General features: G+C 42.0%; 2 protein-coding genes across 2 annotated transcripts; one reads left to right on the plus strand and one right to left on the minus strand.

The window, feature by feature from the left end:
• Positions 1-10,482: 10,482 nt before the first annotated feature.
• LOC124798343 (U6 snRNA-associated Sm-like protein LSm6) lies at positions 10,483-34,333 on the plus strand. The gene is made up of 2 exons (XM_047261700.1): positions 10,483-10,806; positions 34,055-34,333. The coding sequence occupies exons 1-2, from the start codon at positions 10,716-10,718 to the stop codon at positions 34,201-34,203; spliced, it is 240 nt and encodes a 79-aa protein (XP_047117656.1). The 5' UTR covers positions 10,483-10,715; the 3' UTR covers positions 34,204-34,333.
• Positions 34,334-39,240: 4,907 nt separating this feature from the next.
• Positions 39,241-40,281, minus strand: LOC124798889 (craniofacial development protein 2-like). The gene has a single exon (XM_047262421.1). The coding sequence runs from the start codon at positions 40,279-40,281 to the stop codon at positions 39,241-39,243; it is 1,041 nt and encodes a 346-aa protein (XP_047118377.1).
• Positions 40,282-72,089: the final 31,808 nt, after the last annotated feature.

Genomic DNA, 72,089 nt, shown 5'->3' on the forward strand with positions numbered 1-72,089 from the left:
TGAAAGCCAGTATATATATGTGTATTATTCCATGTATTTATGTGTATTCCAATCCTAAAACGTAACTAATCTCGTTAAAGAAGACAGATTGGTAAGGTATGTCCGCAGAACCGGCAGACAGGGATTTTCCTAGGTGATAATCAGAACTCAGCAGAGCGCGCCTGTTCGTCTTTTTCTAACTTTGTTCTGTCTTGGGTAGCAGCAATTAATGTTGGGTTGGCTATGTGTTTTCTCTTCAGATTTGAGTTGCAAGGAATTGGCTCCACATAGCACTTCGTCATAATCTTCACAATCTAGTTTAGGGACAACTTCACATTCACAGCGTTTGTTTGAGTATCCAATTTGAGCCAATTTGATGTATTGTAAATGTTTCACGTGTTTTTGTTTATTATTTTGTGTTTAGTCTTAATAAATCATATTGTTATTTTGGACAGAACTTTCATTCTGTTAATCGGTAGAGCAACCCTATCATTCCTCACTATGTTAATGAAACCTTCGTTTATTTAACTTATTTATCAAATTAAATTATTGCAGGTGCCAAACTCTCTTCTACGCCACTGGCAGGGTTGATTAGAGTCAGTTCGCGTATTTTTTTTTTAATCCTTGAGCAACAGCAAAAGACGGAGTTAGAATGGGGGGGGGGGGCTTAGAGCATCATTTACATATGTAGATTCTAGAAGAATTTAGTGTTAAATACTTTGTGCATAAAATACTCTATTACAATTTGTTTCTATAATTTAAAATAAATAATTATCTGTTCACAGGGCATTACAGACATTTCCACCTGTAATCCACACTTGCTAATGTAAAAGCATATTGTGTTTACTTTCCGGGCAGCAACAAAAAAAGTTATTGGAGTAATGCCTATTCAACAGTCAAAAATTGAATTCGACCATCCATTCCAAGCAGCAACTAAATTTTCCATCACAAAACCTTATGATCTTTTGCCACTAAAGTTTCGGAAATGTTACAAAATATGATGAAGGTTTTTGCTAGCTTCACCATCATCAAAAAACTCTCTGTATATTATAGGCTTAGAACAACTTGGGCGAATTAGTTTTATTATAGAAGTAAACAAATACATCCCTGCACACAAAACACTGCATAGGGCCAGATGTACAATCTCCAGAAAAAGATCTGGTCGCTTACTGAGCTTAACTGGGGAACAAGTTTGAAAGATGGCAGGAACAGTGATGGATGTAGACAGAGATAAGGAGATTTTGGCTGAACTACTCGTGAGGATGAGGAAGGAGAAGAAAATGAGACAATACCCATTCTCAATTTATATCTAGATTTTGCATGTCAGGGGAAGCTGTACTTCTTCTTTTCAGTCTTGCACGTGAGAAAGTGGAGCATGTGACGGACAGGCGCGACTATGCCTTTGTTTTCTTAAATAATACTGTTTATCTGTTGGTGATGCATTAGATTTCAGTACTTTGTGAATTCTGTTGTGATATTTTTGAAAATTGGGCACATTAAAATGACGATTCATGCCAAAATAGCCTTGTTTACCTGGCGTGTGTTACAAAAAATCGTAAAACTACAACAGCTCTGTGTGCTGTTTGTGTTAACAGCTTTTCCGCTTTTAGACAAAACATCGATTTTCATGTTGCAAAACGCTATGATAAAATAGTAGTGTCCCAATTTGACTCATCCACATTATGTCAATAGCAGAAAATATTGTTCTACATTGTTTTTTATTATGTATAGCCCTTTTTGTAAACAACACAGCAGTGTTGGAACAACTTCACGTATTTTAGTGAAGATACTGAGACCACAGGCCCATTAACACTTCAGAGTAACAACATTGTCTCTCCCCTACCACTATTCACTGAAGCCTGTGAACTATTTGTGCTTACTCATGCTAAGTTTAACACAGAGAGTTTAAGAGGAAAGTTGGCATTTATTCTTTTTTTTAAGTGATGCTTCCCCAGCTATAGAACATAGCTGTTGTGTTTCTCTATTATTAGTATTTGCCACATAAGCTCACCAATATTTACCATAAAATATTAGCTATATTTGTACATTATAAGAGGAGAACAGTAATCTAGTTGTTGAATCTATATAGTTGTAACATTTGGAAGGAATGCTTGCAATGCTGTTTTTAACTTTCCTTGAATAACAACTTATTTTCAGTGTCCTCCTTTATGTAAAATTGTGGCTAGTTGAAGGTAACGTAAATTTAAATACGTTATGTTATACTTATGTGATGTAATATTTCTCTGAAATTTATGGCTTATTATGATTGATTAGTCTAACAAAAAATTTGATTGTACACTAATGCTCCACATTCACTCAGCCACATCTGTACCAGAAAATACTGTTCACTGTTACCTCTCATTAGGGCAACTACTTCACATCTTTTAGTTAATGCTTCAGAGTAACAATATTTCCCACCTCCTAGCATTATTAACACAACATGTAAATTATTTGTGTTTGCTCAAGATAAATTTAACATGGTACAGTTAACAGGGAAGTCAGTCTTTTCAAGGAAAGCTATAGCATATAGCTGTCGTATTTCTCATTTATTAGTACTATCCACCTAGCCACACTCATATTTATCATATAGTAATTGTTATCTTTTTGTTATAAGAATGTAGTTATTTGTCATTTTGCTAACAGGAATCTTTAATTATTGAATCTACATAAATACAGTGGAAAGAGTGGCTGGTAAGTTAGGTTTTAAATTTCTCTTTAATTGTCTCATGTTATTCTTTTATTTTTTTCAGGAATCAATCTGTTCGACCAATGAACCAGGTACTACAGACACTCGAATATTTTGCCTCTGGTGATTTCTGTCTGGAGACTTCATTGGTATTAGCAAAGGGACAGCCAGCAGGATTATTAAAATATGTGTATGAGATAGACAACATTCACAAGAGCCAGTTTTTTTATTATTTCAGTTCTTTGATGACATTAAAAGAAAAGATAATAAGCAAATATGTATGGATTAATATTCATTCATTCATTCATTTCGTATAGGGAATATTTGGACAACGTTAATTCAACTGTCTTGCTTTATATGTTCTGATATGTTCTCCAGCATTCGTTCTTGGTGTTGCTCCTTCTTCTTCAGGATCCAAGCTTTTCCAGTTTTTAGTTTTGGATTTTCCTGGAAAACCTGCCATGCCAGAAGTTTCTCCTTGAGTGGTACACACTCCAAGGTGACATCATGTGTGATCCCCACTTCTTTAAGATCTTTCTCCACCTCTGTGAACCAGGCCCATTTTGTTTTCTTCTCCTGAAAGTAGGTGATCATATGGTTGGCGAGTCTTCTCTATGTGGGAATACAGTTCATGATTATGACGTCTGCTATATCCCCATTCTCTTTGATGGGACCTAAGATCTTTCTCAAAATCTTCCTTTCCTTGCCTCCAGTATTTCGATTAGGCGTTTTTGTTCATTATGAGGCATTCAGAAGCGTACAAGACCTCCAGACGGATAACACTACAGTAATGTCTTAACTTTGCATTTAATGATACTGATCTTTTGTTGTAGATGCCATTTCCGTTTTGTTCATGCGTGATGTGAAGGCTTCTTTCACTTATAATGTGTCTGTTATCCATTCTCCAAAATATTTAAACTCTTCAACACGCTTAATTTTGCCTTGACCCACTACAAGCTCCCTTGGTGGTGAATTTATGTTCGTTATAAACTCGGTTTTCTCAAATGAAGTTTGGAGGTCAGTCTTCTGTGCATGTACTTTAAGCTCATTAATCTATCTCTCAGCTGTTTCCATAGAATCAGAAAAAATTACAAGATCGTCTGCAAAATCGAGACAATCGATTACAAGATTTTCTTTCTTGTAATCAACTGGAGCACCATTTTCAATTCATTGGTTTTCCATTTCTGTGCGCCACTCACGTTTCGCCTTCTCAAGGGCACCATTGAAGATCAGAGGTGGGAGCCCATCTCCTTGCCTCACTCCAGTCTTTATTTCAAAAGCTTCTGATGTTTCTCCTCTAAATTTAGCTTTCGAGGTTGTGTTGGTTAATGTTTGTTGGATTGTCGCTTTGGTCTTCTTGTGTAGGCCAAGTTCTTCTAGAATTCTGACCAGGGCTTTGCGATCAGTCGTAAGCCTTTTTGAAATCCACAAACGTCACAACAAAATTTTTATTCCTTGGGCTTCAGGTACAGAAAGATGCATTTGAGTTTCATTATCTGTTTGACACATGATCGCCCCTTCCTGAAACCTCCTTGATACTCTCGTAGCTGTGGGTCTGTCCTAGTTTCCAGAGATTTCGACAGAATCTTGTAGGTTGTTGATATGAGAGAGATATCATGATAGTTATTTCCATCTGTTCTGTCGCCTTTCTTATGAAGAGGATGAATTAGAGCGGAATTCCAGCCATGTGGGAGTCTTTCACAAATCTGGCTGATAATTTCTTTTAGTTTATCTACTGCCTTATCCAGTGCATGCTTCCAAATCCCAGCAATTGTATAATCTTCCCCTGTTCGTTGTTCTTAAGCGAGTGAATAATTAGCTTGATTCCTCTTTCGTGGATGGTGATGAATTTGGGTGTACTTCTACATAGTCGGTAAAGGGAATGTGGAGTTTGAAGGTTCACAATTCAGAAGAGCTGTAAAGTAATTCGCTAACATCTGGTAGTGGTCTTTATCATTGTGAGCTAGCTCCCCATTGGTAGCTTTGAAGTGTAGGCTTGGAGGATTTTACTTGGTGAGATTGGCCTTAAACGTTCTATAGAAGTTTCGTGTATTTGTCTTCTGGAAGCCTTATTCAATTTGTGGCAACTGCATTTTCTTAAATGTACGCTTCATTCCCTGTACGATCATTGCAGCGTGTTTTCTAGCATCCAGGAAGTTAGTTTCATTAGCTTCATTTTTCTTGGCATTCCATCTCTGCCACGCTTTTGTCTTTGCTTCACTGCTGCCTCACAATTACTGTTCCACCAAGCATGTGTCTTCGGTTTCAGAAGCTGAACAGTTTCCTTTGCCGTTCTGACCAGAATCTGGATCTAAGTATTCAAGTTTACGAGTGAATTCTCGATTGTACATCAGCTTTTCTGTGTCAAGTCTGTCTGTCTTCTTTGCTGTGTTTTGCTGGAATTTCTTGGAATTACCTTAATTTTAATCTTTTAAAGACAGCGATCTGAATCCAGATTGGCATTCCTCAGAACTTTAACATTCTGGATGTTTCATTGTGCTTTTCGGGTGATGGCAACTTCATCAATTTGATATTCTCCAAGATTCGGATTTGGGCATGACCAAGTTTTCTGTTTTCTTGGCAAGTGTTTCAATGCTGTTGGTTTCATGACTAGGTTAAAAGCTTTACACAGTTCCGTGAGTCTCTCTCCATGGTGGTTGGTTATTTTATGTGGTGGATAATTTCTAACAATGTCTTGGAATTTTCTCTCCTTGCCAAGTTGCGCATTGGGATCTCCAAGCAGGATGATGATGTGTTTGTCTGGGATCTTGGGTAGGAGGTGTTATAGTTAGCCTGGTTGGTAGGTGAATGAACATTAATAATGATACAAACTTTGTTTGTGCTTTGGAAAGAATTAGTAGATACTCGGATATTTTATGAGACAAAGTCTATGATCGAATCTAGAACTTTCTTGTTGACTATAAATCCTATGTTAAGATGATGAATAGTTTTTACAACGCGTTTGCCAGTTTTACCTTTAAATATTCTGTAGCCCTCTGATTCAAAGGTATGTTCATCTGAGAATATTGTTTCTTCAATCGCTGCAATTAGTATCTTATGTTGCTGCAGGGTATCTGTAAATTGTTTCATTTTATCAGCCTTCAGAAGTGAGTTGGCATTAAAGGTGGCAAAGTAATTTGGGCGTTTGTGCTTAATCTTTGCAGGAGTCTCTGATACCTTCAAGTGTGTTGGTGTAGGCTCCCCAGACTCTGAAGACCTGCATGTGTCATCCAACACGACAGTGCATTGGGTGCCACCTGGGCTAATAGCATTTGTTGAGCTTTCCTCCATGCTTTTGTCTGTTGAAAAGCTGTTTTTTTGGGTCGACGTGGATTTACATATGTTATTCTGAAGTCATGTATTAATTTTATTTTCTGCTCCTAATTTTGTACTTTATGCTCTGTTTTTAACCAATACAGTTCTTCATCACCACTCTGGTTCTTCTCAAACTACTTTCATAGCAACACCGTCTGCAACTCTGCTATTTCTTTCAAATTTGAAAATAGGTATTTTTATTCTGAAAACTAAATCGACAGTGCTATGCTGAGGTGACTGAGATGACTGTAAAGAAGAAGAATGAACACAGTGAAGTAGTCTCACCTCCAGTTTTGTCCTCTTCCCTCCTAGATGACATTTAACTGCTAAGATGATTGCGCAAGCCAAAATTATGTATGAAATAGTTACTGTTCCTCAAATACCTAGGGTGAGATACAATAACAACAACCTCCAGTTTGATACATACCATAGATGCATTTCTACCCCATGATTATAAAAAAAGATAAAGGTTGCATTTTGTAAGTGTTGGAATATTATTCTTCATATCTACCCTCAATATAATTAATAATCACAACACCACAGAAACAGGATTTATATATGCCCAAGAACCGCAAAAATGAATGTACTAGCAGTGTTAAGTAATTCAGCACGGGTTTGTTCTGTAGAACACCCATTGCTACTGTCATTAATTAATCAGTCTAAGACATAAATACAACAGCTAGCTAGTCAATAACACCTTTCATAATTTTCAATCAAATTAGACTCCACGATGTCTGTGTTGTTACTGTTTATTGGAGGGATTGGAAAGACCAACTATTTCATGAAGCAGACTGCATTTCGAAGTTGCTTCTATATTATATACCTACTTACAATTCACCATCTCTTGCAGTCCTGTATTTGATGGAATATTATTGTGTGTGGAAATGTTGCATCTGTATCAATCTGACAACTTTATTAAATCGTGTATTCCATTGTACACAATTTGGAACTTACATGCCACATGTGGGACGCCACCAATCTGCTACTTTTTTCTGGGTATACTATTTATGTGTTTCTTTATTTTTTATTTATGTGTCCATATAAATTTATTTTTCAGTACATATATCGTATACAAGATATTGGACAGAAAACCTTTTATCTATTGGTTTGTCAAACATCAAACATATATTATGTAAATTTTTATAACAAATTGGATATATAAAGATAACAATTACAATTTTTAAATATTTTATATTTATATATTATTTCTACAATTAAAGATACAAACTATATTTTCTCTTGCATAAGACACTGTGAGATTGAATAGTAGCAGTTTTTCACAAGGTGGGCTGTCACAGACTTTTTAAAGCTCTGTAGTTTAGGAAGAGATTTTATGTCTTGGTAATCTGTTGTATAGTTTTGTTCCTGGATGATATACACCTTTTTAATGTGGTGTTACAATGATTAACATGTAAGGCACAGTCTTACCTGGTACTGTAATCATGGACACTTTTGTTTTGAGGAGAAAGGTTTTCTTTTCTCTGCACACTTTTTTTGACATGCAAGACTACTTCCAATATATAAGTGCAGGGAAGGGGTAAGATCTTTAGATCTTTGAAGAAGGATTCACATGATTTATATTCCTCAGTTGTTTCATTATCTTTATAACTGCTTTTATTTCCTGAAAACTGTTATGGCCTGGTGTACATTTCCCCCAGAAAACGATACCATACTTCAGTACTGAATGTACATGAGCAAAGAATACACCCCTAACTGTTTCTGCACAAATATTTTTGCAAGGAATTCTTACTACATAGCTCATTTTTTGCTAGTTTTGAATTTATGGATGTGATATGAGTGCGCCAGTTAAGATTTTCCTGAATGTGAATTCCAAGAAATTTAGTTTCATTGACAGCACTAATGTTCTGGGTATCTATACATTTTAAGGGTTTTGCCACATTTTTATTTTGATCTCTGTGGAAATCCATGAGTATCGTTTTTTGGGGATTAACTATTAGCCTATATCTGGTAAACCATTCAGACACTTCTTTTATAATATCTTTTGCAAGTGCAGTAGGATTTTCTTCGTTATTCCCTTCAATCAATAGACTGGTGTCATCTGCAAACACTACTATTTCAGAAACACTAACGTGTAATGTGAAATCATTAACGTGTACCAAAAAAAAAGGACCGAAAATAGAGCCCTGTGGAACACCAGAACGTAGTCCACATGGCTCTGAAAGGTATACTCAGAGTTCATTCCTTTCTATGTACTTAATTTTAGTTACCTGACAGCGATATTCCAGATATGATTTAAGCCACTGGTTTGGCGCACCTCCTAGACCATATCATTCAAGCTTCCTCAGGAGCACAGAATGATTAATCACATCAAAAACTTTTGTTAGGTCTAAGAATAAACCTGAGATATTTCTGTGGTTGTCGACTGTATTTAAGACGTGGTTGATCAGTTTGAAAGTGGCTGTTTCATTTGATCGCTGTGGTCTGAAATCATGTTGATATTCAGAAATAATATTATTCTTGTCACAGAATGCAGTTAGTTGTGAAAGGTAAATTTTTTCAATAATTTTCGAAAACCCTGACAGTAGAGACACTGTCCTATAGTTACCCATACATTGCTGATCACCTTTTTTATATAGGGATATTAGTTTTGCCATTTTCAGTTACTATAGGAAGGCACCACAAGATAAAGATGAATTGCATATGTTTAATGAAGGAGAGTATTTGTCTTGCTGTTATTTTTATAATGCAATCTGGAATATCATCAATACCAGTTGAATAGTTTCTCTTCAGTTAATTAATGATATTCAGGAGCTCTCTTGGGCCTATTGGCCAAGGACATGGTTATATTATTTATTTCAATCGATGAAAGTTCTTTCCATGTTGTATTAGGTGGATTACCAAATTTTCCTTCACTAATTTTCCAGCAACAAATGTATATTAAGAATTGAAGCTGTTTGCAACCGCCCTAGGGTATATAATATGCTTCCTATCGTGCAATATCAGAATATTTTTGTGAGTTGTCTTCTTCCCCATAAGATCCTGCACATCTTTCCACATGGACTTAGTTTTATTGGATAACTTCATAATATATTTGTCATTTTCCTTGATGTTCTGCCTCTTTTATGACATGTTTCAAAACTAGCTTGCATTTTTGAAATAACTAATAAATTCAGGATTCCTGTCAGTTTTTGACTGCAGAAAAAGTTCCCACTTCCTTTTACAAGATACTCTAATGCCTGATGTAATTCAGTTTCTGAATCTATCTGTGCTTCTGGAAATCACTTTCCTTTATGGAAAAGCTATGTCAAAGTTATGATTGAAAATGTTCAAAAAGTTTTCCATCTTTTCATTGGTATTACTTCTCTACAAGATTGTTTGCTGATTAGATACTGTAAGTATTCAATATTTTTCTGACTATAAATCCTTTTGTGAGTAATATTTGCTACACTGTTCGAAATGTGATTTACATGTATGGTTAGTAATTGCGAAAAGTGGTCACTATAGCCGGTATCAAAGTTTCTGATGTACACATGTCCATGTTTACACATACCTGATCAAGGAGAGCGACATTAGTTTTTGTTACATGCGTTGGAGAGCTAATAGCCCGACAAAGATTGTAGGCATTGGTATTTAAGAACTTTTCCCTGTGAGGGCTATGACTCAGAAAGTTAGAATGAAAATCTCCACACACTACCACTGTTTTCCCAGCTGTCTTAAGTTTTCCTAACGCAAGGTCCAGTTTTTTGCAAAAAAAATAAATTAACTCAACAGCTGAGATTTCAAAGTCTTTTTCAAAACCAAGTTTGCAAACACAGACTATACTCTTATAATCTACATTTTTTTTTACATATATACAAGTTCCTCCATGTTTTGATTCCATTCTACAAAAGCAGTTTGCAAGGTTCAAATTCAATATTTTCAAGTATTGAAAATACTCCTTTTGTAACCAGTGCTCACAAAAACGTAAAACTGAAATGTCTTTGCATTCCCTATTGAGTGGTATATTTATTTCATCAACTTTGTTTGTTAATGACTGTACATTCTGATGTACAATGTGGAGTGTGTATTGGCAATGTAATTCTGCAATTTTTTTACAAAAATCGTACGTCTGTTGTAGCTGCTCTGTCAATATATGAGAATTGAAACTGTTGCATATTCTTTCCCATACTTCGTTCGGAAATCTATAAACACATCTTACTGGTGAAATAACAAATATCTGATACTTTAATTAATTTCGAGATACATAGTTACTTTGTTGTACATATAATTAGTTCACTCGTTGTTTTCAAAACAACAGCAGAATGACTCCCCGAAACAAGGCAACTGATAGTATGGTATGACACCATAATGAGCGCTGAATAGCGTGCCACAACCATGGAGGTAGAATAACTTATTTTTACCTCCATGGCCACAACCTCTGTATGAAAGGGGTATATAGGTCGTTGCCAAAGACAAAGAACATAGTCTACCTGTTTGGTCATTGGTCTTTATGTGTTCCCTACTCTTTACTCCAGTCTATCTTTGCATCTACTGTGGTTTGTATTTTCAATTTTGTAATCAGCGATTCGTATGCTTAACTGCTTATAATGTATCGAGAGATCGAAACCTAAACCGCTAAACGTAAATTGGCAGTCGTACATTGTTTGTGGTGTGCAGTGCCGGGTCTAAGACAAAAGGGTACATGGGACAGAAAAAAATCAGAACTGTAGCGTTGACTCTAATGAATTTCGCCTAAGAGAATTGCAGACTTTTGAAAGAAAGAAATTACACAAAAATGAGCAGGAAAGAAGCTTTGTCACAGTTCATCCAGCAGATACATGGGCGCCCTGTAGTTGTCAAGCTGAACAGTGGAGTTGATTACCGAGGTACGCTTCAGACAGCAATATTTGAAGATAACTATTTACTTCTCGTGTTACCATTAAGTTACTCGGAAGTGAGGCAGCTTGCATAGGATAGAGTAGCATGGAGAGCTGCAGCACACCAACCTCTGGACTGAAAACAACGCCAGAAACAGCTTGATTTCTCTTTCCGCCTTGCCCCAGTAGTTAAATAAACGGTTTGTCATATTGAGGCAGCATGTAAAATATTGGATGTGAGAAGCTGTCTGGTGGCCTTTTAGCATAAGAAGTTTGCTGACAAGGACGACTGTGTAAGAATCCAGGCTTTAAAGTAAGCCAGATGCACGATATGAACGCAGGGAAATAAATTTGTGTAAATTAGTTTCCGTTGATACTGTTATCACAGAGTGATCAGTATTATTCACAGCCTGTGTAGCAACGAACTGATAATTCCTGATAGTATGAACTTCCTGATAGTATGAACGGAAAATCTATCCCTCTTTTTTACTTAATTACTGATTCTCCACTGTTAAAGTAAAATGTTATTTGACACCATTTTTATATGTAGTATGTGGCTAAGGCTTTTCACATAGTATGGTGTAAATAGCATATTAATCGTAAAAATTAATGAAGGCTCAGTGAACTTACGATGCATGATTGCATATTCGAGAAATGTTCTTCATGATGGTATTTTTTAGTAGGAAGCCGAAGTGTTCATTAAAGTGAAGTTAGGTAGCCTACTCCATCCCAGTGGAAAAATAATCTTCATTATTAAGTCCCTCAAGGTCCTTCCCAGTCTGTGCTGCACATGTTCAACAAATATGAGAAAAATGTAAGGTATTTAGCTTGATGCTTCTCATAATATGCGAAAATTCCATGCTGTAGTAAACTTTTTCAAAGTTTTTGTTTTCAGGTACATTTAGTGGTGTTCTCTATGGCATAGTCCATATCAGTTCAGGCAGGCTAGGAAAAATTCTTGCCTTCATTGTCTTAGATGTTATTGAATTCAGCGTATGTTGAAATGAAGGAATATGTATTTTTTGTTTTCTCCAAAAACAATTCTGCTCAGAGATACAGCCCTCCAAAGATGGCACTGCGCATACCAGTTAAAATGTGAATTTTGTAAAAAAATTAAAATGCTGTATCTCTGGAACAGTTCTAAATATTTTGTGGGTTATTTTTATTTGGAAGATAATTGCTTTATGATTACAAAGAAATATGTGTTTCTTACTTACTCCTGAATTTCAACATATACTAAATTCAGTAACATCACAGACTATGTGGGTAACCCCCTGCCTGAAGCGATATGAATTATGCCCTACGTTTCTCGCCTTGTGCTAACCTTTTCATCTCTATGTATAGTAACTACTATGTACTTTTGTAATACTTTTTTAATCAGCCAGGCAAGTCTTACAGTAAGTGTACTTTCATTAGAATGGGGTAGGTGGTCAGTCCTTGTAATTACCTGAAATGATTTAGGGAAACCTAAATCAGGATAGCCACGTAGAGCATGCTCCATTCACCTGAACTGTCTCATTGGGTTGGTCCCTATTGTACAATATTCTTTGGTCGACACACAGTTTGCTCCACATAACTTATGTCAGAAAACATAGTTTTGCTCTTCATCACTGTACACACTGACACCTTTTGGTGATACATGGACCATGAATATGCTGTTATACCACTTGCACCACTCCAAGCCCATAAACATGCAACTACATCCCATGCATGTCTTCATGCCCTCCCCTTAGTCTGCCTGGAAAACTGAGACAGCATCCCTCCATGATAAGAGGTATTGAACTTCAGGAGAATGACAAGACGTTACTGTCATGCCCCACAGATCTTGGCAAATGATTTTCGTGTAAAACCATTACATTATCATAAAGTACTGCAGTGTGGCAGGGTCTAGTAGTTATCACATAAAATTATTAATCACTAATTATTCTGATGACTGTTTTAGTTGCCTTGCCATTGTAAACAAATGTCTTTTAGTAATCTTTTTCATCTCCCTAGGCAGTCTATAATATAATTTTATTCAATGAAAAACAATGCTGGTTTGAACTTTGTTTCGTGTTCCTTGGCAAGTAATTTGCATATTCTAGTTTTTGTGTGTCCCTTCTATTTATCCCACTACTGCTCCCTCTAGTGCAAAGTTATTCATGATCCCATAACATATGTCCCACTAGCCCATCCCTTCTTACAGCAAGGATCTTTCATAAACTTCAGTACCAGTTATTTTTAGTATGCCATCAGATACTTTATCTATTCACCTAATTTTCAACTTCGATAACTTCACATGCTTTGGGTGTCTTATTCAGATTGCGATGGTTCTTTTTTTCCGTACAGTGCTGTGGTCGAGACACTTTTTGCCCAGTTCCATACGACTTTACTTTACATGTGGCAAGTGCCTTATTGACCATATGCCTGCTCTATGAGCCTGTTCCACTTCTGCGTATCCAATTTGCTGTTTGTCCAGTTGCTGTTGCTGTTCATCTTAGTTGTCCTCCCGAATGTTATCCCACCATCTGATTCTGGGTATCCCTCTTCCTCTCGTTCCATCTATTCTGCTAAATGACATTCTAGGTAGTCTATTCTGTCATTCTTGCTATATGACCTGCCCAATTCAACCTTCTCCTCTTGAGCACTTTGACGATGTTATGGTGTTTGTACAGCCCTCGTAATTCTTCATTTCTTCCTATTCTCCATTCCATGTTATTTTCGTCGTATACAGGTCCAAAAATTTTCGTTGGTACTTTTCTTTCAAATATTAACAGTTTTTCTTCTTCTGCTTCTTCTTCTTCTTCTTGCTTTCTAAATGTTAATGTTTCACATCCATATAACATCACGGGTATAATGGTCGATTGATATGAGCAGATTTTGAAGTTACTGTTAAGTGATCTTTTTCTTAGAATTTTGATGAAACTAAAAACTGTCTTGTTTGCTGTTGATAAACGGGCATCTATTTCTATAGCAGTTCTGTTGTTATTACTAAAAAGAGTTCCTAGGTACTTGAAGTGGTCAACAATCTCGAAATCGAATCCATCTACACAGTCAGACGAGCATCTTTTCTGGTTTTCTTACTTATGGGCAAGTATTCTGTCTTTTCTTCATTAACATGTAATCCTGTTTTCTCAGCAATTTTTTAGTAATTTTGCATCATTCTGATTAATTCTTTTAATTCATTGAAACTTTATTCGCCTATGTCATTTTACCTACATCTTCCTTGCATTGGCCATCTTCTATGATCTTGCTTCCTAGATAGAATTTTCACTTCTACACCACAGACATTAACAATTTTTAAAAAAATTTTAAGGCAGACAGTTTCTATGTAAGAATGCTGTACACTAATTTCAACAAACTTTCCAAGTCTTCCTTACATCTGGCCAGAACAGGCCCTACTGTGTTTTTGCATTAAACTCTCTTGGATTTTCTGCTGGTATAAAGATAATCTTTGCAGCACTAATGAGGGCATTGTTCATTTATACTTGCTCAATATATATGCTCAGTTTCCCTAAACAAACTATTGCTGTGTTCCAGAGAAGAATGAAAGACATGTTGAGATGCATTATAAAGTGATTATTAAAGCTAACTATGTAGTGAAAGTTGTCATGATTGATACACTAGACATGGATTTAGGATGAGCGGGCTTCAAATCTCCATCTGGTCCTCAAGATTCTCTGGTTTCTTTAAATTGCTTGGGTAAATAATGATTTTAAATACCAATGTAGCAAAATCTAACCCTACTGAAAACAATCCCTTTTGGAGAAATCTTTGATGTAGTGTATCATTGAAACTGCATATTTTTGTAATACACAATTATATATGAAAACTGTCGAATACAGCATGTTAGCTTTGGAAGCACTGAAATCAGATTGGTGGCTGCTTGATTTGCTTCTCACAGCCAATAACAGCACAAGAAACATGACCTATTCAGCCAGTTTTACCTGGCCTTGGGGCAAGCTACAGATAACTCCCCACCAAGTGAGGTTCTTGCTTTCACATTTATTGACTTTGCCAACTCACAACCAAACTGTTACCTTCTGACCTAACCCAGATTTCAGGACCTCGGGCAAAGCTGCAAATCTGTCAGCAATCAGTGGCCCCTTTCTTACAACTAGGAATATGTGTATGTTATGATTGGTTGACAAGATCATCTGACCTGTGTTGTTGTCTGACAGAAGCAAGTTGAGCAGCCCCCATCATTCAGTGCCCGTGAAGTTCAAATGCCATAGTTGATGATTTTTCATATTTATACTTAATTCCTTTGACACCTATGGGGGCATAGGGCATATATTTCTAATTACAAAAAGTGCAGTTTCAATGGTACACCACATAAAGGCCTCTACAAAATACATCATTTTTAGTACAGTTTGTTGTGCTGAAGTGGCAGGAAGTGTGACTTTGTTATATAAATTGAAGGGGATCACTGCTGTCAGCTGCAGTGGGACATTAAGTGGAATCAGCAGCAATGAGTGAAAGTGTGTACTGGAGTGGGAGTCGAACCCGGGATTCTGCTTAATGTCCCACTGCAGCTGACTGCAGTGATTCCATTCAGTTTAAATGTTTGAAAGAACAGGCACCAAGCATTCATATAATCATTACATAAAACCTTTCCCATTACTGGAAAATATAGAAGTACAGTTCGACAAATGAGACAACAGTAGATTATGAACCCGTTCCATTTTAACCACATGTACTTCATGTATTATGTACGTTTGTGAGCCAAACATCAACACCTGTTTAATACTGAGTTGGTCTCTCATGGAATGCAGTGCAGCAATGATTCCCACAAGTCCGTTGTAGGTTACCAGAGTTATGTGGGATCAGATGTCTACACATAGGTTGCACAGTTCTAGAAAATAATGGGGTGGCAGATGTGGAACTGTTGTCCAGTTGCATAAGATGTGTTCAGTCAGTTTCAGATCAAGGGAATTAGGTGGTAGTAATCAATGTGGGAGTTCACTATCATGCACAAACCATGGTAGCACAATTCTAGCTTTGTGACAAGGAAAGTTACTATGCTGAAAAATGCCATTGACATCGGATAAGGCACGAGGCATGAAAGGATTCTAGTAGTCTGCAATAATCTTCATAGCCCATAGTTCTCATGGTGACTTCAATTCCAACTAAAAGCCCCATGGAAGGCCAGTTGAATGTCATAGCATAATACTGACCTCACCAATCTGCATCTGTTGTGCAGTGCATGTGTTGAGTTGCTGTTCACCGAGATGATGGGGTATCTGGATATGACCATCCACTTGGTGTAACAAGAAGCATGATTCGTGTGGCCAGGTGACACTTTTCTATATGCTAATGGTCCAATCTTGGCTATGCTGTGTCCACTGCTGTTGTAATTAATGTCATTGTTTCAACATGAGAACAAACTTAAGCCATCTGTCACAGAGGTCCATAGTCAACAGTACACAGTGAATGGCATGCTCTAAAACACTTGTGCATGCAGCAGCATTGTACTATGTCATAAAGTGTGCTACACAATCCCAGGGGGCTCACCACCCTTTGGTCCCCCAGGGGATCCACAACTCTTTTGTGGATACGTGCGTAGCGAGCATGGGGCCCCGAGCTAATGTGGCCTTCCTTCCTTTCCGGGCTGCATACCTTCCCTTTCCGCATCCTTCCCCATCCCCTGTCTTCGCCCCCCCCCCCCCCCCCCTCACCTCTGGCTCTTTCCTTCACTTTCTCCCCCTCTGGGAGTATGGTTTGCGCCTACGTCCGGAGACGGACGCTTGTAAATGTACCGCATTCTTCGCCTTCCTTGCTTGTATGTCTTCTTCCTTCCTTTGTCCTTCTCTTTTCCTTACCTCTTCTCTTTACCCTTTTCTCCGCTGCGGCGTTTGAGACCCCCTCTTCTTTCCTTTCCCTTTCTCTTTCTTCCTCCCTGTGCGTGTCTGAAGGCCGACCCACGCACTTCCATGCATAGCCGGTGACGGGGTAACGCGTAATTCCCCGCCCCGGGTAGACAGGTAGGACACGTACGTACCCCCTGGTAACGGCCAGGCCCAGGGAGGGGTCATTACCCGAGCTGATACCTTCCGAAAGTGCCGATTGGTCCCTCCGTCCGTTTGTCGGGAGGTGTGAACAATCACCTAAGGCGGGAGTGCCCTCAGAGAGGGCCCCCACAAGGGAGGAGCGTGCCATCGGAGACGCCGGTAATCATGGGGGATTCTTCCGCAATGGTTTCCTCACCTTCCACTTTGTCTGCTCACAAACGTAAGTTCACTGAGTCTCAGCCACAGTCAGTTCTTCCATCGTTGCCACAGTTCCTTGTTGTTTCTCGGTCTGACGAAGGTCACGACTTCTCCACGGTCAACCCTTTCATTATTCAGAAAGGTGTCGACGCAATTGCAGGTCCTGTAAAGTCTTGTTCCAGATTACGGAATGGCACCCTGTTGTTAGAAACAGTCAGTGCCCTCCAGGCACAAAAATTGCTGCGTACCTCACTACTACACACCTTCCCTGTCCGGGTGGAACCGCACCGTACTTTACATTCCTCGCGTGGAGTCGTTTATTCACGCTCCCTCGATGGCTTGTCTGATGAAGAAATTCAGCACTACCTGTCTGACCAGGGCGTAACGGCTGTTCGTAGGGTTATGAAGATCATTCCAACCCGCACTGTCTTCTTGACATTTGACAGAGTTCAACTCCCATCAAAGATCAAGGCAGGCTATGAGATAATTTCCGTTCGCCCTTACGCCCCAAACCCTACGCGTTGCTATCGGTGTCAGCGGTTCAATCACACCAGCCAGTCCTGTTCCAATCCGGCCAAATGTGTTACGTGTGGCAGGGATGCCCATGAGGGCGCTTGTCCACCTCCATCCCCTCGCTGCATCAACTGTATGGGTGACCACGCTGCTTCCTCTCGAGATTGTCCCGTTTTCAAGGACGAAAAGCTCATCCAGGAGATCAGAGTAAAGGAAAAGGTGTCGACCTTTGCTGCTCGAAAATTATTCGCCAGTCGACAGCCCACCGTGCCTCAGAAAGAAAAATACAGCACTGTCCTTGCTTCTCCTCGGCCAACAAAGGAGGCGGCCACGCAGACTTGCGACCTCACTTTTAGTGCCACAGTCGTCAGATCGGCCAGCGCAAAGATCGCCCGTTCAACCTCCCCGCTTTCGCCTGCCCACTCTATGGCTCACCCTTCGTCGGGTTCTGCTAAATCTCGAGCCCACAAGTCAGACACAAAGTCTTCGAAAACAGAGCATACTCGTGAAGAGTTTTTACGTACCGCAACTTCACAACCATCGGTTCCTCCTTCATCTAAACATCATACTTCCAAGAAGGCTACAAAGAAACCCAGTTCCTCTCCTTCTCCGCCAAGGCGTGTCCCATCTACAGCACCACCTGGCGGAAATCGCCCTCGGCCGTCCTGTGTCGCCGAGGCGCACTGCTGGTGGCCGGTCAACCGGCCGATCGCTGGTGGCAGGAGCTGCTCCTGACCAACCTATGGATCAGGATCTTCTGCCTTCGGCTGAATGCCATTCCATGCTGCCGGTCGCAAGCTCTGAGCAGTCGTTGAGTTGACAGCGACCTTGGTCACAGTCCTCAATTTTCTGTTCACCCTATGTCCATTATCCACTGGAATATCCGCGGCATTCGAGCCAATCGGGATGAATTGTCGATCCTCTTACGATCCTACTCGCCGGTCATCTTCTGTCTTCAGGAAACAAAGCTGCGTCCCCATGACCGCTTTGTTCTCCCTCATTTTCAGTCCGTCCAATATGACCTCCCCTCTGTTGAAGGCACCCCAGCACATGGAGGACTCATGATTCTTCTCCATGAAACTCTCCATTATCACCCAATCCCCTTAAACAGTTCCTTCCAAGCTGTCGCCGTCCGTCTTTCTCTTTCTGGATACACGTTCTCTCTTTGTACTGTATACATTCCATCGTCCATACCAATGGCACGAGCTGATCTCCTTCATCTTCTTGGTCAGCTTCCACCCCCCTATTTGCTGGTTGGGGACTTCAATGCCCACCACCCGCTTTGGGGATCTCCACATCCTTGTCCACGTGGCTCCCTATTGCTAGACGTCTTCCACCAAGCGGATCTAGTTTGCCTCAACACTGGGGCCCCCACATTTTTGTCTGCCTCCACGACACATTTATCTCATTTGGACCTTGCGGTCGGTACTGTTCCGCTAGCTCGGCGCTTCGAATGGTTCGCCCTTGATGATACACACTCGAGTGACCACTTTCCATGTGTCCTTAGACTGCAGCCTCAACTGCCATATATGCGCCCGCGACGCTGGAAGTTTGCCCAAGCCGATTGGACACTTTTTTCGTCTCTAGCGACATTCGATGACCGTCGCTTTCCCAGCGTCGACGATGAGGTCACACGTATTACCGCTGTTATTCTTACAGCTGCGGAACATTCAATACCACGCACCTCCGAATTGCCCCGGCGCCCCCCAGTTCCTTGGTGGAACGAGGCATGCTGTGACGCAATACGTGAGCGGCGACGTGCTCTTCGCATTTTCCGTCACCATCCTACTTTGGCCAACTGTATCCGCTATAAGCAGCTCCGTGCGCGATGCCGTCGCGTCATCCGCAATAGCAAGATGGCAAGCTGGAAATTCTTTATTAGCTCATTTAACACCTTCATTCCCTCCTCGGAAGTTTGGAGTCGGCTTCGACGGTTCTCAGGCGCGCCTAGTTTCTCCCCGGTCTCTGGGCTCACTGTCGCGCATGATACCTTAGTGGACCCTGTCGCAATTTCTAACTCATTGGGTCAGCACTTTGCTGAGATTTCGAGCTCTTCCAATTACCCGCCAGCATTTCTCCCGAAGAAACGTGCAGCGGAAGTGCGACATCTTGCTTTCTCCTCTCAAAATCACGAAAGCTACAATACTGTTTTCTCCATGCGGGAACTCCAACATGCCCTCTCTTCTTCTCGCTCCTCCGCCCCAGGACCGGATGGTATCCATGTCCAAATGTTGCTGCATTTATCCACCCATAGTCTGCGTTTCCTCCTTCGCCTTTATAATCGAATTTGGACCGACAGTACTTTTCCCAGACAATGGCGGGAAGCTATCGTCGTTCCCGTTCCGAAACCTGGAAAGGACAAACATCTCCCCTCTAGCTATCGCCCCATTTCTCTCACGAGTAGTGTCTGTAAGGTTTTAGAGCGTATGGTGAATTACCGTTTAGCTTGGTGGCTGGAATCCTGCAGTCTTTTAACACCTGCCCAATGCGGATTCCGAAAGCATCGTTCTGCAGTTGACCATCTTGTTGCTCTCTCCACTTATATCATGAACAATTTTCTCCGGAAACGCCAAACGGTAGCAATATTTTTTGATCTGGAGAGAGCATACGATACCTGTTGGAGGACAGGCATCCTCCGCACACTGTTCTCTTGGGGCTTTCGAGGCCGGCTGCCCCTTTTTCTTCGCGAATTTATGGCAGAGCGCACATTTAGGGTGCGGGTGAACACTACTCTCTCCCGTACTTTCTCCCAAGAAAACGGGGTACCCCAGGGCTCCGTGCTGAGTGTTGTACTGTTTGCCATCGCCATAAATCCAATTATGGATTGTCTCCTTCCTGATGTCTCGGGCTCCCTCTTTGTGGACGATTTTGCGATCTACTACAGCTCTCAACGGACAAGCCTTATTGAACGACGTCTTCAAGGATGTCTCGATCGCCTCCACTCATGGAGCATCGAAACCGGCTTCCGTTTCTCACCCAGTAAGACCGTTTGTGTTAATTTTTGGCGACGTAAGGAGTTTCTTTCGCCCTCCTTACATCTAGGTCCTGTCAACCTTCCGTTTTCCGACGTCGCTAAATTCTTGGGTCTTATGTTTGACAGAAAACTGTGCTGGTCCTCCCACGTTTCCTATCTTTCGGCTCGCTGTCTGCGTTCCCTTAACACCCTCCGTGTCCTGAATGGTACCTCCTGGGGAGCGGACCGAGTGGTCCTTCTCCGCCTCTATCGCGCCTTAGTGCGCTCGAAATTGGATTATGGAAGCATAGTGTACTCCTCTGCTCGGCCGTCTATTCTTCGGCGTCTCGACTCTATCCACCACCGTGGATTACGTTTAGTGTCTGGAGCTTTTTACACCAGCCCTGTGGAAAGCCTTTATGCTGAGACTGCTGAACCTCTGCTGTCCAATCGGTGGGCAGTCCTTCTGAGTCGTTATGCTAGCCATCTGTCTTCCATGCCTGCTAATCCAGCCCATGACCTTTTTTTCGACGCCTCCTTTGATGTAGGGTATGCAGGCCGCTCCTCCTCCCTACTACCCCCGGGAGTCCGCTTCCGTCAACTGCTCCATTCTCTTTCCTTCCGCTTTCCTAAAACCTTGACAACTTGGGGTACAGCACCGCCTTGGCTCCGTCCCCGGATCTGCTTGCTCCGTGACCTATGTCAATTTCCCAAGGATGGTACCCCTACACTTGTTTACCGTCGGGCATTTGCTGCTCTATGTGCACAAATGACTGACGCCACATTTATTTACACCGACGGCTCGAAAACATCGTTAGGTGTAGGGAGTGCCTATATTGTTGGCGACACCCCAAATCACTTTCGGCTTCCCGACCAGTGTTCGGTTTATACTGCGGAGCTTTACGCTGTTCTCCAGGCTGTCCGCTACGTCCGCCGCCATCAGCGGATACAGTACGTAATCTGCTCAGATTCTCTCAGCTCTCTCCTCAGTCTCCAAGCTCTTTACCCTGTGCACCCTCTGGTCCACCGGATTCAGGACTGTCTGCGCTTGCTCCACCTGGGGGGCGTCTCGGTGGCGTTCCTCTGGCTCCTGGGACACGCTGGTATCTGTGGGAATGAGGCGGCCGATATGGCGGCCAAGGCTGCAGTCTCTCTTCTTCGGCCAGCTATTCAGTCGCTTCCCTTCACCGATCTACGGAGCGGTTTATGTCGCCAAGTTGCTCATTTATGGCATGCGCATTGGTCAACACTTCCCCATAATAAATTGCGGGAAGTGAAAGCCCTTCCTTGCGCTTGGATCTCTTCCTCCCGAACGCGTCGTCGGGAGGAGGTAATTTTAGCTAGACTCCGGATAGGGCACTGTCTTTTTAGCCATCGACATCTTTTAAGCGGCGATCCTCCCCCACTCTGTCCCCACTGCTCTCAGCTGTGGACGGTCAGACACCTTTTAATTGAATGCCCCTATTTTAATCAGTTACGCTCCCGTCTACAGCTATCGCCTGATCTATCGTCGATTTTAGCAGATGACACGCGCTCAGCCGACCGCGTTCTCCAGTTTATTAGTGACAGTGAAATGACTTCAGTTATTTGAAGCTTTTTTTGGGGACAACCAACCCCTTTCTGTAGTGGATTTTTAAGCATTCCTTCTGCTTTTAGTTTCTCAAATTTTATGACTTTGTTCCCATTGCTGCTGGTTTTAAATTTCGGTTTTTTCCTGTTTCCTAAGTCACGGGCTGGGCGCTAATGACCATAGAAGTTTTGCGCCCTAAAACCACAAACAAAAAAAAAAAACAAAAAAAAAAAAACCACCCTTTGGTGAGCTAATGCTTGGCTACCATGGGGCCCCAGCCTTTGTTGCACCTTTCCCCTTCCATGCTGCATGTCTAGTCTCCTGCCATTCTTTTTCCCCTCCCTTGATGAACATGTCTGTGGTATTTTTGGGGAATGTGTTCTGAAGTTTTAGTATCCTGACATTAGAACAATCCCTCCTCTATTTTTTCTTGAATCTTTCTTCATTCTCCATCTCATACGCTTCCTCTGCTTTGGCGTTTGAGGTTCCTCCCTCTGTGCTTATGGCGGCCGGCCCATGCATTTGACACATGACAGGTGACCTGGATAACATGTAGTTCCCAGCCCCAGGTCGACAGGTAGGGTTTGCAAATATCCCCTGGTATAGACCAAGCCCAGGGATGGGTGATTGCCGCTGAGGGGACGGGGGGGGGGGCAGTTGGAAGCAGTGCACCATCGGAGATGCTGGCAGTAATGAGGGTTTTCTTGCAGTGAGCCAATCACCATCTCTATCTGCACCTACTAAATGTAAACCGAATAAGGCTAAAGGTCCCAAGGCTCTCCCAGTTGCACCTCAGTTCCTCGTGGTATCACAGATGGAGGAGGTCACTCCTTTATCAAGATTAATCTGTTTATCATTCAGAAAGGTGTTGATGTAGTTGCTGGCCCTGTGAAATCCTACTCTTTTATTTAATGGCACTTTGCCTTTGGAGACCAATTGTGATTCTCAAGCCGAGCAACTGCTTGCAGCTTCGCTCCTCCACAGCTATCCTGTTCATGTTGAGGCCCCTTGAGTGCTCAATTCTTCACATGTTATTTATGCTAGGCTGCTCGTTAGCCTTACCGAGGAAGAAATACAAACTTACCTCTCTGAGCAGGGCATCACTGCAGTCCATTGAGCGATGAAAAAGGTTGATGAAACCGTAGCCCCTACACAACTCTATTTCTCACGTTTGATAGAGTGCTGCTTCCATCGAAGATCTAAGCAGGCTATAGAGTCATCGCGATCCAACCATCCATTCCAAACCTGATGAGCTGCTACCAATGTCAACATTATAATCACACTCAAATGTCCTGTCAAAACGTGACCAAATGTTTTAATTGTGGTTGGAATGCTCACAAGGGTGATTGCTTGCTGCCTCATCCTCCTTGCTGTACAGATGTCTGTGGCGACCATGCAGCCTCATCCTAAGAATGGCCTTTGTATATGTCGATGAGTGAGTGATCCAGGAGCCCCAGGTGAAGGAAAAAATGCCTTACCTTGGTCGCTCGCAAGTTGTTGGCTAATCAGAAGCCCTGTGTTTTACCATCTGACACTTACAGTACTGTTTTTGCTACACCTCACTCCATGAAGGATGCAGCCACAGACCTGTAACCTCAAATTCAGCACCATGATTGCAAAATCACCCAGTGTCATGGTAGTAACCCTGTCTCTTTCTCTCCAGCTGTGCAGCAAGCCACCAGTTCTTCACCTCCAGTGGTGAAATCACGTACTACACCACCAAAAGGCTAGAAATGGCAGAAGGAATACTCCCACAAAGACTTTTTATGTCCCTCAAGCCAACTAGCATCTTAGTCTTCATCTACTGGCCACAAAGGCTCCAAGAAATCAAACAAAGGCAAATGGTCTTCTTCAGACTTGGAGATTCTCTTCAGTGGTATTGTAGCATGATGCCTCTCTGGCCTGACCTGCATTTTGCTGCTACATACTGCCAACATTTTTCTGCCCTGGAGTCCACAGCCTGACGCAGTGGAAATGCTGACTCCTTTGGAGATCTCGTGGAACAGGATCCTATAGTCTCTGCACCCTGTAGCAGTGGGCCTTCAAAGGCTGGCACTTGTCAGCTGCCAAGGTGACAAGTCCCTCATTTTTTCCCTGGCCCCCTTCATGGCTCTCCTCCAAAGGAATGTTCGCAGCATTAGATCCAACAAGGAGGAATTGTGGCTGCTCTTGGAATCACAGTATCCGCTTGTTTTCTGCATGCAGGAAACAATATTGCTTCCTCATGATGGCTTTTTTCTCTCTTGCATTTCCTTCCAGTCCACTTTGACCTTCGCCCTGAGGATGGCATTCCATCTCGTGGGAGAGTCATGCTGCCCATCCAGGATGAAATTCATAGGCAAACCAATGAACACCCAGCTACAACCTGTTGCAGTCCCCATTTCATTCGTTCACCGTTTCTCGTTGTACCGTCTACAGCCCTCTGTCATTCATTGTCGCCATGGCAGAATCCCTTCAGCCTATTGGGCAACTCCGTCTCCCCATTTTACTGCTTAGTGACTTGAATGCACACCATCTCTGGGGCTCTTCCAGAACCTGTCGGAGAGGTGTCATATTTGTTGGCTTTGTAATCAACTTGTCTGTCTTAACACTGGAGCACCCACATTCTTTTCAGACTCCACACACATCTATTTCCATTTTGATCCCTCGTTCTACACTGCCCAGCTTGCCTGTCATCTTGATTGGTCCATTCTTTCTATCACATACTAAAATGACCATTTCCCGTGCTCTCTGCATTTTTAACAGCCATCCTACGATGGCGAACTGTATTCATTATAAATAGTTGCGCGCACAGTGTCATCACATTCTTCAGTATTGCAAAAAACCTAGCTGGATTTCATTTACTTGTTCTTTTAACAGTTCCACTCCCTCTTCCATCATGTGGGGCAACCACCATTGGTTCTCTGGAACCAAGGTCCATTTCCCGATTTCCGGCCTGAACATAGCAGGTGATGTTGTTGTGGACCCTATGACTATCTCCAACACCTTGGGCCACTATTTAGCAGAGATTTTGAGCTCCACACACTATAACCCCACCTTCCTCCATTGGAAATGAGGGGAGGAGGCTTGGGAGATACCTCATCTCAGAATTGTGAATGCTACAATGCCATATTCTCTATGAGGGCGCTAGATCATGCTCTCACTTCATCCCGATCTTCTGCCCAGGGCCAGACAATGTTCACATTCAGATGTTGCAGCACCTTCCTCTTCCAAGCAAACACTTTCTCCTTCATATGTACAATTGCACCTGGGCAGATGGCATGTTTCCCAAACACTGGCATGAAGCCACTGTCATAACCGTACCTAAGCCTGGTAAGGACAAACCCCTTCCTTGTAGCTAATGCCCCATTTGCAGGGTGATGGAATGTATGATTCATGCTTGGCTGGTACGGTGGCTCGAGTCTCACAATTTACTAACTGCTGCACAATGTGGATTTTGAGCATGCCACTCTGCAGTTGACTATCTTGTCACTTTGTCGACCCATGTCCATGGACATTTTTCTGAAGAAATACCAGCCTGTGGTCGTGTTTTTTTGATTTGGAGAAAGCCCATGACACCTGCTGGAGGACTGGTATCTCCGTACTCCCTACATGTGGGACTTCTGAGGCCGCCTGCCCCATTTCCTTCAGGAATTTTTAAAAGACAGAGTTTTCAAAGTATATGTGGTTTCTGTCTTGTTGGGTTCCTTTATCGAGCAAGGCGGGTGCCGCAGAGCTCCATCCTGAGTATCGTCTTCTTTGTTGTAACCCTTAAACCCATTACGGCCTGTCTCCCACCAAGCATCTCCGGTTTCCTTATTGTTGACAAGTTTGCAGTCTATTGCAGTTTCCACTAATTTGTCTCCTTGAGCAGCATCTTCAACAATGGCTTTTGCTTTTCCTCTGACGAAACCATTTGTATGAATTTCTGTTGGCACAATGGATTTCTTCTATCTTTACATCTTGGACCTGTTGCTCTTCTGTTCACTGAAATTATGAAATTCCTTGGGCCCATCCTTGGTAGGAAACTTTGTTGGTCCTACCACCTTGTCTTATCTGGCTGCAGCTACACTCAGTCCATTAATGTCCTACATGTCCTGGGCAGTACTTCATGGGGAGTGGATCGGACCACTCTTCTGTTTTTTGTTTATGCATCTGCTCATCCATACATCTTACATGTCTAAATAAAATCCACCATTGTGGATGATAATCTCTATGTAGAAGCTGCCAAACTACTGCTGTCATACTGATGTGGTGTTCTCCTCAGCAGATAAGCATGCTGTTTGTCTGCCATGCCCGGCCACCCATCCTATGTCTCCTCTATCCTATGACTCCTTTGACCACCAGTATGGGGCATGTCCCTCTTCTCTGTTACCTCCTGGAGAAAGTATCCTGGAGTTTCAGCTATTGCTCCAGTATCTTAACTTTGTGCTACCTGCCCCTTTCCTAATGGATGTGAATCCTTCACCATCTTGGCTTCGTGTGGCAACCATTGTTCAACTTTGACTTCATGCGCTTCTGAAGGAAACTACTCTAGATGCAATCTATCACTCTAAGTTTCTCGACCTTCTCACGGAACTTCGCGATAGTACCTTTGCTTATGCTGATGGCTCTTGGACTGACCATGGTGACGAGTGTGCCTTCATCATTGGCACTGATGATTTTCAGTAGGCTATCGACTTCCAGAACACTGCTCAATATTTACAGCAGAGCTCTTCGCCCAGCATCAGGCCACGCTGTACGTGAGGTGACACAGGCTTTTCAGTTGTCTTGTGCTCTGATTGTCTCAGTGCCCTTTAAGGCCTCTGTGTGCTGTACACAGTCCATCCGTTAGTGCTATGGGTCCAAGAAAGTATCCACTTGCTCACTCTTGAGGGAACCACCCTGATGTTTATGTGGGCCTGTGGTCATGTCAGTCTGATGGGCAACAAGGCTGCAGTCCTTTTACCACAGCCCACTAGTTCATCCATTCCTTCCTCCATGTCACCGTCTTGTCAGCAGGTGGTGTCAGTTTGGCGTCACCACTGTTCTTCCCTTCATTGGAACAAGCTCTGGGAAATTAGACTTCTCCTTGTGGCTTGGCAGACCGCCTCTTGGTCCTCTTGCAGCGAAGAGATCGTTTTAGCTAGGTTGTCGTTTTAGACATCACCATTTGTTACGTGGGGATCCCCCACCACTTTGTGCTCATCGTCATCAACCTTTCATGATTCGCCATTTCCTGACCAAATGCCTTTTTTAACCACTTACGTTCTAATGTATGTTTGTCATCTAGTTATCAGCCGTATTAGCGAACAACTCATGGGCTGTTGACTATTGCGTTTTAATTTTTATCTGTTGCAGCATTATGGTGAGGGACATTTAATCATTAGTTTGGAACCTCCGTTGTCTCTGTTTCCTTTCATCGGGCTTAATGTGTAGTCGCTTTTAACTCCTTTTTTGTCTTAGTGTTCTAAGGTTCTGGCATGGGCACATTTGACCTTAGCTGTTTTTGTGTCCTAAAACAAAACAAACGTGTGCTACAGGTTGCTGTATATCCTGCTGTACACCCCCCCAGTGGGTTCTGGGGTTAGAATAGGCCTGCGGTATTCCTGCCTGTCATAAAAGCCGACTAAAAGGGGTCTCAAACATTTCGGCCTATATGTGATGGTACCCTCTTGGGTTTGACCTCCATATTTCCAAATTCTTCCGAAGAGCTAGCCGATTGGGGAAGGGCACCTTACATGTGCATTGTGTCCATCGTGCATTGAGACCTTTAGCCAGCTTTCTCGTCGTTGCATTGCCGTCCCGCTCGTTCTCCATCTCTTGGGCGAGGCTACATTCCTGGGTGCAATTTCCACCATGCACTGTGCTGTGTTGCTTTTTGCGGAGACGACCACCATGGACTACCTTGCACCTAATATCCAGCACGGTAGCCAGTCTGTTGTGGTGGGGCCACCATGTACCCTGTTGGTTGTAGCCCCCTGACAATACAGGGATCGCTCTGCTGATGCCTGATGATCCCCACATATTCCAAGGAGTAGATGCCTATCTCTCTGGGGCATCAGGACTCCTGGCAATGGCCATCCTGCCAGATGGCCCTAGCTGAGGCTGGGTGGCACCCGTGGGGAGGGCCCTTTGTCGGAGTGGGTGGCATCAGGGCAGATGATCCTCAATGAAGCGTGGTACATCACCTCTCGCTGGTGGCCAGCCACCAGCAGTCTCTAAGCGTTCTCGGGCTCAATTCAACGCTGAGAAATATGATCCCAAATCGTTCCCCTCTGGCCACACCGTGGGAGGAGCGCAAAGCTCAAGATGGCAGTGACACTTATTCACCCCGGTTCCTAGTTTGTAAGAGAGGTGATGGGAAGTCTTTCATGTCAACAAAGCCTCAATTCTTCGTAGAGCATTTAGAGGACAAGTTTGGGAGGTGGAGGGCTTGTCTAAAACGCGCTCTGGGTCAGTATTGATAAAAACGGCATCCTCTGCCCAGTCATGAAGGTTACTTGCTTGTGACAAGTTGGGGGATGTTTGTTACCATCACACCCCATAAGAGTTTAGATATGGTCCAGGATATTATTTTCCATAGGGTCCTTCTTTTGCAGTCTGATGATGAACTGCACATCAATTTAGAGTGTCGAGGTGTTCATTTCGTCCGGCACGTTCATGGGGGTCCAAAGGATAATCAGATCGCTACCGGTGCCTTCATCTTGGCCTTCGGAGGTGATACCTTACCGGAGAAGGTCAAGGTGATGGTCTACCGCTGTGATGTCAAGCCCTATATCCCTGCCCCGATTCGGTGCTGTAAGTGCTGGAAGTTCGGCCATATGTCTTCCCGCTGTATTTCCTGCCTCACATTTTGATTGCGGATGCCCATCACATCCCAATAGGAAAATCATGGAATACAAGACCCTGGACCAACTGACCTATACTGAGGCTAAGAGGAAATACGAACGACTCCATCCTGTGCGAATGATTTCCTCATATGCTGCCGCTACGACAATCGTGATAGCCCCATCAGTTCAGCGAATTCCAGTCGGATCACCGAGCCGTACAACTCTACATGCCCCCTTGCCCAGGGGGGCACTACCCAACTACCCACCCTGTTGCTGCTCCTGCACCACCTACCTCGGGAGCAACACATCCCCTCCACCCCACCCCACCCACCACCCACCGGCGTCATCTGTCCCCACTTCTAAGCCAGAGAAGCGTCAAACTTCTTCAACTCCTCTCGCTCGCAGGGGGTCCATTGGGTCTCTCCCTTCCCAGGTTTCCGCAGGTGGCAAGAATGACACCCGACAGTGGCATAAGTGCCCACAAGCAGCTGGTCGTAGTGCTTCACAATCCTCTTCCATCCTGGAGACTAAATCAGTGAAGCCCTCCCAGCCAGTGAAACCCAAGGAGCAGCGAGTAAAGTCCAAGAAGAAGACCTCGTAAGATGAAGGCGCTTGTGGTGGCACCCGCCCCACCGCAACCTACAAGCTGTGCGTCTGAGGGCGAGGTAGAGATTCTGGTGTCTGCTGAGGACCTAGATCTCGCCGGACTCTGACACAGTAGTTGTCACTCGCACAGGTACTCAATGAATGGCAGCAGGTGACCCAGTAGCCCAATCTGCCTCCCCAGTCCCTTCACGCCTTTCTCGGCTATGGACAATATCATCCTCCAGTGGAACTGCAGTGGTTTTTTCCACTATCTTGCTGAGCTCCAACAACTTCTCAGGCTTCACCCTATTCTCTGCATTGCTCTTCATGAAACTTGGTTTCCGGCGATGCGAACCCCCGCCCTCTGTGGCTATCGGGATTCTTATAGGAACCGGGCAGTTTATGAGAAGGGTATCTGGTGGCGTCTGCATCTACGTCCTTCACTCTCTTTACAGCGAGTCTGTCCCACTACAAACACCTTTAGAGACTGTCGCTGTTCGGGTGTCAACGTCTCAGTCTGTTACTGTCTGCAGTCTCTATCTTCCACCACTCTATCTTCCACCAGATGGTGATGTCCCACAGCATGTCCTGGCTGCACTGATAGCACAATTGCTGCCACCTTTTCTGTTACTGAGCAACTTCAATGACCATAATCCTCTGTGGGGTGGATCAGTGGCAACAGCCTGAGGCAGCATCGTTGAGCAAGTATTAGCACAACTCGACCTTTCCCTTTTAAATAATGGTGCTTTCACACATTTCAGTGTGGCACATGGCATGTACTCAGCCATCGAGCTTTCAGTCTGCAGCCCTAGCCTATTACCATCTGTGCAATGGAGTGTGCGTGATGACTTGTGTGGTAGTGACCACTTTCCGATGTTTCTGTCACTGCCACAGCGTCACTCTTCTGGGCGCACCTGCAGATTGGCTATGTGAATAAGGCTGACTGGGCTTTGTTCACCTCTATTGCCACTACTGAGCCACTTTCCAATGACGCCATTGATGTGGTGGTTCACTCGGTCACCACCAACATCGTTACTGTCGCAGAATCTGCCATTCCTCTTCTTCTGGGTCCCTCGGCAGAGGACTCTGCCTTGGTGGTCGCCTGAGATCGCTGAGGCGATTAAAGCCCGCAGGCAGGCACACCAGCATCACAAGCGGCATCCCTCATTGGAACACCTCATCACCTTTAAATGGATCCATGCGCGAGCGCGCCGCCTCATTCGCCAACACAAGCAGGAGTGCTGGGAAAGGTATGTCTCCACCATTGGCCTCTGTACCTCTCCATTGCGGGTTTGGGCCAAGATTAGGCAACTATGTGGCTATCAGACCCCCGTCAGCGTACCTGTGCTTTCGTTGAATGGATCACTCTGTACTGACTCAAACACAATATCAAAGAACTTAGCGGAGCATTTTGCTCAGAGTTCTGCTTCTGCGAATTACCCACTGGCCTTCTGCTCCTTGAAAGAGCTGTTGGTACATAGGAGCCTTTCATTTCGCATTTGCCACCCAGAATCGTACAATGCTCTGTTCAGTGAGTGGGAATTCCAAAGTTCCCTAGCCGCTTGTCCTGATATGGCTCCCGGGCCAGATCACATCCACTGTCAGATGCTCAAATACCTCTCGGTGGACTGTCAGCGACACCACCTAGATCTTTACAAATGTATCTGGGTTGAGGGTGAGTTTCCGTCACAATGGCGGGAAAGGATCGTAATCCCCGTGTTGAAAACTGGCAAGAACATCACTGGAGGTGGACAGCTACTGCCCCATTAGCCTCACCAACGTTCTTTGCAAGTTGCTCAAACGCATGGTGAGCCGGAAGTTGAGTTGGCTACTTGAGTCTCGGGGCCTTCTGGCTCCGTCTCAGGATGGGTTCCGTAAGGGCCGCTCTTCCGCTAATAATCTGGTGTGCTTGGAGTCTGCCATCTGTACGGCCTTTCCCCACCGTCAGCACCTGGTTGCTGTCTTTTTTTGACATACGGAAGGCATACGGTACGACATGGCGACATCACATCCTCTCTACGCTTCATGGCTGGGGTCTTCGGGGTCCGCTCCTGATTTTAAAAAAAATGTTTTGTCTCTGTTCCTTCCCCGTGTGCAAGTTGCGGCCTGCCACAGTTCCTCCCGAGTTCAGGAGAATGGGGTACCACAAGGATATATCTTAATTGTCTGCCTCTTTTTAATTGCAATTAATGGGCTCTCTGCAATGGTGGGAATGTCTGTCTCAGCTTCCTTGTATGCTGACGACATCTGCCTTATACTTTAATTCCACTGGCATTGCAGCTGCTGAACGGCAGTTGCAGGGTGCTATCCGCAAGGCACAGTCTTGGGGTGTAGCGCATGGCTTCCAGTTTTCAGCTGCCGAGACCTGCATTATGCATTTCTGCCGGCGACACACTGTTCACCCTGAGCCACGGCTTTATCTTGACGGCGAACCTCTTGCTGTGGTGGAGACGCATTGGTTTTTGGGGTTGGTTTTTGATACACAGTTGACTTGGCACTCTCGTATTCGGCAGCTTAAACAGACATGCTGGCGGCATCTTAATGCTCTTCGTTCCTTGAGTCACACTAGCTGGGGTGCCGATCGGTCTACCCTTCTACGGCTGTACCAGGTGTTAATTCAGTCCCATCTAGATTATGGGAGCCTGGCTTACGGTTCGGCATCACCTTCCACATTGCAGTTGCTGGACCCCATCCTTCACAGCAGGATCGGACTCGCCACTGGAGCTTTCCGGACAAGCCCTGTCAACAGCATACATGTGGAGGCAGGTGTTTCTCCATTGCGGTTCTGGCACCGATTACTGGCCGCTTATGCTACACGTGTTTGTAGCTTGCCCAGGCATCCCAATTATCGTCTCCTGTTCCCTCAGTCAGTCGTCCATCTTCCGGAATGCCGGCCCCGGCCAGGGTGTACGATCGCGGTTCGCGTCGGAGCTCTTCTCTCTGGGCTTGAGATTTTTCCTCTTCCACCTCTTTTCCAGGCCCCTCTGCATATACCCCCACGGTGTGTGCCCCGCCCATACCTTTGGGTCAATTTGGCACAGGGCCCAAAGGACTCAGTCCCTCCTGAGGCCCTCCGCCACTGCTTTTTTTCAATCCTTGCTGCGTTTCAAGGCTCTGACATTGTCTATACTGACGGTTCGATGGTTGCTGGTCATGTCGGTTATGCTCTTACCCTAGGGGATCATTCTGAACAACACTCATTGCTGGCTGGCTACAGCATTTTCACTCCCGAGCTGGTCGCCATCTCTTGTGCCCTAGAGTATATTCGCTCCTGCTCAGGTGAGTCCTTCATTATCTGTAGTGACTCCCTGAGCAGTTTGAGCTATCGACCAGTGTTTCCCTTGCTCTCGCCTGGTGATGGCTATCCAGGAGACCCTCCATACTCTTGTCCAGTGCGGCCGCTTTGTGGTCTTTGTGTGGACCTCGGGTCATATCGGCATCTTGGGAAATGAATGTATTGATGCGCTTGCCAAACAGGCTGTCGGTGCAACAAACTTCGGGCCATCAAGGAGGCTACCGGTGCGTGGCACTCCTCCTTGCGGGTCTCTCGCAAGGACTCTGTTGTCCTGTGCTGGCTGCACATTGGCCACACCTGGATAACACACAGCTATTTATTGCGCCGCAAGGACCCACCTTTATGTTGCTGCAGGTCAGCTTTGACAGTGGTCCACATCTTGTTCGACTGCCCACTTTTAACTCCGCTCAGGCAGATGTTTGCGCTGCCTGATACGCTTCCTGCACTTTCATCAGACGACGTTGTGATGGCAGATTTAGTTTTGAATTTTATTCGTGCAGGGGGTTTTTATCGCTTGATCTAAGTGTTTGTCCTTTTTTGTGTTGAGTCTGGCCTTTGGCCTACGATTTTAGACTGGGGTTTTTAGTGCGTTTCTTGGTAGTTGGCTTTTCCGTTTTTGTTTCTATGGTCGGCCTACCACTGTCACACTCAGTGTGATTTTAATTCCTTTTTTCTGGTCTCTGTGTCTTTCTTGTCCTGCGTCGTCTCTTGTCATCACCATTGTTTGTTCTTATTCTTCGTGGGTGTTTAAAGTTCGTGGAAAAAGGGACCGATGGCCCTAGTAGTCCGGTCCCTTCAATCCCGCAAACCAACCGATCCTGCTGTACAGATCAGGCTGTACCATCTTGTGTACCTCTGGTTTCACCGTCCTTCCATCACATTTCACAGATGCACACAGAAGGAGTACGCAAATAGCTGATCAGCTCTGCCAGTTTTGAAATGCACATACCCAGGTGTGGCACCATAACATATCTGCCCTTTGTCAAAGTCACTTATGTTTGTCAGTTTTCCCATTTGTGGCCCATATTGTATTTAGAGTGAATCCACATTCATCTCTGCTCTGCATATGTACTTCCTTACCATGTTATGTGTCCCTAGTGCCACCAGGGGGCCTCCCATCTCGTGGTGCGAAGTGCTCGTGATGTTTTGGAACGTCAGTGTATAACTGTTGTTGAATCATCTTGATAAAAAGGTTATGTTTAAGTAATTTTACAACCAGTATTACTATTTAGATTTAGAAGCATGTGCTTTCCAGTGTAATTTATTAATTTGCTCTAAGAATTTGAGATCAGTCAGTAGAAACAACCTTTGACACACTAACCAGAATATTAAGTTTTAAGCTTTATACATCTTTGTTTGCAGGAGTGCTTGCCTGTCTTGATGGTTACATGAACATTGCATTAGAACAGACTGAAGAATATGTGAATGGTCAGTTAAAAAACAAGTATGGTGATGCATTCATCCGAGGGAATAATGTTTTATACATAAGTACTCAGAAGAGGAGAATATGATGGAAAATTGCTTTAATTTCTCTCTGTTTTGTTATACCTTGAAGATTTTTGTTTTATATAGAATTGAAATTGTAATATGATAACTATTTTGTGAATGAAATAAAGTGTCAATAAATGTGTATTGCACAAAGAATGTAGTAATTTAGCTTTGTTAATACTTCCGTGCCATAAAACAGGTCGATACTTTTTTCATTCGGTAACATTTGTGTGAAACAGTTACATACAAAGCTTAGACCATATAGTCCACAACAGCATTTATGGCCTCTGGGTTGAGGATGCGCAGTACGACAGCTGTGCAGCTAGCCAGTCAGCACTCAATCTGTTTCCACATTCCATACTGTGTAAACTTAAGTCATATTTGACCATTCTGTTGTGTTTTACATGTGTGAAACTTTGACTCATTCCTGTGTGTTATGCGAATTTTCTCATAATGGCTGAATTGCCTAGAAGGTGCCAAGTGTTTCACAAACAGACAAGGGACCTTATTTTTAAAGTGTAGTCATTCTTCAAACATGCGGCAGATTCAGACGAGCCGGTCTGTGATGTTGCCAAGACGCAAGAATGTAATGTAGTTGCTGTCTGTGCACTTTCAGCCGAGTTGACAATGCAGCATTTCTTGTGAGCTCTGCAGCCAGGGGCATTAATGCTGTCACCAACTGTAGAATATGTTAACCTTGTAGGTAATATTCTGTAAAAATAATAGTGTTGCCTCTCTTGCTGTTGATAATATCTGCTTTCCCTGGTTATGAGTTTACTGCACATTTTTGAAATCTTGTAGTTGTGCTCATTAAAACAGCGTATCATGTTCTCATCTTAAATAAAATATGTGGATACTCATGTCTGTAAATGTTATGCTTTACTCCCAAGCTGCCCCCATTGTCCTCCATGGTGTGGGAGTGGAAAAGAAGTGACAACTCGATCTCAAGACTCCTTGCTTTTTTTTAATTTAGAAAACTGAGCTGGGTAATGCATTCTCTTTGATTAGAACTCGGTAAGGTGTTTAAGATAATACTCATGTTCTCAATTGTTATACCAATGATAAGGATCTTAGTATTTTAATTTTGTAATAATGTAAATAAAATGTGTTCCGTCCCTCCCCTCTACCCCCAGCAGAAGAAATAGACACAACCAAAATGTTACTAAGGTATAATATCAGAATGCATATTTGAGATAAATATTGAGAAATGTGCGAAGATACTTCTTTTAGTGCTGGGCAAAAAAACACTTGACATAGTCATGCCAGCACTGTAGTGGGTTCTAACAAGCCTAGATTTGGTACTTCTGGAGATCTACCACACACACACACACATACACACACACACACAAACACAAAGTATTAGATCACTTTATTAACACTTGAACAATCTGAAATACTTAACTTGGAGACAATCCATACCCTCAGGAATGTCTGTCTACTTGTCACTGAAGCTGGACTCAGTGGTTCCCAGCAGGTGGTCCACAGACCCTCAGGGGTCCGCGAGCTATGCCAGAGGAGTCCGCAAGATGCTATTAGAATAAAAAATGTTTCGTATGATAATAGATTTTTTTTGTTTTGTCCACTTCCTGCGTGAGCAGAGATTTAGCAAACACTAACTTCTGCGTCTAGTGTCTTCCTAGAGCCAACTGACACTAGCACACTCTAGGGCAAAACTAGAATTAGATAGAGGCAAATCGTTCTGTTTTATGCTGTTAGACTGCGTGTGCTGCCTCTTTACAGCTGCCAACTGTCAGTCACTTTACACAGAAACTTGCATTTCAGACAAAACATGGCCATTGTTAATTCATTGCCAGTGCTTTCACAGATCGTGTTGTTTAAATATTCAATATTCTGTATTAAAACTGTAGTGTTTGTAAAGCGTTGTTTTTCATGGAAGCTACTGTTCGCGTAGTTAAAAATGGACCGTTGGTTAAAAAGTGGTTCGTTAAAACAAGAAAGTCCTACATATGAAGAGGAAGATAATGCATTTGATGTTCAAGCAAGCAAGTCAGTGACTCTCAAGCTCAGCTTGTTGCTAAATGTGGGAAAAACCACAAAATTGCTGAGGAACTTGTACTGCCATCAGCAATAATACTTTGCAAGAATGTTAGGTGATGCAGCTGCCAAGGTAGTAGGAACTATCCCACTCTCAAATAATACTGTTCAAAGATGAATTACTGATATGGCAGTTAACACCGAAGAAACTTTGCATGAGTGACATGTACGCTCTACAATTGGATGAAAGTACAGACAAATAAAAGCTATGATGTTGGTTTTCGCACAATTCTTATGGGTGTACCAAGTGTTCAAAGATTTTCTTTTTCATGGAAACTACTGCATACAACAGCAGACAATATTTTTACTCCATTAGATAATCATCTCAAATAACACGATGTCGCCTGGGAAAAATGTGTAGGCTTGTCGATGGATGGAGCAAAGTCGATGGCTGGCAAAAAAAAACAGGACTTCTAGCTCGTGTCAAAGCATTAGTCCCCGAGGTGAAATGGTCTCACTGTTGTATCCATCGTGAAGCCTTAGTAACCAAAAGATAGCCTGAACCTTTGCTAAAGATACTAATGAAGTAGTTCAAATCATCGACATTAAAACTCGACATCTGTAATCCAGATTATTTTCTTTGTCGTGTAAAGAGATCAGCAGTGAGCATGAGCAACTTCTTATTCATATGGAAGTAAGATGGCTTTCTCGAGGTCGGATCTTGTTGAGATTCTTGAACTTAGAGACGAGGTTTGTGTCTTCCTTCTTGACACAAAGTATGCGGATTTTCTCACTAACTTTTCTTAGCTTTGCTCAGTTGTGTACTTAGCTGACATGTTTGAACACTTGAATGTGTTAAACTTTAGTTTACAAGGAGAAAATGTGGACATGTTCAAAGTTGTGGATAAATGGTAAAAAAGTGCCAGATCTGGGTGTCGAGGATAGAAAACGAGTCACTAACTAACTTTTCTACTTCAAAACAATTCGTGGAGTTGTCAGAGGAGAGTTTGCCTGATCAGATCAAGATCAATGTAGCCGAGCATCTACACAGCCTAGCCACCACTTTTAGGGAGTATTTCCCTGACGACAGTTGTATTCGAAATCCCTTCAGCTGTGAAGAAATAGACAAAATCCAAGGCCTCACTGAAGAAGAGCAAGATCAAATTGTGGATCTGTCCAGCTGTGGTACGATGATAAACATTTTCATTGGTGATAAAATTACTGGCTTCTGGGTATCAGCATGCAAAGACTACAAGAAACTTGGAGATAGGGCAACGAAAAAGATCCTTCCATTTGCAACCACATATCGGTGTGAGCAAGCATTTTCTTCCATGTGTTTCATGAAAAACAAATATAGGAATCGGCTCGACGTGTGGTCGGATTTCAGAGTGAAAGTTTAAAGTTTGGAGCCTAGTATTTCAGAAATAATGGACTCAAAGGTCAGGTTGAACTCATCTCATTAAGAACTGAAAATTAAAACTAACTGTATACTGATGGAGTACTCTGTTAAAACTATATTTATTTCAAATAAATAATTCCTTTTATGAATTTAGTGTTTTCTTATTTTTCACACACGTCATCTCAATGCAATCTCTAGTACACTTGAAAGACCAATACACTCAGTTTAATTTTTTCCTGTCATTTTCAGTTCATACTCAATTTATATATATTTTTAAGGAGTTTGTTATACCAAACACCCAGATTTGAAGACAAAGATTTTGAGCAATAATCAAGAATTTAACAATAACAATGATGGCTAAATTGAAAAAAGTTTTAAGCTCAATATTTTTTCAATAATGAATATGTCAGTGTTTTTTTCTAAGTACTAAAAATAGAAAACATATAAAAAGACTTAATTTGGCTTTTATGGTACTTGATACTGTGATATGACAAAGTACCAATCATGCTCGATGAGGGGTGTCCTTGAGAAAATTTTGTTGGGTACCCCTGCAGTAACTTATCATTCGATACAATACAGACTGATACTCACTTCTTTCAGTGTACAATTGACTATTAAGTAAGTTGCTGGATCTGAAATAAGACAATGCTGTTACCTTAGGCGATGATTAGTGTTGGGCTGAGTGGCACCACACACTGATGTAAGTACTCTTGCAGCAGCAGTGGATGGAACATCTTGAGGGAATGTCTATGCTGATGTCTCCCATTCATCACAGCATCTGGCAGCGGCTGTTCTTAGTTGTGGTTTTGTTGTGAGGTACCAACTTCAGCATGAGAAAAACACCACACCTTTTATCTTATTTTAGAATAAAACCTTCAATGTTGTTGGATGTGCTGCACCATTTGCAATAAACAAGCCTCTCCTCTGCCTCAAGCTGAATGTTTACATGAGCTCACTGTTTAGCAGTTGAAACTATTCCTTAACACATTATCTATGGATGTACATGCTGTAGTTCACTAAGGAAATTGCACTGATATGGCAGATAAGCCTATCCTAGAACAAGAATTGTTTTTAGATAATCTATAGCAGGCTGTTCCAATCCTGGGGAGCTCTCATCAGCTTGCCCATGGGCAGGTACTGCTAGTATAGGCTAACCACCAGATAGATCCATTGCGTGCGTTCTGTGTGTGTGCGCGCAAGCCACTGTCCACGAGGGCGAGCCCAGGGAAGTAAGGAGTGCATACTCTAGCCTGTCTGTTTGACTTCCTGATGTAGCCCGTGGTTGCCTCACTGGAACAGCCAAGTCTATGGGGCAAAGTTCAGCAGTACAAAACATTTGTGAAAACTTCTACAAGGGCAGATTTACACATTTTTAAGTATTGCTGCAGCCTCTGCATCATCCAGTTAGGTATACTGATTAGTTACTGGATGGTAAGGTGGTCTTGGGTCTATTCTTGACAACCTGCCAGTGTTAAACATTTAAGCTCAGTACAAAGGAAAGTGTGAGATGGAATCTAAGACAGCACTCCCACTTTCTGGAAGAAAATTTGTAGTAGAGCTCAGTGATGTTGATGTCTTGCCTTAGCGACTCGATATAAGTCTTGCTCTCCTTCATGTGTGTCAAGTTTTGCGTATAGATCAGCATGACGTGAGGATTTGGTTGCTGCTATAGCCTGTTTTGCATCTCTTTGGGCTGTTCTGTATGAATTCCATTGCTCCTGTGTTTTATCTGAAACTCATGACCCAATCTTTTCTTTATGTGTACCACATCTTTGATGGTGTCATTCCAAAGCCACGCATCTCTATAGGTCCGTCGTCGTCCTGGTTTTGTTGTCCCAAGAATTGCATGTGCAGTTTCGTGAGCAGACTCTTTCACTTTCTCCCAGCTTTCTTCAACTGTGGTAATTGGTGGCAAAGTAATTTGGGCTATGATGTCGGCTTCCTTATCCTTGAATTTCCACCATTTGATTCTTGCAGGTCCTGTGTGATCTTCGTGCTTGTTTGTTGGCAACTTGATTCGTAGCTTACAGATCAATGAATGGTGTTGCATCACAACTGTTTTGTAGGGGATGACTTTTACATCAAGTACATCTTTGAGATCACAGCATCTCACGGGAATGTAGTTGACCTGCGTGGTGTTAGTGCCACTGTAATACGTGATTAAATGTGAGTCACGCTTTTTGAACCATGTGTTCGCAATTGCCAGGTTATGAGCTTCTGAGAAATCGAGGATACGCTGACCGTTCTCATTCTTTTCTCTGAACCCATACCCACCGTGAGGAGTATGTTCTTCCTTTCTGCACCCTATGTGCCCATTCAGATCACCAGCTGTGTTGATGTAATCTTCTGGGGGCACTTCAGGAGTCTTTGCATCAAGCATCCTCCAAAAGGCATCCTTGATGGAAGTTGCTTGGCCAGTTTTTGGAGTGTAGGCACTGAAAATGTGGATTTCTCTGCTGTCTGTGATGTACACAATCTTCATCAGGCGATCATCATATCTTTGCACTTCAGAGATATTACCATCAAACTTGGATGACACTACAATGCCATTGTCATTAGTGGTTCCGCGTGTGCCCTTATACATCAGCTTGTAACTGCATCCAGTGGCATACAATTTGTTTCCACTCCACCATGTTTCTTGCACTGCACAGATGTCTATGCATCGGGTTTCAAGGGCTTTAGGTAGTCCGCTGTACTGTCCAGTCATGGTGCCGACGTTGAGTGCTGCAAGACGAGATGTGAGGGCTAGCTTGTTTAGCCATCGCCGCCCATGCGACGGTAATCCTTGCATATTTTTCACACTGACTGGGCCATGCCAATACGCATCACCTACGGGGGATGCCCTAGCCTTTGTTCCGGATCCAGAAGACAATTTTTCCATAAACATGTGACAGAATTTTTATGGTCAACTCATCACATAGCCTGTCACCAAGCATTTTAGAGCTACTGCCAGCAGGAGGAAAGGCTGCTCCTGACATGGAGAACAGACGCCTGATGCAGCCACTCCTAACATGGAGTACAGATGCTGCTGAAGTACTTCGACCTTCTTCGCTGTTGGGTCTCCAGGCCTCATCCGCCGTTGAAGGTGTTGACTAACTTCAAGAGAAATGGAAAGAGAAAAAATTCCGACAGTCGAAGAATGAGCTATCAGAAGCACTAGGGCAAGGGCCAAGAAAGACAGAAATGAAAGACTCCCTAGGCCTCGGATGCCCTAATACCGTCAGGGTCAGAAGTGGGCAAGAGTTGACAGAGGGTGGAGCGACAGGAAAGAAAACAGGAGGGGCCTGACACAAGTTAAGTGGAAGCAATGCCAGGCCCAGCTTGAGGTCCTGTGCTCACAATGCCTGAGTAAAATTAATACATGGTCACAGTCTAATATATACAGTCGTGACACTCTCGCTGATTTTTGTTATACACAGCGATAACAGCGCCCCAAGTGGTGGAGAAGCTACGCTTCTGAATACGGTATTCAGTAAATGTAAACAGTATCGTTTATATTCATTTTTAAGATTGTTTTTATGAAAGGCAGCATATGTAGCGCAATAAATTGCAGTAATAATAGGAAGAAGACACCACATTTGTCATTCTTCAGGTTTCCTAAGGACCCTGAGAGGTATGAAACATCACAGTAGAGCGCTCTTTATGTACGATTTTTTTCTAAACTGTATTGAAGTACTGAATTTGTTTTTCTTATTTAGGAGCAAGAAATGGTTAATAAATAGTAGAAGACAGGACCTGCGAGATGGAAAGATGAAACTATATTATTTGCACTTAATTCGTTGTATTATAGTACTCAGGCATACAGTTTTTTATCACACTATTTTAGCCTTCCATCAGTACGTACCTTATAAAAGTATGTGGAAGATATACAATTAAATTGTGGGATAAATAATAACATATTTCATCTTTTAAAGCAGAAAGTGCAGCAGTTACCAGAAACTGATATAATTGTTAATTTGTCTATGGATGAGATGTCAATAATGGAAAATTTGATATATGACAGCTCTTGGGATCGTGTTATTGGATTTGAAGACATGGGTTTCATATGTACATCTGTGGTTGCCAATACTGCATTAGTTATAATGATTAACGGCATCTTCTCAAATTTTAAACAGCCATTAGTATATTATTTCTCCAAAGGACCAGTAGGAGCCACCATCTGACGCGCATATTTTTTGAAGTTGTCAAAAAACTCACAGAGATTGGTTTGGTTGTAAAAACATGTGTGACTGACTAAGGCTCGAATTTTGTGGAGTGGAGGCACAGACTGGGTATCACACCAGTTAATCCATGCTTAGTACATGAAGGGAGTAAGATCTACTTTTTTTATGACACCTCACACTTGATAAAAAGCATACGTAATAATTTATTCAGGTATAACATTATCCACACAACAGATGAAGGAGGGATTGGCACTGCTTCATGGAAGGACATTTGTCAGTTGTACTCAAGTGACTGTGAAAGGAAGTACAAGTTGGCCCCCAAGCTCACTAAAAGAGCTGTCCAACTGCCAGCATTTTCAAAAATGAAGGTTAGCACTGCAGTTCGTGTGTTGAGTCATACAGTAGCAGCAGGCATTGAGACACTTGTTACTTGTGGCACCATATCATCGTCTGCTACTGCTACCGCAGATTTTTGCCAAAAAGTAAACAATATTTTTGACATATTTAATGCATATAGTGTTAAAGGGCCTGTGTCCTTAAGAAACTGCATTACAAGTGCCTCAAGACATTTGGAAATATTAGAGACACTGAAGCCATGGATACAGTCATGGAAATTTGTAGATGTTGATGGAAAAGATTTTTCATCTAGGATTAAGTGTGTTAAAGGACTTCTGGATAACATAAGCGCTTTGAACATGTTTGTGATGATGTGGATGAAACCAAGTTACATTTATTAACACGCAAAATTAATCAAGATCCACTGGAAAACTTTTTCTCAGTGATAAGGCATAAAGGCGGTTTTTGTAGCAACCCATCACCACGACAGTTTTGTGCTGCATTCAGTAGTTGTGCTTTAAGCAAATTAATGAACACACACAGTGCAGCTACCTCCAATTGTGAGGGGATCAACTGGGGTCAGACAATAGTGGATATGAAAACAGCGCCCAAATTACTTGTTTCACCACTGTTGGACATCAGTGACATGAGTTCAGTGATCATACTACCAAATGTGGAAGCCCAAACAGACCTCGGAGAGGCAAACAGCAAGAGATACGTGTTTGGTTATGTATTAAAGAAACTGCTTACAATTCATGACTGTTATAAATGTAGGACAGTACTTGTAGATGGCAGCCAAGACTTAGACGCAAATGACAAAGTTTATTGTCATTTTAAAAGCTATGAAGGCAACTATGGAAGCCTATTTATTTGTACAGAAGATGTCAAAGAATTTTTAACTCATTGTGAGACTAAGATGACTTCTACTTTTGATGAATATGCTCACATAAGTAATTGTGGTGCTTTCTTTGTGAACATGTTGATGGACATCCCTAATTTTCCACCTGGGTGCTGTGCTGAAACCAAGCTGCTGTTAATAAGACTGTTTGTGAAAGTGAGGCTCTTATACATTATTAAATTCAGGAATCAAGACTTAGTCTGTAGGAGCAAGAGAAGAAATAAAAAATTAATGAAGCTGGCTCATTTGGGTTGCTAAAGTGTTAGGACAGACTCATTCATTTAATTTTATTTTCGTTAACTGTATCAATGGGATATAATAAAGTTTTAAAACAGTCATGCTTTTTATTGAGATAACCTGATACCACAAAGAATAAGATGGAAATTGTATTTTTGGAAGCAGGCTTCCTGCAAAGCAGAACATAATGAAAAGTGCTGTGCCGCTTCATTTTTACACAAGGTAGATCATCTATATACTTCACATGTGTGATATACAGTGTGTATTCTCTTACTTTCAGTGGAATAAGTGTGATTGTATGCTCCTTCTTAATTATTTCTTCAAGAATATGTTGCAACTTATGTCACTTCATTCAATAGTTCATGCTCTGTTTATTTATATTTCACGATCATTTATGTCTCTCGCTGTTCTCCTAACACTTGTGACGCAAAAATATACTAACTATTTTGTAAATTACGTACAAAACGAATTAAAAACAAACATTATTTTTACGTCGCATCTACCGTCAGAGGAAGGCGAGCTTTCTGGCCGCTAGGGGCGCTAGTGTCACTTGAACTGTCAAATGGTAACAACTTTCACAGCAGTAAGTGTCGCGACTGTATATATTAGACTGTGACATGGTAGTAATATTTATTTATGCTTGTTTAACTAAGGTTATAGTATAACTTTTATCAATACACAGTACTCGAGTTTGGCATCTTTAATGTTTATGTGCCTAACATTAATCATGCTCTTTTCGTAATTAACTACTAAAATCAGAGTTTGGAATACTGAGGAAAACGAAGTATCTGTGAGATATTTATTTATTTAACCTGATATGCTTAGGGCCCTCAGGCCATCTTATATCAGACCAGGGTTTCACACATACAGTGTATATTACATCACAGTTACCTCAGAAAATAACAATTTCAGTATGGCAACTAGTATTAAAGTGATGGGAGAGTATGCAGTGGTGGTGTCAGTCAATTATACTGTCAGTGAACTAACAGTGCTAATACTGGCTGGCATTACTTGTATTACTGCAGCTGCAGCCAGTAATAGTAGCAGCAACTGCAGCAGCTGTGGTGTAAAAATAATGATAGAGACAAATAAAAGAATAATTTGTGGGGCTGTAAAATAGTTTCTTTCTGATATGGCGAGTTCTGGGAAAAGAAAATTTAAAGAGATTACATCAGCTAAGAATACAGGAAAATGAGGAAGATCTGGTTGAAATGAAGGATATACTACGGTAACAAGTGGGTACAAGGACAATGGTAATCGTATTGTTGCTTTAGTACAAATGTTATTACCTGTATTCTGAAGTTGGAGTTCTCTAGTATAATACAGAGGGTGTTCCAGAGTTGAGTTCCTGCTGCTGAGGAGGCCTTCAAGAAGGTCGCTGAATGATGGAGCTGGATGGAAAGGATTTTACTGTGATTGGAAAGAGTGTTTCTGCCATGTTGTTCAGATAATAGCATTAAGATCGTGGAGGTCTGTAAGGGACAGTGTACATTGATAACACAGTAGAGAATATGGATGGTATGTAAATCTCTGTGCTTGTCTTCGTGCAGCTAAGATAGCTGTGCATATGATGTGAAATGTGATCAAGGAGTCGAATGTCATAGATATAATGAACACAAACTTTCATAAGCAGTTCCAGGTGCTGTGAGTTTTCCTGAGAAAGGTGTTGCAGGATCACATCACTGTAATCAGTGAATCAGTAGTTGGTAGTATAAATGTTTGTAAAAGTTTCTTTTTCTGAAGAGCGAAGAACTTTTTATATTTTTGCAGGATACGGAGAGATGCTGATGCCTTCTTGTACATTACAGTTACGCATTCAGTCCAGTTTAGATTTTCTTAACATGTTGGGTTTTTTTTATGATACATAAGAAACTGAGACCTTTTAAATGGGCTAAAAAGTATTTTGGGTGAAGAAAGTTACACAGGTATCAATGGATGACCCAGACTTCAACTTGAAGGTACTACGAGAGTTAACAAGTGAGTTAGAACAATCTCAGGGTACAGTGCTTTTAGAAATTGGTACCTGTGGATTACATACACTACATAATGCCTTTAAACACTCAGTTTAAGTTCTGACATCAGCTATTTTGCACCTTCAAGCAACAACAACAACAACAACAACAACAACCACTACCACCACCACCACCACCACATTTAAACACTGGTTGGGATATAGTACAGTAGTTTTTATGTGTTTTGTACTAGTTATTCGAGGACAAGCCAGCAAGAAAAGTTGATTATATTAACTCTATATATTCCAGTGCATTCCTGCTTAAGTTTTGCTCAGAGAGGGGGCTGGAAAATTTAAATGTAGCTGAGCGAGTTATTTCTTTCTTCCCAAATTTATCCATATTTGTTAACAGATGTTCAGAATCGTGAAGTATTAGAGACCATTCACACTTTCAAAGTAGTTTCAGAGCACATCCAAGATAAATTACTTGATGCAAAATTGGCATTTTTTATGAGTTAAAGAAGGTTAACGGCATCACAGATTTACACATGCAGCTGTTCCAAAATGACTGTTCAACCTGTATGAAGGTACTATTACAGAAGTTAATGGAGAAGTCACCATTAAAATTTCATTTGATGAAGCCAATTTCATTTTTAGATCCAAATGTGGTAGGTAGCAATCAGATCAGTAAAAGCAACCACTCATTTACATTTATACCTTCCGCTTCTGGTTGAGAAAGAATGGCTTTCTACAATGACAACTGATAATGTTAAACATCAATTTAAGGAGTGTAGTTCACTACCTAGAGGAAAAGTAGAAAGTTCTTGTAGAAATGAAAGCAAAGTAGATTGGACCATTGCTGGATCAAACTTTTAAGCTCATTTGTGGGAAGAGGAATTTCACGATGTAAGATCTGTGGTGAGATGGGGATTGTCATGGGAATGTGTCATTGAACGGGGGTTTCCTGTGAATTCGTAAGGCATCATAGAACATCAAAAAGAAAAAAATTGTGATTCATCAATGGCAGGTTTTTGATGCTATTATTTCTTCAGGAGAGATAGCAAATGCTGAAATAATGAAAATGCTCATTTTCCTTGTATGGAATCACTGGCAAAGGGTAAAAAAAAGAACAGAAGGAAAAGGCAGAGCATTAGAAGAGAGCCCTTGTAGAAATTCAACTTCTGACAATAAAAAGTTAAAATTGCTAGCAGAAACTGAAAGTAGGGAAGTGGCACTTACTGAAGAAAAAAATAAACATTAGTAGTGTCACATAAAACTCTCTTCCTTATAGTTTTGTATGTTTGAGACTTCTACAGTTTTTTTGTAATTTTAATATTGTGCTCAAGTTTTTCTTTAAATCAGCTGATGGAGAAAATTACATTCAGAAGAGTTACATGTGTGTTAAAGTGACTAGTGTATCGTTCTCTTGAATATTCATTCCCACAACAGTACAATATAAGGAAATACACTTCCTGAATCATCAAATGGGAGATTCCCTGTTTCAAATACTTGTTCACAGGAAGTCTTTCAAAAAGTGTGTGAATTTTGGATTTGCATTTAATTGTAAGTATTCTGCCAGTATTTTTTTATTTAAGTGGTAGGCCGTTAGTTAAAATTTATATGTATATCATTACTTGACTTTGCACACAATGAATAAATGTGTTTTTTCAATTTTTTCACAAGTTGTGATGGTCAGATCAGTTAATTTAATCTTATTTTAGGAACTGATTTCAAAATTGCGCATTTCATATTGAAATATTTCTTGTCTAATGTGTTGTGCTTTTTTCAGTGTATTGCAGTTCACTTTGCCATTTGGTGGTATGTTGAAATGTCAGTTGCTCAAGTATGTTAGACATTTTGCATTAAGCATGATATATAAAACCAGCACTTTAAAAAAGGCAGTAAAAATACTGAATATTTAAAGCATGCTCAACATTCAGTTTACACTAATAAAAGACTATCTGGGAAAAATATAGTTAAATTCTGGAAAAGTCCTGGAGAAATCATGGAAATTTAATCAGCCAGTAGAATGACAAGCTTGGTGCAGAATGAAGACCATAGCAATACGAGGTGCGGCTAGAAAAAAACCGGACTGATGCTGGAAAAAGCATTTATTTACAATTATTTACAATTTCATGTTATCTCCTTCAATGTACTCTCTTCCTCGGTCTCTACACCGCTCCATACGAATTTTCCACTGTTCATAGCAATGCTGCATATCATTTTCGATAAGTCCATACGTTACTTCCGTCGCTTTTTCTTTTACTGCTTCAACAGTCTCAAATCTAGTTCCTTTCAAAGCTGACTTGACTTTAGGGAAAAGAAAAAAGTCACAGGGGGCCAAATCAGGTGAGTAGGGTGGATGATCTAAGATGGGAATGTTGTGTTTTGCCAAAAACGTCTTCACTGACAACGCACTGTGAGCTGGGGCATTGTCTTGGTGAAGGATCCATGACTTTTTTCTCCACAAATCGTTCCGTTTTCTCCGTACTCGCTCACGTAGGGTAGCCAGGACTCTGATGTAGTAATGCTGATTCACTGTTTGTCCCTCTGGTACCCAATCAATGTGCACAATCCCTTTGATGTCAAAAAAAAAAAAAAAAAAAAAATCATCATTGCCTTGAATTTCGATTTTGACATTCGTGCTTTTTTTCGTAAGTAAAAAACCACGATTCATCGCAAGTAATAACATTTTGTAAGAAGGTGGGATCACTTTCAATGTTTTCCAGGATGTCAGAACAAATCATTTTTCGGCGTTCCTTCTGTTCAATTGTGAGACACTTTGGAACCATTTTTGAACACACTTTGTTCATGTTGAAACTTTCATGAAGAATCTGCCTAACACTTTCCTTGTCAACTCCTGTTAACTCAGACATTGCTCTGATTGTTAAACGGCGATCTTGTCGAACAAGTTTACCGATTTTTTCAATGTTTGGATCAGTTTTTGCTGACAATGGTCTGCCAGTGCGAGTGTCATCACTGGTGTCTTCGCGGCCATCTTTAAATCGTTTAAACCACTCAAACACTTGTGTTCGCGATAAACAATCATCGCCGTACACTTGTTGTAACATTACAAACGTTTCACTTGCAGATTTTCCTAGTTTGAAACAAAATTTGATGTTAACACGCTGTTCTTTCTGTACACTCAACATTTTCCGACGCACAGACAAAACGTCAACTACTTAAAACAGACGCCACGGGCAGACTGAGTGCAGGAGGCAGATGAAACTCGAGCAGTAGGCGGAGCGAGAGTCACGTGACAGGCCACGCGACTTTCAGCCTTATTGCATTCGTTTTATTGTTTCACCAGTACTAGTCCGGTTTTTTTCTAGCCACACCTCGTATCCTTGCCAATGTCATTCTCAAACATGCCACTACCACTGCCATGCAGAGATACAAAGCACTTGCTTGGCTACTGAAAGCAGGAAACTAAGCGGAGTGGACCACCATAAGTAGAAATTTTGCACGGACAACAGTTGCCAAGATGTTTGGAAATGGCTGATATTTCAACAAAAAATCTTTTTGGACAGTAGTTCGCCCTGGGTCTTACTTTTCTACGACAGTGGATGTGCATTTTTGTGTAAGAAAGACAAATGTTTGAGGCTACAATGGATATTTTACTGTAAGCTGCAAATAAACATACATCTCTCAGTAGCCAAAACAGCCCTTAAAATAATATAAGCAACTTTTGAAGCCGATATGACTATTCTTTGGGTTCTGATTTTGTTTCTTGAAATGTTCCTTCACTCACCATCTTCTGGATAAAGTAATTTGTTGTCACATTCACTTTCATTTTCCAAATTTTTCTGCAGTATAGACCAGCTGTGGAAGAAAACCTTAAATAATGTTACTGCATGCAGTGTTGAAGATTATCTGTGTACAATATTTGCATAGGCATTAGGGCACATGAAACATATTAAATTAAATCGGCCATATTGTCAGGCAGGTATAGCAATTTTAGTGTGGATAGTTATAATCTTATTGCACTTCAAGGCCAACATGGTAGTCGGTACGACTTGGTAGGATCATTATATCCCCTTTCAGTTAAGCCCCCTGAAAACACAGCGATCACACTGCTGATGCATGACCTGCAAGCTCCCCACACTTCCCAAGGATTAGATGCCCATTGTCCTGAGGCATCAGACTGCCAGCAATGGCCATCATGCCAGATGGCCTTTGCTGCAGCTGGGTGACGCCCATGTGAAGAGCCCTTGATTGTTGTACATGGCATCAGGGCACATGAAACATATTAAATTATATCAAAGCAACGGCTGTTCTGATCCAGCCATCTCGTCAGACAGGAATAGAAATTCCAGATCGTATAGTTGTAACCTTATTGCTGTCGCTACTCAGGCTACTCCACGAGAAGAGGAACAAGCCGGATGTCAAGTAGCAAAACCATTTATACGGTAGTATGTACTTGAAACAATGGAGATACTTTTATTATGACAAAGCCATTAATTTTTGGGGAACATGAGGAAGATAAATTTGGAGAAGTTGTCATTCAGCAAAATGCACAATGAGTCACTATTGATTAAAGCCTTTATCGGCAGTTGCAACTTGGCATGTACTTACATTTCAGTTACTTGATGTGGGCTGTGAAAGCCAAAAACCTTTTGGTGTATATGGGTTGGTTACAACACCCACTGACCAATTCTGTGTTGTGTTAGCTTCCCTAAATGCTGCTCTGTCGTCCATGATATTCTCAGACTTCTGTATTGGCTCATTCTAATGCTAGGTAGGTATCCCAATTATCATGATGGCTGGTAACAGAGTGGCTTAAAATTCTGTAAATTCTCCTGTGAACCCTTTCTGTTCATCCATTTGCTAGTAGATGGAGATTACTTGTTCTTAACTTGTGAAAGCGAAGCAAATGACACAACTGCTTCATTAGATCTGATGTGAAATTTGCACCTTGGTCTGTTGTTACAGTATCCAGCACTCTGAACATGATCCAGTTATTTACTGTGACTTGCTCTACTGTGTTAGCTTGTTGATCTGGGACTGCCATTATTTCAACGTATCAGGAAAACTGATCTACTATTTTTAATATGTACTTATTCCCTGCAGAAATTCTATTACATGGTTCTAAGACATCCAGTCTTATCATTTCAAATGATTTGTTCACTTCTGACAATCTTTGCAATGGAACTTTTTGGTTGGTGGCTAGTATCAGTCCTTTCTACATGTACATCCATACTCTGCGAGCCACCTGACGGTGTGTGGCGGAGGGTACCTTGAATACCTCTATTGGTACTCCCTTGTATTCCAGTCTCGTATCGTTTGTGGAAAGAAAGATTGTCGGTATGCCTCTGTGTGGGCTCCAATCTCTCTGATTTTATCCTCATGGTCTCTTCGCGAGATAAACATAGGAGGGAGCAATATACTGCTTGACTCCTCGGTGAAGGTAAGTTCTCGAAACTTCAGCAAAAGCCCGTACCGAGCTGCTGAGCATCTCTCTTGCAGAGTCTTCCACTGGAGTTTATGATCATCTCCGTAATGCTTTCGCGATTACCAAATGATCCTGTAACGAAGCACGCTGCTCTCCATTGGATCTTCTCTATCTCTTCTATCAACCCTATCTGGTACGGATCCCACACCGGTGAGCAGTATGCAAGCAGTGGGCGAACAAGTGTACTGTAACCTACTTCCTTTGTTTTTGGACTGCATTTCCTTAAGATTCTTCCAATGAATCTCAGTCTGCCATCTGCTTTACTGACGGTTAATTTTATATGGTCATTCCATTTTAAATCACTCCTAATGCCTACTCCCAGATAATTTATGGAATTAACTGCTTCCAGTTGCTGACCTGCTATATTGTAGTCAATGATAAAGGATCTTTCTTTCTGTGTATGCACAGCACATTACACTTGTCTACATCGAGATTCAATTGCCATTCCCTGCACCATGCGTCAATTCGTTGCAGATCCTCCTGCATTTCAGTACAATTTTCCATTGTTACAACCTCTTGACATACTACAGCATCATCCATAAAAAGCCTCAGTGAACTTCCGATGTTATCCACTAGGTCATTTATATATATTGTGAATAGCAATGGTCCTATGACACTCCCCTGCGGCACACCTGAAATCACTCTGACTTCAAAAGACTTCTCTCCATTGAGAATGACATGCTGCGTTCTGTTATCTAGGAACTCTTCAATCCAATCACACAATTGGTCTGATAGTCCATATGCTCTTACTTTGTTCATTAAACGACTGTGGGGAACTGTATCGAACGCCTTGCGGAAGTCAAGAAACACGGCACCCACCTGGGAACCCATGTCTATGGCCCTCTGAGTCTCGTGAACGAATAACGCGAGCTGGCTTTCACACGACCGTCTTTTTCTAAACCCATGCTGATTCCTACAGAGTAGATTTCTAGTCTCCAGAAAAGTCATTATACTCGAACATAATACGTGTTCCAAAATTTTACATCTGATTGACATTAGAGATATATAGGTCTATATTTCCGCACATCTGTTCGATGTCCCTTCTTGAAAACGGGGATGACCTGTGCCCTGTGTGCAAAGTTTACAAATTTTTGTACTCTTTCACCTCACGTTTCCTAGTTTTCCACCAGCATTTTTTGGCAACTCTCCTATCCGTATTTCTGCAACTGCCATGACCTGCTAACATGTGGTCATGCACTTGTTAGGAAACTTCATCCTTGAGCATTGCTGAAACTACCATGCATGGTCTGCACTTTATTGATCTGCAGAAAAAGTTATCAATTGTCACGAATTGTTGGTGCAGTTTGAAAGCCTGACACTTTACGTCACTTGCCTGTGCCTTCTGACTTTCAGCTACACTTTCACCTATTGTCTGCAGTACTATGATTTTTCTGTTCAATGCATCTGCATTTGTATGCTTCTTCCTTGGTTTATGAACTACTTCATAATTAAATTCTCTCAGTTTGAGTGCCCATCTCATCAGTCTACTAGAAGAATCATGTAATCCCAACAGCCATTTTAGTGATGCATGGTATGTTACTACTTTGACCTTTTGGCCATACACATGACAGCAAAGGTATGTAATTTCATATATCATTGCTAGCATGGCCTTTTCTGTCACAGAATAATTCCATTCTGCCTTGGTGAGTTGTCTTGATGCATAAGCCGGATGATGTTTTTTACTATCTAAACTTTACTGAGAATGCACCTGTCTGCATTATTACTAGTGCCACAAGGAAGGATGAATTCTTTTTCGAAATCTGAGAGTACCAGTACTGGATGTGATGTCAATATTTTTGTCAAACAGCATCTGAGGCATTGAAAATCTGTTGTCAATTTGAATTTTATGCCTTTTCACAGAAAAATCTTTAATGCATTTCCTATAATAATTGCATTGCCCAGGAAATGACTGGAGTTTTTGTGGTGTTGTGAAGTCACTGACAGCTGAAATTAGTTGGGGATCAGTTTTACACCTTTTGCACTAATTACAAGGCCAAGGTATTTAACTTTTGTTTAAGCAAAATAACATTTATCCACACTAAGCATTAGATGTGCTGTCTGTAGTCTGTTAAATACTTCTTCCAAACGCTACACATGTTCTTCCATATCTCTCAAAAATATATTGATCTGATCTAAGTACACCTTACTTTGTTTGGTTTCAGTACGCAAATTACACCATTCAATAGTCTTGGCCAGTAGATTTTTAAATCCAAATTTCATTCTGCAATACTGATAATGAAGCGATTGTGTCGTGAAGGCAGTTTCTGGCCTATCTTCTGGAACTCCTTCTAGTTGGTGATACCCATTTTTTAGATCAATCATTCAAACACTACTGCACTGACCTAAATTGCCCTACGTCTCCATAACATTGGCGATAGGACATGTGTCGGTAACAGTTTTGGCCTTCTAGTATCCAGTGATTTCTTGGGAATAATGACAACATTTGCACTCTATTGACTGTCACTACATTCTACTATTCCTTCTGCCAGTTGCTGGTCAGTAAATTCCTCCATCAATAGTTGTAGACACTTGGGTACAAAGTATGGCTTTCTATAGACTGGAGCATTGTTACCTGTGGTTATATGATGTGCAACAGGCTTGCTGGTAATGCACCATTTCTGTTAACCAAATCTAAAAATCGTAGTGACAAAGCTTCCATCTCTTGTTAGTCAATACCTTGTATGGTATTTATATTCTTACATAATGCAGAATCACTAACGATTTGTGTGCAGCTCTGGTCGTCACATGACCTATCAATGTCTTCTTCATCCAGAACATCTAAATTGTCAATCATCAAGACTTTTGGCAAACTGGCGTCATCCACGCAAAAATTATCTTGGCTAGCATGAACCATAAACTACCTGTTTACATTACTATTGCATGCCACACTTATATGCACAAAACAATGCATTTTCTCTAACTCTTCATTATTTTTAGTAGTTCTACCACACACACCACTTCTTGTGGTATATTAGCAGCTACAGGTATCCAAATCAGCTTTCCTGTAACTGGTGGTACATTATTGTGGGAACCAGTCTTTAGTATGAGTGTTCACAGTTCATTTGGCAACACCAACACCTACATGACTGTGCACCTTGCAACATTGTCCCGCTAGCAATTGTTCCCAGCGGAAACAAAGTTCCACTAAGTTCAATTGTAGTCTGCAAAAGATCAAATTTGGTTGATGTTTTTCAAGGAAGTGTAGTCCGGAATTCGTGGAGTAACCTTCTCCAACATTTGGCAATACTTCCATGTATTCTTAGTTTCAGTGCTAAAGTCAGGTAGTGTTGTCCCGAGTGACTTCATGTCATTGTCACCTACTCCACATAACCTGTATCATGTAGACCTAAGTCTCTTCCTGTCTAAGAATTCCAGACTAATGACTGACATGGTTGCAATTGTGTCTATTAAAAACTTAAGTTTCTTGACTGATAGTATGTGTAACAACCAGCAATCCATCGCTGCATATGTCTGTGCAGTGTTCCATTCTACAGGGAATGCCTTCTGATGGGCAATGCTTTCCCATCTGTGTTTAATGGACAATTTTTATGGTGATGTTTCCCTTGTTTCTTATTCCTACTCTCTTGTGCCTTGTGACTGACTCAGTTACACTCATAACAGTCTGGTTGGCAACATTGCTTATGCAGATGACCCTTACGACCACATCTGTGGCACTTTACTTCAGAGCAGACACCCAAAGGTAATTATGCTGGCAATCCTAATACTTTCAGCCAAGTCATATTGACCCTCAATCCCGACTCTGTGAGACATGTTGGCAGAGATACCCCTTAAGAAAATATCGAGAGCCCTATTTCCAGGTTCATGCAAGGTAACTGCATCAGATTCTGTTCTGTGTGCCAGCTTGTGTGTTTGTGCATAATTCTTCTGGATTCTACCAGAAAAAGATTCCACTGACTCATTAGCCTTCTGCACTACATATGCATTTCCTTCTAAAAAATCTCTCGCTCTCTTGCTTCTGGTAGTGCTTGTGCAAATCACCAGCCAGCTCCTGGAGTATTCATGTCTTACCAAGTACCTCATGGTACATTACATATGTTTTAGTTGACATATTAACCATAAGTTATCCATAAACAAACATGATTCATTCATCCAACTGCACAGTTCGGCTGTAAGTAATACATATTTAATGAATACAGTGACATTCTCTGTTGTTTTTTCTGGAAAAAGGTGTTATTAAATTCTTTGCTGGTGGATCAGGACTCTGACTGTAACTACAGTACCAAAGCTTGTAAGGTTTCACTATGGTTATGCAGGTTCTTATTTTCCTGCTCATTAGTTTTTACTCGTGCTGTTAAAGCAGTGGCAGTTTCACCTGTAGTAGCAATGCATGTTTCCACTATTTTGCAGACTTTACTACTATTGTCACTACAAAAGAAAGATATGGGAAACTACACACAACAATATAAGAAATGACTCCCTACATGAGATCATAGACCAATGTGACTCTGAACAGTCCTGCACCAAGTGCTCAAAACTTGTGCAAATGTGACCCTTAGCTGGTACTGACATAGTGTGTGGCAACTCATGTCATGATAAATTACCAAATCTGCATCTCACTGGTATTAAACACATTTCCCTGTTACTTGCTCTAAACATTGACAAGTCTGCAGCTTCGCACAGTTTAACAAATGGTACACTGGGAGTAGAATTAATGTCCCTACAATTTGCCATGGTGACAAACAATAAAACCATCAGAAAGGTCAACAGAAAAATTCTCCCTCACTCCATTGTGTTGCATCAGGGTGACTATGCAGGTTCTCAGTTTCCTGCTCATCCAGACAGTCATGACAATGATGCTGTAGAAATGGTTCTGCTATGGTGGCAGCAGCCAGTGTATACATTTCTGACGCCAGTTTGTAAGGGCCTGGCTTGGGGCCATTACTATTGTCAGGATGATGAAGAATGGAGTGTGGTGGAGCAGACCTGTCAGTGCACGACTTCAGTATGTGCTGAAGCTGTATCAGCAGTCTTCGGAGGACTTCGCTCCAGCTGTGACCATTGATGTAAACATGGTTTTGAGTGGGTGGCAGGTCTCACTAGTGGCCGACATAGCCCATACAGCAGGCATTGCTGCCCAGGTCAAAGACTGTATATTTCCAGAGTGCTCTTGTGGACATGGAAGGGATGTGCTCAGGTAACCTCTCAGTAGCACTGTACAGTGTGGAGATGGACAACAGCATAGTCCTTTCCACTAAGGGAGGTTTGGGATGTCAATGACTGCTTACAGGTACTAGTCAAGGGCATCAGCAGCTAGTGTCCCTCCTGATTATTGTGACAGGTGTATAGTGCATCAAGCACCATCAATTCATCTGAGCAAGTTATTGGTAGAAGTCTTCAACTCTTCTCTTCAGTAGTTGTGAGGTCAGCAGCTCACATCAATCGAGTAAAACAGACCAGATTGGTAGCTGTTTCGAAGGCAGAAGTCATCTTGGCAATCGGTAGCAGCACTTCACAGGTTTGGCCTTGTAGCTGGTGTAACACAACGTCATTCATGGGAAGGCTCATAAGCCTATTTTGTACTGCTTGTCTGAGGCAATAATGTTATGCCTACTCGATGATGGCTGAATGCATCATACTTTTCCAGACAAATCAGCAGTCTTCACTACCCCTCTGTTGCGCAAGAATGGCTTTCAGGGCTTCAGCTTGTTGTATTTCTATTGTATCACCAGGCTGATAGATGTTCTTGTGAAACTTTTACACTCTGTTATGAAATCAAGCTGTGGTGTTAAAATTATGTTATGTCTTCTCCTTGCTGAGGTCTTGTTCCTGTGTTTTTTATGCAGGCCTCTCATTCTCAGGGTGTGGCAATACATTTTGGGTTTGCTTTACTATTCACATTGTTAGTTTTCTGCCTGTTTGTTGTTCTGATTGTGACATGATACATTGACCTGTCTTGCCTTGGCTTGGAGTTGGCTGGAGAGGACTTTGAGAAAATTTTACATTCTGCTGTCTAAAAGTGATATCCATCTCCGCATCATAAACTAATTTATTTCATAATCAAATCTTGAGGTCAAATTCAGAGAATATCAAACAGCAGCAGAAGGAGTTTGCTAGTTTAGACCTAGCTGTATTTCTTATGACAGGTGTACTTTAAATATATAGTTTGAAAAAAAGTTCTTCCTGTAGATCAATAATTTTGTAATTTTTTGAGTCTCTTCAATAATCATGAATGGATCTACCTCTAGTTAAAGCCAGGATTTTGGTTGCAGAAAGTGCCAGTGTGTCCTGCTTTGCAGGGTTCTCAAATGACCTCATTGCTCAAAGTCAATTTGTGAAAGTGTACTTCATCTGCATCAATATTCGGCAAACCATTGTGAAGCGCAAGGCAGAGGGTACTTTCCAATGTACCAGTTATTACAGTTTTTTCCCATTCCACTCAAATGTATGTGTATGAATTCCTAAGGCCAGTATTACACTTATCATATTTCTTTGTCAAAGTTGATATGTCAAATATTTATGTCAAAGAAATTTGATGGTGTAATAGGAGACTTTGTGAAATCTTGCCTATCATCAATTATATATGATCAAATCTAGGGCCTTTCTATAGATTTTATAATAAAAGTCACTTGTCTTCTGTTCACTGCAATGTGAAATGTTACCACTAGGAGTGCTAGGATTGCTGCAGCATTCTATGTTTGTAAAGATGGCTGCAAAGTTTAATTCATATGTGCCGTCTACTACAAAATCAGTAGAAAGGTATGAAGCTGATGAGGCACTTAACAACGTGAGGCAACCTGAGTAGAAAAATAGATTAAGAAGACTAGAGAACTACAAAAAAATTGCAGAGGTCATTAGCCATAACACTTACTTTACACACACACACACACACACACACACACACACACACACACACACACATACTGAGCTCTGGTCAAAATCTGTGTGCTTCACAAAAGCTTAAACTGTATGTTATATTTTTGGCATTGGCAGCTAAGGTGATGGAAAATTCCTCTGCAAAGCAGAGTGTTGTCCAGATTGTGAAACATGTGGAATTAATAAATGTTGCATCAAAAGTAGTATTCCGCAGGCTTCAGATATTAGTAGTCTCCCAGCCAGAGGAAGGAACTGTGTGTCAGTGGACAGTGTTCTATTCTTAATCTGATGAACAACACTTCCTTCCATTGTTGTGATTGGCAAGGTGTTTTCCATGCCTAGATGGTCAATTTGGTTGGCTGCAGTTGCTTTTTTTACTACCTCCAATCACTCACCTTCCCACTGACACATGATCCTTATGCCCAACAATGAGATGATAACTGCCATACCAAATCACAGTGCCTCCTCTACAGTTTTCTTTAGTTGCTTTGTCAGTTCAATCATTGCTCCATGCCCCACCATGCTGAAGTAATCAGCAGAGTACTACTTCTCTGCCATAGTTGTGGACCATCTTGGACAGTTTGAATAATTTTTTCTACTGGATACATTTGTTGTTCATATGATAAAGCACAGAAAGAGTCAGAGAAGATGAGAAACTATATACTTTGATCCTGTCTCACAAGCTCCAGTACTTATTTATTGTCCTCTGAATCAATACTGAACATGACATGCACAGTGTGATGCACAAACATACATTTAATGTTGGACATTATGATAATTTGCTGGCATGAAGTAATATGCCAAAAGTTAACTCAAACATGAGTTTACATACATATTTTCTTAGAAGTTATGAGCACACAAATTACATACTCAGTTACAGTATTCCATTTACTTTGGCATGTAATTTGTTAGTTGGCCTGGGTGGTGAACTCAAAATACATTACCAGTGAAGCTAGCTGAGCAACCAAGTGTGTTCCCTGTTTAGATCCATATGTATATAATGATAAAACAATGATGATGCAGTCTTAAAATTGAAGAAAACCAACTTTTCTAAAAGTAGTTTTGATTTCTTACAGTCTGTCAAACTTAAAATCACTTTGGGTCTATGAAGATAACAATGTGACAATTTGTTCCACGCTCTTTATCCAGATACAATAAATCCAGATCCATGAGACACTCTGAAGCATGAATCTCGAATGGCTTGGTTGTATTTGGTTAATTCCTGATCATCCACTCACTCAAAAGTTTGGATGCCCCATAAAACTAAATGCAAATGTCTGAGGCAATGCTAATGCTTTCAGAGCATGCCTTTCAATAAGGAGGTGTCATAATACTCGGAGTGTGGTTCACCAGCCTCTGCAAACAAATGCAAAACTGTACTGGTCCAATAGGTCCCCTCTTGGTGGCCTGACCACATGGTGAGCAGCATCTAGATCCTGAGGTAGGAGACTCATGCTGATCCATAAATAACACTGTCATAATCTGGTCAAGATCTGTGTTCTATAAACTGCAGAAGTTGGGATCTGTCTGCACCTAATGTCTTTCTACTGAGGCATTTAAAAATGTTCCATGAATTTGTTATTAGGTCCTTAAGGTGCATTAGCGAGGTTAGTTTTATTTCTAATATTTGGCACATATTCCTTAAAATTTGAACACTAATGACCATTTTAAGCTCTGTTTGGTTAAAGCTCCGACATGAATAGTTGCAATTTACACATAGAGCTTTCTTTAATAAGAACCTAGAACTAATTGTGTTCGTCCATTTTCTAGCTTCCTGATGGTCTGCTGTAGTTGTTGCATTGCAAGGAATAGAAAATAGCAAAATCATCAACAAAAATGAATTTTTAATGGGTATTTCTACCAAAGATGAGCTAAGTCAGACCTGTTGATAATCCACATTGGGGGCTTCTTTTAGATGGTTGTTTTGTCTTGCAATTGAATCTGGATGGGGTGGCAGCTTCCTGAGAGAAGACTGGCAACCATAATACACTGAGCAGTGTCTCCAAGGGAGGGTAAATATAATGGCAGGTCATTTGCAGGAATGATCTTGACTCATTGCATACAAAAGTCTTCCCAATATGGACCAGGCATAAGTCCTCAAAGAGGATAAGAATCTCAATGATACTTCCTCTGGAGCATTTTGTGCATCAGTGATCCCCAGGAGGAGGAATGGTCACAGTAGTTCATTAACCGCCATGGGGCTCAGCATTTGTTTACTAGCTATAGGCTTGGTGACACTGGGTTCCTGAGCTGGGGGCTGGTAAACACAATCCATCCTCTGTTACCATAAGCTCCGGGCATGCTTCAGCGACCACCATGCAATACGGCAGCGGAAAGTAGTGTGTTTTGTTGAATGGGGCCTTGGTTCCACCACCTGGATCACGAGGAAGGTACACAGTTCTATAAAAAAAAACCTCGACCCCAAAGTGTGCTAGTTGCTTATGAGGTCAATGGCTGTTGAGGTAAACAGTCTCTAGTGGGCACCTGCTGCCTCCCCCCCCCCCCCCCCTCCAGTTGTATAAGGATAAGGCTTGCTCAGGCACACAGGGCTCTGCCTGGGTCGATGTTTGTTTCTGTAGCATCTCGTGGGATCCCTATAGAATGGTCTCATCAAACAACTACTCCTGAAATGATGGGTGTACTGTCAGGTAGTACCTACACCCACTCATCAAAGAGAGCTTGGTTGGTCAGTCCTCCCAAGAGGCAGCCTCATAATCATAGTAACAGGGCACTTGTGTGCCATAACACTTTCATTGTAATCAAGAGAACAGGTCGAACCTTTGAGAAGGTCTCCCCTTTATTCATTCACAAGGCATGGAGGGGGAGGGGGTATTGTTGGTCCGTAAAAAGCGTCAGATGACTTTTTAACCCTTTAACTGCTCTGGACGTGTTAAGGCACGCCCTTTTGTACCTGTCCCTGTGTGCTCTGAATGTGTTAACGCGCACCACCAGTCCTTCTACCTGGTACTCTGAACGTGTCTATGTGTAGACACGTTCAGAGTACCAGGTAGAAGGACTGGTGGCGCACATAAGCACGTTCAGAGCACACAGGGACAGATACAAAAGCGTGTGCGTTAACACGTCCAGAGCAGTTAAAGGGTTAATAGTTGAAACTGCTAATTCAAACCAAGTATCTAAGCTTTGGGATGTAAGACCTTAAGTGACTACCCAGTCAAGGTTGAGTTACTTAACGCCCATAACTTCTGTAAAGGTGTAGTTCCCTTCTCCGACATAGTGGTGATGGACCCTGCGGAGTTACATGACGAATGGAAACATACGGGCATCACAGAAGTGCAGAACTATATGAGTTGAGTCAACGGCAAACTGGAAATGTCTGAACATTTATTGTAATGTTTAGTACTCCAGAATTACCTGAACATATCCTTGCAGACTACATCAGTCTTAAGGTCCACCCGTTTGTTCCTAACCCAATGCGATGCTTCAAATGTCAAAGATTCAGCCATATTACAGTGGGATATAATGAGAGAGCTACATGTGGAAATTGTGGAGGCTCAGCTCACCAATCGTGTAATTCTTGTACACTTCCTCCAAAATGTATAAACTGCTCCAGGGATCACCCAGTATGGAGCAGAAAGTGTGAGGTTTACAACAAGGAAAGGAAAATTCAGGAGTTGAAAGTCACAAGACGCACCCTATGGTGAAGCTAAAAAAGCTTTCAAAGCTAAGCAACCTCTGGTTTTTGGTACTTCTTTTGCATTGGCCCTTAACGAGCCAATCACCAAGTGTGATGCCTCCACACAAACTCAGACCACAGATTCAAGTACAAGCACACACACTTACTGGTGCACCTGTGGCGGGAAAAAAACTACACTTGAACCAGAAATCATTCGGAAGCCACTGGTGATGGGCTTAAACGTAAGCCATGCACTGCTGCCAGCCATCAGAAGCCTAGTAAGCTGTCCCCTCAACCCAAGCAACCAACTCCTCCCATAAGTAAGGAAAAACGTTCCTCAAAAAGTAGTTCAAAGTTGAAGAAAGTGGCAGTTAAATCTTTCATACCAGCAAGATTTCTCCTTCTTAGATGAGGACTTTACTCTTCAGGATGCGGATTTCCCCTTGGAGGAACTGTAGAGCCAGGTACCGCCTAACATCACCCTGACCTCCCAGTTAACTCATCGCCTCTCAGGGAGAAAGACAAGGCCAGCCATCACTAACTAATGGCACCCACAGGGACTTCTTTGTTGGGGTGGAATTTAAATGGATACCGATCACATTTGGAAGAATTACAGCTCCTGGTCCGGAAGAAACCGTTCTGCATCTGCTTACAAGAAACTCATTTTAAAGTCACTGACACACCTACATTAAGGGGTTACCGCCCCTAAAGGAAGGACGATATTACTGGAGACACAGCTAAAAGTGGAGTGGCTGTTGTCATTGATGACAGATGACCTCCTCTTCTGTCCCTCTTACCAGAGCCATATAAGCACTTGTCACGAAAGTTCTAGAACCATTTAACGTCATGGTGTGTTCTTTATGTCTTCCAGCTCGTGATCCTTTGGATGCAGACGTATTGACAGAACTCTTTCAGGCACTCCTACACACATTCATCCTTATGGGGGCTTTGATGTGCACAATGTGCTGTGAGGCTCGGCTACAACTTGCTCCAGGGGTCGATCTATTGAGCAACTCATCCATTCTGAGAATATCTGCCTTTTGAACTCGGGTCTGATGACACACTTTTCCACAGATACAGGGTCTTATTCAGCCACTGACTTTCATGTTTGCTTCCCAGATATTGCAGACTTGGCTCAGTGGGAAGTGGCTACAGATTTACTTTCTAGTGACCACTTCCCAGTGCAGACCTATCTGCCGACTTGGACGGGGGTCAACAGGGGACCTCAAAGATGGATGATTCAAAGAACAAATTGGTTGCAGTACAGTTGAGACACTATTTTTGAACAAAAGGATTGTGCACAGAAGATGGTGGCCCATATCACATGTGAGATCCAACAGGCTGCCACGAGCCCATCTTCCAGTCTAACAACTACCTCAGATGATGGCCTGTACTTTGGTGGAATGATGACTGCCACTTGGTAATCAGAGTGAGATGAACAGTTCTGCAGAACTTCAAATACCATCCAACTACAGAAAATCTTCATGCCTTCAGATCTGTGAGAGCACATGTGAGACGAGTCATAAAAGAATGGAGGAGGGATTCCTGGAAAGAACTCATGACTTCCATTAATCAGTCCACTTTCACTTCACAGGTTTGTGAATCGACAAGGCAGATTTCAGGCAAGAACAGTAAAGGTCCCCTTAAAGCATTGTCAAGAAATGGGTCTTGGTGGACATATCTAAAGACATGGCTCAGGTTTTAGCTGAATAGTTTTTTACTGTCACTGTGTCATCCAGACAGGCTCCTGCATTTCAGGTATTCTGTAGGACTGCAGAGATGAGAAAGCTCCATTTCTTCTTGCATAATGAGAAAGTCTACAACCTTCCACTCTCCATGTGGGAACTGGAATCAGCTCTGTCCACTGCCAGAGACACTGCTCCAGGACCTGATGAGAGTCATTATGCCATGTTGTGTTAGCTGTGCTCTGAAGTGAAAGGACAGCACCTCTCTTGTTTAAATCAGACCTAATTTGATGGACAGTACCCCACAACTTGGAAGAAGGCAGTATTAATTCCATTATGGAAACCAGGCAAGATCAGCAGCAACCCTAACAGTTACCGGAGTGTAACCCTTACCAACTGTATGGGTAAGAACCTTGAATGCACGGTCAACTGCCACCTCATTTGGCTGCTCGAATCCCGAGGTCACCTGAGCTGCTTCCAGTACAGTTTCAGGTGCTACTGTTCCACCCTTGACAACTTAATTCTACTGGAGATGGCAATACAGGAGTCCTTCTAACGTCAAAATTATTTAGTTTGTGTGACCTCGAAAAAGCATATGCTACTTGGAGGTAAAACATCCTTCACCAACTTTGTGAATAGGGATTACATGGATGTCTGTCACTTCTTATCCAGTCCTTCCTCAAGGACTAGTACTTTCGATTTCATGTTGGTGGTGTTGTCTGACTGCTTTGTTCAAGAGAATGGGGTCTCCCAAGGCAGTATACTCAGTGGCACATTTTTTGACGTTGCTATAAAAGCCATTTCCTCTACAGTCAGGAGCCCTGTCATATGCTCTTTGTTTATGAACGATGATCTACTTTTCTTCTGCTCTTACAATGATGACAAGGCAGCTACAACTGGACATTTCAGTTCTCACCAGAGAAGATGTTTGTTGTTGTGTGGTCTTCAGTCCTGAGACTGGTTTGATGCAGCTCTCCATGCTACCCTATCCTGTGCAAGCTTCTTCATCTCCCAGTACTTACTGCAACCTACATCCTTCTGAATCTGCTTAGTGTATTCATCTCTTGGTCTCCCTCTACGATTTTTACCCTCCACGCTGCCCTCCAATGCTAAATTTGTGATTCCTTGATGCCTCTGAACATGTCCTGCTAACCGGTCCCTTCTTTTTGTCAAGTTGTGCCACAAACTCCTCTTCTCCCCAATTCTATTCAATACCTCCTCATTAGTTTTGTGATCTACCCATCAAATCTTCAGCATTCTTCTGTAGCACCACATTTCAAAAGCTTCTACTCTCATCTTGTCTAAACTATTTATTGTCCATGTTTCATTTCCATACATGGCTACACTCCATACAAATACTTTTAGAAACGACTTCCTGACACTTAAATCTATACTTGATGTTAACAAATTTCTCTTCTTCAGAAATGCTTTCCTTGCCATTGCCAGTCTACCTTTTATATCCTCTCTACTTCGACCATCATCAGTTATTTTGCTCCCTAAATAGCAAAACTCCTTTACTACTTTAAGTGTCTCATTTCCTAATCTAATTCCCTCAGCTTCACCCGACTTAATTCGACTACATTCCATTATCCTCGTTTTGCTTTTGTTGATGTTCATCGTATATCCTCCTTTCAAGACACTGTCCATTCCGTTCAACTGCTCTTCCAAGTCCTTTGCTGTCTCTGACAGAATTACAATGTCATCTGCGAACCTCAAAGTTTTTGTTTCTTCTCCATGGATTTTAATACCTACTCTGAGCTTTTCTTTCATTTCCTTTCCTGCTTGCTCAATATAGAGATTGAATAACATCGGGGAGAGGCTACAACCCTGTCTCACTCCCTTCCCAACCACTGCTTCCCTTTCATCTCCCTCGACTCTTATAACTGCAATCTGGTTTCTGTACAAATTGTAAATAGCCTTTCGCTCCTTGTATTTTACCCCTGCCATCTTTAGAATTAGAAAGAGAGTATTCCAGTCAACATTGTCAAAAGCTTTCTCTAAGTCTACAAATGCTAGAAACGTAGGTTTTCCTTTCCTTAATCTTTCTTCTAAGATAAGTCCTAAGGTCAGTATTGCCTCATGTGTTCCAATGTTTCTACGGAATCCAAACAGATCTTCCCCGAGGTCGGCTTCTACCAGTTTTTCCATTCGTCTATAAAGAATTCATTTTAGTATTTTGCAGCTGTGACTTATTAAACTGATAGTTCAGTAATTTTCACATCTATCAACACCTGCTTTCTTTGGGATTGGAATTATTATATTCTTCTTGAAGTCTGAGGGTATTTCGCCTGTCTAATACATCTTGCTCACCAGATGGTAGAGTTTTGTCAGGACTGGCTCTCCCAAGGCTGTCAGTAGTTCTAATGGAATGTTGTCTACTCCCAGGGCCTTGTTTCGGCTCAGGTCTTTCAGTGCTCTGTCAGACTATTCACGCAGTATCTTATCTCCCATTTCATCTTCATCTACATCCTCTTCCATTTCCATAATATTGTCCTCAAGTACATCGCCCGTGTATAGACACCCTATATACTCCTTCCACCTTTCTGCTTTCCCTTCTTTGCTTAGAACTGGGTTTCCATCTGAGCTCTTGATATTCAGACAAGTGGTTCTCTTTTCTCCAAAGGTCTCTTTAATTTTCCTGTAGGCAGTATCTATCTTACCCCTCGTGATGTAAGCCTCTACATCCTTACATTTGTCCTCTAGCCATCCCTGTTCAGCCATTTTGCACTTCCTGTTGATCTCATTTTTGAGACGTTTGTATTCCTTTTTGCCTGCTTCATTTACTGCATTTTTATATTTTCTCCTTTCATCAATTAAATTCAATATTTCTACTAGCCCTCGTCTTTTTACGTACTTGATCCTCTGCTACCTTCACTACTTCATCCCTCAGAGCTACCCATTTTTCTTCTACTGTACTTCTTTCCCCCATTCCTGTCAATTGTTCCCTTATGCTCTCCCTGAAACTCTGTACAACCTCTGGTTTAGTCAGTTTATCCAGGTCCCATCTCCTTAAATTCCCACCTTTTTGCTGTTTCTTCAGTTTTAATTTACAGTTCATAACCAATAGATTGTGGTCAGAGTCCACATCTGCCCCTGAAAATGTCTTACTATTTAAAACCTGGTTCCTAAATCTATGTCTTACCATTATATAATCTGTCTGATACCTTCTAGTATCTCCAGGATTCTTCCATGTATACAGCCTTCTTTCATGATTCTTGAACCAAGTGTTAGCTATGATTAAGCTATTCTCTGTCCAAAACTCTACCAGGCGGCTTCCTCTTTCATTTCTCAGCCCCAATCCGTATTCACCTATTATATTTCCTTCTCTCCCTTTTCCTACTCCCGAATTCCAGTCACCCATGACTATTAAATTTTCGTCTCCCTTCGCTACCTGAATAATTTCTTTTATCTCATCATACATTGCATCAATTTCTTCATCACCTGCAGAGCTAGTTGGCATATAAACTTGTACTACTGTAGTAGGCATGGGCTTCGTGTCTATCTAGGCCACAATAATGTATTCACTATGCTGAAATGAGATTTTCATTCTGCAGCGGAGTGTGCGCTGATGTGAAACTTCCTGGCAGATTAAAACTGTGTGCCCGACCGACACTCGAACTCGGGACCTTTGCCTTTCACGGGCAAGTGCTCTACCAACTGAGCTACCAAAGCACGACTCACGCCCGGTACTCACAGCTTTACTTCTGCCAGTACCTCGTCTCCTACCTTCCAAACGTTACAGAAGCTCTCCTGCGGGCCTTGCAGAACTAGCAGTCCTGAAAGAAAGGATATTGCGGAGACACGGCTTAGCCACAGCCTGGGGGATGTTTCCAGAATGAGATTTTCACTCTTCAGTGGAGTGTGCGCTGATATGAAACTTCCTGGCAGATTAAAACTGTGTGCCCGACCGAGACTCGAACTCGGTACCTTTGCCTTTCGGGGGCAAGTGCTCTACCAACTGAGTTACCGAAGCACGACTCACGCCCGGTACTCACAGCTTTACTTCTGCCAGTACCTCGCCTCCTACCTTCCAAACTTGGTAGAGCACTTGCCCGCGAAAGGCAAAGGTCCCGAGTTCGAGTCTCGGTCGGGCACACAGTTTTAATCTGCCAGGAAGTCTCATGTGCACTATGCTGTTTGTAGTAGCTTACCCGCACTCCTATTTTTTTATTCATTATTAAACCTACTCCTGCATTACCCCATTTGATTTTGTATTTATAACCCTGTATTCACCTGACCAAACGTCTTGTTCCTCCTGCCACCAAACTTCACTAATTCCCACTATATCTAACTTTAACCTATCCATTTCCCTTTTTAAATTTTCTAACCTACCTGCTTGATTAAGGGATCTGACATTCCATGCTCCGATCCGTAGAAGGCCAGTTTTCTTTTTCCTGATAATGAAGTGCTCTTGAGTAGTCCCCGCCCGGTGATCCGAATGGGGGACTATTTTACCTCCGGAATATTTTACCCAAGAGGATGCCATCATCATTTAACCATACAGTAAAGCTGCATGCCCTCGGCAAAAATTACAGCTGTAGTTTCCCTTTGCTTTCAGCCGTTCGCAATACCAGCACAGCAAGACTGTTTTGGTTAGTGTTACAAGACCAGATCAGTCAATCACCCAGACTGTTGCCCCTGCAACTACTGAAAAGGCTGCTGCCCCTCTTCAGGAACCACACGTTTGTCTGGCCTCTCAACAGATACCCCTCCGTTGTGGTTGCACCTACGGTACGGCCATCTGTATCGCTGAGGCACGCAAGCCTCCCCACCAATGGTAAGGTCCATGGTTCATGGTCCATGGTCCATGTTTCATGGTTCATGAGAGAAAATGACATGTGTCAATTTTAACCATGCTCATTGAAGTTTTTTACCAACCGGTGTTCACAATGGGGGACATTATTTTACGTGTTCAGGAAACTGTGCACTTTTTGGGTTTATTATTTGACTCAAAATCAACATGGCTCCCACACCTGAATCACCTATGAACAATGGGCTTCCAGTCACTGAAGTTCTTGAAATGCCTTAGTGGTAAAGCATGAGGAGCTGACAGTTTTCTAGGGCATTTACTCAATCATGTTCAGATTATGGCAGTGTGGTCTAAGGACCAGTCTGTATTTCCTACCTCAAGATGTTAGATACTGTCCACCATGACTGCATTCAGATATCAACTAGAGCCTTTCAGACCAGCCCAGTTCAGAGTCTCTGCGCAGAGGCTGGTGAACCACCACTCTGGATTAGGCAACTTACTCTTTTGGCTTGACAGGCTCTGAAACTATCAGTGTCGCCTCAATCATTGGGATTTAGTGCAGTGGTCCAACCCAACTTTGATGGCTGTTCAGGAGTCAGTCGTATGCGACTAAGCCATTCGGGATATGTGCTACTGACTGTCTCAAGAATCTGGATCTATCAGATCTCTGAATACACAGGCAAGGATGGAATGCGTTGCCACTTTGGTGTGTCCTGAGGCCCAAAGTGATTTTAATCTTGATGTGGTAGAAGAAGATTTGTACTCCAGATTAAAATTTTACAACTTTGTTTTCTTCCATTTTAAGTACACAGTTTGATCATTGTTTATACAGATGGATCCCAGCAAGAGAATATCCTCAGTTGTTCCACTGTTTTCCCTGATAGGGTTTTCAAAGTCCATCTTCTGAAACAATTTACAAATTACGATGGCACTGGAGAAGATTCACAGACATAAGTGTACAAGGTTCCCTGTCTGCTCTGACTTTCTTAGTGCCCTACAAGCAGTTCACCAAATGTATCCAGCAGACCAGTTGATTCAGATCATCCATGACTCCTTACAGTGTTTCCAATACTGTGGCAAGGAGGTGATGTTTTGCTGGGTATCTGGCCACATTGGGATACAGGGAAATGACATGGCCGACAAAGCAAGCAAGGAAGCATGTCGGGCTGGTGTTGTCCATCAATGTCCCATCCTGTTGAAGACTGCCATCTCATTTTCTGACAGAGGCATCATGTCTCAGTGGGAGACTGACTGGTTGAGGGTGACAGAAAACAAATGCGGTCATTCAAAGCAACCACACAGGTATGACAGACTTCATGTCAGCCTCACCGCTAGAAGGAGGTTCTGCCTACCAGGCTGCGCATCGGACATAGTCCTTCAACACATATGTTCCTTCTCCGGCAGGAGGATCCACTACTGTGTGAGTTTTGTGATGTGCCACTTTTAGTTCATCATATTTTTGGAAACGTGTCTTATATACTGATTCAAGGCAGTCCTCAGTCTCGATGGACACCTGCCCACCATCCTTGCCCATACTGATTCTGGGTTATAAGAGTGGTGAAATTTTGTTAAATGTCAGGCCTCATTCCTAAATTGGTGAGGAAGGGATCCAAACTTTAATGCATTACATACTGCTCCGCATATGGGGACAGCCTCCGTCCCCACCCGTGAGATTGGCATGCTGAGTTTTTGTAGCGGCACTGTGACCATCATGTTGAGAGCCTGTCACCTAAAGTCATCATTGTCATCATAATCTTATAGTTCATTAAGGTATTTCAGAGTTCCTCTACTAAACACTCACTTTCTTCAAATTGTAGTGAACATACTGTTACTTTCTTCTGGGATTATATTATGACTGTAACTGCTTACAGATCTATCGTAAGGTTAACCTATGTTAAGATATGATATTTATTACTGGCAAATAAAGACCTCTCATCTATACCTTGATCTTGCACTAATGATGTTGTCCATGATAGGGTTAGCATTAGAGTCTTAGAGGCAGATGCAAAGGTGTGATACCTCCATCAGAAGTCTTACTTTCGTCACATGGTTCCTGCACTCATTAAAGTACCACATTGGGACCACCATATTGTTGACATTTACCTTTGGTTTTAGTTTCCACCTTGCTGAAGAACCTGTGAAAGTTGGGTAATTTTGATTTCTTAAAACTTCAATGTAGACAGGACTACCTACTCCACACCAGATCTTCATTTGTTCTGTTCAGTGTTAATCCAACACACAGGCGGTTTCAGTTTCATGTACAGATTTTCCACAAAGAGAGAGAGAGAGAGTGAGAGAGAGAGAGAGAGAGAGAGAGAGAGAGAGAGAGAGTGTGTTTGTATCAAGGTGATAGGCTCAAAATGCAACACAATACGTTAGGAATGTAGTGATAGACTTTAATGCAAAGAAATACTCCATTTATATGTTCTGGCGGCATATAAGGAAAGAGCTTTCTTGAATGACCGTGAACAATGCAACATGAAAGCTGTAGTGATCATGTATATCCTGAGGAACAGTAGGAATGATATTAATGGGAAAATTAGGCATTGCATTAATGGTAGATCCTTCCACTACAAAGACAGGCATTCTATAACATCAGTCGCCTTATATTTTTTCCTCTCAAAGCAGTAGCTATTAATAATGGAAGTATAACACTAAGAAGGGTTTTTTCTGTCAGTTTGACATTAGCAAACAATCAGTCATTGTTTTATTACTTCAGGAGACACACAGAACTCAGAATGATGAAGCCCAAAATAAACATTAGGAATCCTGTCATTGAAAGACATGTATCTAAAGCAGTAGTGCAGCGTTCACCAAACTGACTTAAAAACATCCTGTACACAAACAAAGGGAGCTTGTGCAATCGCGTGCACACACACACACACACACACACACACACACACACACACACACACACACACACACACACACACACACTGACAGTTGATCAGCCAGAACTTTATGACCACTGACCTTCTATTGATATAAACCCATCCAGATGATAGCAGTGTTACCTTGTGAGGAATGACTGCTAGTCAGACACATGAATGATGCGTGTAGTATTAGCGAGCATGCTGTCTGTGTGTAGAACAGGGAAGGTGCACAATCTATCCAAGTCTGACGAAGTGCAGGTTGTGATGGCTCAGAGGCTCGGCATGAATGTTTTGGAAATTTCACGAGTTGTCAGGTGTTCAAGGAGTACTGTGGTGAGCGTCTTCAACACATGGCAAAACCAATGTGAAACCACGTCCAGACATCATGGAGTTGGGTGGTCACCCCTTATTAAAGATGTTGGATGTTGTAGGCTGGGCAGACTGGTAAAATGGGACAGGACTGTGACAGAACTAAAATCAGAATTTAAAACTGTTCAGAGTACAAGTGTGCCTGAGCAGACAGTGCACCGAACACGTCTAATGATGAGCCTCCGCAGCTGAAGTGCCAATGTTGACACCATAACATCAGGCACTAAGACTGAAGTGGGCATGTGACCATCAGCACTGGACATTGGTACAGTGACAGAGCACTGCATGGTCTGATGAATCCTCATTTATCAGCACTGGACATTGGTGCAGTAGCAGAGCACTGCATGGTCTGATGAATCCGATACCTTCTTCATCATGCTGGTGGGAGAACTTGAATCCGTCATCATCCAGGGGAACAGCTTCTTGACACCCGTAATGCAGGATGGAGATAAGCTGGCGGGGGCTCCATTATGCTCTGGGAAACGTTCATGTAGGCATCCATGGGTCCACTGGAGCTCGTGCAAGGCACCATGATGGCCAAGGAGTATTGTACACTGGTTGCAGACCACATACACCCCTTCATGATGATTGTGTTTCCCGACAGCAGTGACATTTTTCAGAAAGATTATGCACCATGTCACAAGGCAATGAGTATGATGGTTTGAGGTGGTTTGAGGAACACAGTAGAGTTCCAATTGATGTGATGACCCCCCATCTTGCCAGATCTGAACCTGATTGAACACATCTGGGATGTGTGGCAAAAATGTTTTTGCGTGGTGAAGTTTGCAATGTGTATCATTGCTTAAAAAACAAACACACACACACACACAAATACCACATCATATTACAGATATCCTCCACCAAATAAATAATACGTATCTTGTGTAATCCTAGGTGCTGCTTCTTAATGCTGCCATGATGTTACTGCACCCCACACAGGAGTCAAGCAATGATAAAAAAATCCCAGTATTTCTTGTTTACAAAGAGTTTTATTTCACATGCTAGATGTTCAGTGGCGAACTACATGCGTCAAACTGACTTAACACTATCTCATGACTGTCTTCTGGCGGCATACAAATCACCTCTATTTATATGGTTTTAAACAATTACTGCCATTGTTACATATTACATTTTTAGATTTATACAATTAAAATGTTTACATGCATCTTCCCAGATTACATAGAAATTTACATGAAATAAAAGACAAGAAAGAACCTGTTTCTGTTAAGACTATAAATTACATTTTATCATTGCAACAATATATTTCGTTAATTTGCATATATCATTTTACTTACTTAAAGAATGATCACCTATCATTTACTGGTGAACAGAG

The sequence above is a fragment of the Schistocerca piceifrons genome, chromosome 5 (genome assembly GCF_021461385.2).
Source record: "Schistocerca piceifrons isolate TAMUIC-IGC-003096 chromosome 5, iqSchPice1.1, whole genome shotgun sequence".
Lineage (NCBI taxonomy): Eukaryota > Metazoa > Arthropoda > Insecta > Orthoptera > Acrididae > Schistocerca > Schistocerca piceifrons.

Coding starts and splice junctions, on each gene's coding strand:
- LOC124798343 (XM_047261700.1), top strand. CDS start 10,716: ATGAGCAGGAAAGAAGCTTTGTCACAGTTCATCCAGCAGATACATGGG. Junction 10,807..34,054: donor CAGTGGAGTTGATTACCGAG/GTACGCTTCAGA, acceptor CTTTGTTTGCAG/GAGTGCTTGCCTGTCTTGAT.
- LOC124798889 (XM_047262421.1), bottom strand. CDS start 40,281: ATGACTGGACAGTACAGCGGACTACCTAAAGCCCTTGAAACCCGATGC.